Source organism: Carya illinoinensis, chromosome 10 (genome assembly GCF_018687715.1).
Source record: "Carya illinoinensis cultivar Pawnee chromosome 10, C.illinoinensisPawnee_v1, whole genome shotgun sequence".
NCBI classification, from domain to species: Eukaryota; Viridiplantae; Streptophyta; class Magnoliopsida; order Fagales; family Juglandaceae; genus Carya; species Carya illinoinensis.
This window is the reverse complement of record NC_056761.1, coordinates 21,202,442-21,274,530: the sequence shown is the minus strand read 5'-3', so window position 1 is coordinate 21,274,530 and position 72,089 is coordinate 21,202,442. Positions and strand designations below refer to the sequence as shown.

Genomic DNA, 72,089 nt, shown 5'->3' with positions numbered 1-72,089 from the left:
TCACTGCTGCCACCACTAGCTTCTTCATTCATTGATGAGTCCCCCTTAGCCTCTCCATCCCCAGCCATGCCTCCACATTCTCCCACTCTCCCACAGCTTCTCCTCCACCTCATGGTCAGATCTGCCACCGTGGCACCACCGTGCACCTTTCCCAATGCCACCACTTGCCTCCCAACACCTCCCTTAGCTCTCCTTCAAAATTCTCAATTTTCTGACCCACGACCAACACTTGAAAATACTACTTTGTTGTTGCTCCACTACTTTTGGTGTCACCTTTGATTTTCCAGAATTTCCTTCTGCCATTGTAAGTAATTTTCCAAAAAAATTTATGAGATTGAAATTTTTACACTAAAATATTTTTATGTAGTCTGTTTGGATGTGTTGGGCCTTAGGTCCGAGGGGTTTCAATTTTGGGTCAGATTTTGAGAATGGGTTGATCTGTAGAGTTGGGATGTGATTGGGTATTTTATTTGCTTAGAAAGTGTTTTCTTAGAAATTTTCATTCATAATAGTTGTTTCATTTTTAGTTTAGTTTATATGGATACCTTAGGGGTTCCATTTGAAGATCTTTTGGTCAGTCAAATTTTTTTAAACCTCAAAAAGGTCATTATGGGCAACAAACTGGAGAGTATGTTATATTTTAAAGTTTTTGACCAAGCTAATGGATAGATCTTGGTCCAAAAGTTTTGTGGAGTATTTTTAACATGTGTATGTAATTATTGGTTGAGAATTTTTTGTATGATTAAAGGTTTTGATGAAATATTTTCTTAGATCTAGAAACTTAGAAACTAGAAGAGGAAAAACAGTATCTGTTTTGAGAAAATTTTGATCTTTTGTAGTTTACAGCTCTTCCAATGGCTTTAATAATTTTATTGGATGATCCCAAACCTCTTATATACATGTTCGAATATTATTTTAAAGATACTTGATGTTAGATTCAAATATATGAATTTTTACACAAGGAGATATTTGGATAGGCCAAAGTGTTGATCTTCTTACCTAAATTTATGTTTTGGTCGAATTTTAACCATGTGATCTTGAGTTTGAAGCTTAAAACTGTTTTTGGATACCTTTTTACGCCATATGATGCTTTGGTTTGAAGATTAAATCATTATAAGTCATGAATCAAAAGGTTGATCAAAACAAGTAAGAAACAAAAATCTGTTTTTGAAGTTAGGGAGAAACCTAAAAGTTCAAGTATTTTTTTAGTGATTTTGATGACTTTTGCTCATGATTCAAAGCATATTTTTTCTTAGGAATATGTTATGATTAAGATTTTGATTTTTTTAAGTTCTTAGAGATACTTTGGAATAGATCAAACCATATGATTCAAGGGTTTTTTTTTTTAGTTAAAAATTTTGGATACTTTTTCTAAAAAGTTTGGTGTTGATGACTATCACATTTTAATGGATGTTTTATGTATGTTTTTAAACTTAGGATAGGAAGATACTTGTTGCAAAAATTTGGGTTGATCATGTGTTTTGAAATTCGAATAATTGCAACAAAAATTAAGGGAAAAAGCCTATGTTTGTTTCAGCTCCTATAGAGTCTTCATGGCTGTTTTTACTTTTTAAATTTTCTGATTTCATATTTGAGTTTAGGACAAATTTACACAAGGTATGTAAATTTTGGTGATTTTGGAATTAGGATGCAAAATCCTTAAGTTAGGGGTAAAATAGTCATTTTTTCACATGTAGAGATTAAAATGGTAATTTTACTCTACGTTAGTATTTTTTCATGTTTTAATTATAAGTCATTAAGTTAGAACTTTTAGAAATCACTACTTTCAGTCCCTTGTAATCATGCTTGAGTTTTGCTTAGAAATATGGAGATCGAGGTAAATTAGCTTTTAACTTACTATTAATTTAATTTATATGTGTGGTGAGTAAAGGAAGTATAGTGTATGCATATATGTTATCATATGTGCCATGCCAACTCATTACATATTCATCTGTTATAAAAAATTGATTTTGTCATGAACTATTCATCTGTTATGCAAGATATTCTGTCACATTTTCCTATACATTGCAAACACGTCATATTAAGTATGCTATATATATTACATGTATGTCATGCCAAATAATATTCACTATTGCAAGTATGTCATGTTAAGTATGTTTTGTGTTACATATTATGCCATGTTATGAAATGTTGTTTGTTACATGTTAATGTCATGTACAAAATATATCTATCTCAAGTAAGTCATGTCTTTTAATTTATATTCAAGTCATATTGTGTTATGTCAGAGCTTCAGTCATTTTGTATTCTAATCGCTTTGCATGTTGAATACAGTTTGTATAATTCGAGAATAGTTATGTAAAGTCAATCATGTCTAGGATACTCACAATGTAATCACTATGATTGTTTGAGCATCTCCATTTTTTCATTCACACAAGGTACTTCCAGCGTAATCACTTTGATTGTTAGAATACTCTACTCAAATACTCATAGTATAATCATTCTGATTGTTAGGGTATTTTATTTAAAATACTCATAATGAAATCATTCTGATTGTCTGAGTATCTCTGATGGAATACGATGGGTGTAATCATTTTAATTGTTCACTATTCCTAACAAAACCACTGGCGAAATATTTTTTGATTGTCAGAATTCATTTCATGTCAAGTTAAGTCTCAGTTCAAGTTCAAATTCATGTCAAGTTAAGTTTAAGTTCAAGTTCAAGTTCATGTTCAGTTAAGTTTCAGTTCAAGCCCAAGTTCATGTTAAGTCAAGTTTTAGATCAAGTTCAAATCAAGTAAAGTCTTAGTTAAAGTCCAATTTAGTTTAAGCGAGTCAAGTTCAATTCACATTTCAGTGTAAGTTATGTCAATTATACAATGTTGTATGTTAGATTATGCTATGATTGTTTATGACTTTGATTATGCACTAATGTTTCTATTGTTGTGCATGCATCATTAACCTGTATGAAGGTTTTCTATTAACTTGCTAAAATTTGTGATCAAATCTCACTGTGGTAGTCCTAACTAATATTCCCCTCGAATGGAAGATCATGTTACAGGATCTGTAAGAGAACCAAGAATCGACCAACTAGGAAGGGTAGACTGAGTGACGGTGTGACGTCAAAATGATAATATAGTAGTTAACTTAAATTACTAGTTGTACTTATGGAGTTGGATCTCTAGCACACTTATGATCACAGGCATTATGGACCAATGTTGTAATCTCAGTTGTTTAGTATGTCTTTATGTATGAAGTATGTTTTATGTATTTGAGATATTTTTAGATACATAGTATTGCTAAAGAAAAAAAATTATCTAATGTAAGTTTTGCATAATGTTAGATGTATATTATGAATATTGCATCTTATATGTCATGAACGGGGGTAGGTAATTTTGTGTTGCATGTCTCGACACTTCAAATTCTCATTTGATCCCAACGAAATTTGGGGGCATCACACCCAACCTACAGTTGCGGGCGGAATCCTGGTCCAAAAGATTTCTAACCGCAAACACACGGGGCGTGATAGTGTGTATTGGCCAGTGAAAAGTGAAAAGAATGAATGAACGCGTGTATGAATGTTGTTACAGCCCCTAGAAATTCAATGGTGAAATTTCTATAGACTTTAGAAATCTCGTGAAAACTCCATCAGTTTTCACAAATCGACTAATTGCTAAGATTTTAGTCTGTCAACATAGTCGGTGTTATCACCCACAATGGTCCCAGAAATGCAATTTTAATTGTTCGAGGTGGTTAGAAATGTCAGAATACGTAATGGTATGAGTCACTAGACTCAGTTGATTATTTAGGATTTTATGGCGTAATAACTTATTTTCTTAATTTTGGATGAAACGCTTGTTTGAGACTGTAAAATTATTTTTAGGGGTACTTTGGGGTTGAGTTTTGGTAAATGATTTTCACTGTAGGTTCATATGAATATTTAGGATTTTTTAATACTAAGTTTATTATGCATTTTTCAGAGTAAATAGTAACCTCGATAAGTGTACTAAGTGCAGTGTTTTCAAAATTATAATGTGGAGTGTTCAAATTAGATTAGAAAAGTTTAATTGGAACACTTGGCAAGATCTTAGCCACATAGAGGAACCATTAAATGGATTTGTGAAGGAAATCAATGTGTGAGATCATGCCACCTAAGCGAAACTTAACTGGATAAACAAAGGAAGGAAATCAGTGATAAACCGAAGTAGATTTCCAAGATGTAGGATATCAACACAGGCATCCACTCAATGGAATCAAAGAGCTAAACAGGCCTGGCTCAAAGATGGGGATATAAACACGAAATATCTCCACATGTGTGCTAATCAAAGAAGGAAGACTAATGCTATCAAGAGAATTTTTAGAGAAGATGGATCAGTGGCTTGCAGTTATGAGGAGATTACATAGGCTTTCTATCAATTTTATCGAACTCTCTTCACCTCTTCCAATCTTGAAGGCATTGATGAATGTCTTAGCTGAATGGCTCCTCTAGTAACTGAAGAAATGAACTCATTTTTATCCAGCAAATTTACAAAAGAGGAGGTTCAAGAGGCAATGTTTCAAATGAATCATTTGGACTCTTCTGGACTAGATGGATTCCCAGTAGCTTTCTATCAAACTCATTGGGACACTGTTGGTAAAGCTGTTAGTGATGCTGCACTTGAGGTACTTAATTTAGCAGGAGAGATTGCACATGTCAAGGAAACTCATATTGTGTCGATCCCTAAGGTGAAAAAGCCCCAAAACTATTTCTGATTTCATGCCTATTTCTTTATGCACATTCTTTATAAGGTCATATCCAAAGTCCTGGCCAACAGATTGAAAAGTATCCTCCCTGATATTATTTCCTCCACTTAAAAGTGCCTTTGTGCTTGTTAGGCTTATTTTGGATAATATTATAGTTGCATTTGAGGCCATGCATTCAATGAATTCTAGATGTTTTGGTAAGGCAAGGTATATGGCTTTAAAGCTTAATATGAGCAAAGCCTATGATAGGGTGAAGTGAGATTTTTTAAGAGAGGTAATGTTGAGATTGGACTTCAACGAAAGGTAGATCAGTTTAGTGATGAGATGCATCAATTTAGTTTCTTACTCTATTCTCATCAATGGATCTCCCCAGTGCTCCTTTAAACCTACCATGGGTATACGACATGGTGACCTTTTATCACCCTACCTTTTTATCCTTTGCTTTGAAGCACTAAGTTCCTTGCTTAATCATGCTGAGGCATCGAAATTCATCTCTGGCATTCCAGTTGCAAGAAGTAAGCTATGCATTAACCATTTATTTTTTATAGATGATATCTTGCTATTCTATAGAGGAATTTCACTTGAATGGTCAAGGCTCATTGGCATTCTAGATATTTATGAGAGGGCCTCAGGTTAGAAGCTCACCAAAGAGAAGATCTCTATTCATTTTAGTGCAAATACTAGCAATGCTGCAAAGGACTGTATGCTCAGTGTAGCAAGGGTTTGATCTTCCTCATCTTACGAAAAGTATCTTGGATTGCCAGCTCTCATTGGAAGATCAAGGCTCAAAGCTTTTAAAACCATTTTGGACAGAGTTAGGAGTAGGATTAGCAACTAGAAGTCTAAGTTCCTCTCTCAAGCAGGAAAGAAAATACTTCTCAAGGTTGTGGTTCAAGCACTTCCAACTTATTGTATGGGGCTTTTCAAACTCCATAAAACTTTGCTGAAGGAGGTTAATAAGGTGATGCACCATTTCTGGTAGGGACAACAGTAAAATGAGAGGAAATACCACTGGGTGTCATGGAGCCAAATGGGGAAGGCCAAGTATGCAGGTGGGTTGGGCTTTCGTGACTTGGAAAGCTTGAATTTAGCTTTACTAGCCAAGAAAGGGTGGAGAATATTATAGCAACTTGAGTCCCTTGCCACTCATATCCTAAAACTGAAATACTTTCCTAACTCTACCTTTCTTCAAGCCAAATTGGGATTTAGACCTTCTGTTATATGGAGGATTATTGTAGCAGCAAGGAACTTAGTAATGGAAAGATCTATGTGTAGGATTGGGAATGGTGAAGGCACTACAATTTGGAAGGATAGATGGTTGCCTCAGACCTCAACATACAGGTTCAAAGTGCTATAAAGGTATTGGGTGAAGATGCTACTATGGCAAAATTGATTGACCCTAACTCTAAATAATGGAAGATGGAATTGGTACAGGAAATCTTCTCAAGTAGTAAAGCTAAAATCATAAAAATGATCCCAACTAGTACTGCCAATGCACTAGTTAAGTTGATTTCGAAGTGCACTACTAATGGTAAATTGTCAGTGAAGAGTGCTTGTCATTTACAGAAGGAGCTCAATGATTTTTATAAGGGGCGATCTTCTAAGGCTAGTTGTAGGAGTGAAGAATGGGCTTGTTGTTTGAAGCTCAATGTGCCTAATGTCAGTAAAGTTTTTGTGTGGAGACCCTGTCTAGACTCACTACCCACAAATTTGAACTTGTCTAAGAAGCAAATTGTGGAATCTCCAATGTGTCCCATCTATTTGAGAGAGGAGTCTGTTATTCATGCGCTTTGGAAGTTTAGCTCAACAACGGATGTTTGGAGTCAATGCTCTAGAAATATTAAGAAAAGTACTTTTAATGCAGATACTTTTAGAGGACTCTTTAAAGGCCTTAGTGCAGTAGTAGGGAAGGGTATTTTGGAGGATTTTGCTGTCACAGCAAGGAGAATATGGTTGAGAAGAAACAAGCTTGTTTAAAGGCTCTTTTTACATCGATCTGTGGTGGTACAGCAATCCAAATAGCTATTGGTGGATTTTCAAGAGGTGCAATCCAACAATAGTCTTATTTTTTAACTGCCTTGTGGATAGGTTTGTAGGTGGGACCCCCTCAAGAAGGTTTCTACAAAGTGAATTGGGATGTAGCTATCAACAACGCTTGGGGTAGGATTGGTTTTGGCATTATAGTGAGGGATCATGAAGGTAATGTCATGGCTACCAAGAGGATGCATAGAGAAGGCTTCAATGATCCACTGAATGTTTGGGAGCTTTAAATACTGTAATCTTTGCTTCCGAACTTGGTATGAGAAAGACTATTTTGGAAGGGAATTCCCTTCAAGTTTTCAATGCCAGTGTATTACTCAAAATACTAAGCTATGGAATAGTACATGGATGATTATCTTTGATGTAAAACAACATCTCTCTTCTTTTGCCAGTTGGTCTATTAAGCACATTAGTAGAAATGCTAATGGGGCTGCTCATACACTAGCTAAGAACTCAGTTAGTAGAGGTTGTGGTTGATATGGAAGATAACCCTTCTTGTATTCATTCATTCATTACTTGAAGGCTTTTCAATAAGATATGCTATTTCCTTTTTCTTTTTTAAAAAAAAAAAAAGACCACAACGAAGAAGATGGCAAGGACTTAATTTCACAATGTTTTAATGTCTTTTATATACCCAAAAACTAGACAAGTTGACTTTGAAAATAAAACCCTGGCGCACTCAAATTAGGTCTATCTTGTTAGCATGGCTAATAGATTTCTAAAACCATCCCCACTAGTTCAAAAGTATGATATCATACTCTTTATAAGTAGGCACCATATGTTCGATTAGATCTTATATATTTTCTAATACTACTCTAACGGAGAAGATATGCATGCAATACACTATATCAACTCGTTTACAATATAAGTTGCATGCCTAACCTTAATCTTGTACTACTCAAGCAACTTCAGCAAGGAATTAAAACACTTGGGCTACGTTTGAATGTTGAACTGAGCTGAGCTTAGTATTTTATAAATACTAATGAGTTGAGATGGTGGAGTGAGTTATGTGAGACCCATTTAAAATGAGTTTAGATGTGTTTAGATATTAAGATGAGTTTAATATTATTTATGAGAAGTTGAAAAAGTATGGGGCCCACCAATAATTGTAAACTTGTTGTAATGATTGAATCATTAATTTATTAAATCCTTTATTAATAAATAACATAAATCAAACATAAATTTCCTCATTCCAAGTAAAAGAATTACAACAAAATAAAAACAAAATATTCCCAACACTATAAATACAAAATCTTCTTACTCTAAATTTACAAATACAAAATAAAATAATTCTTAATAAAATTACAATAGTATTATGCCCACATTTTATTCTATTATTTATTTATATACTAGTTAATTAGCGGTAAAAAAATTACATGTAATGCAGAAGATTTTTTTTTTTTTGAGTTGCTAGTAAATTAAGCCTCGCTTGCTTCAGCATTGGAGAAATTTTTCTCCCGCTTGAGTGGGCTCTCCGTTACTCGAGAATTGAGCTGGAGAAATTTTTCTCCCACTCAAGTGGTCGCTCTGTTGCTTGAGAATCAAGTTGAAATGCCTTTTTGGTCTGCTAATTGGGGAAAGAAAAATAGAGAGAGAGAGAGAGAGAGAGTAGGTCCCACAAATTATTTTTTGAAGAGAAATTGAGAGAGAAATATAGAGAGAAAGTCGCTAGGTCTCATTACTTTTTAAGGGATAAATAGAAAGAGAGCGTCAAGACTTTTTCTAGTGGTTTTGTCAGGGGGTCCCACAAATTCTCAAATTGAAATGCTCTAAGTGAAGATTCAAAGTGTGTTTAGATATTAGATGAAGTCTAAAATTGAGCTGAGCTAAGCTGTTTTTAACATCCAAACAAACCCTTAAATTACCATTTCCTGGATATTCAAATGCATGATGCAACTTATTTACAAACTAACCATTTGAAGATGAGTCTCACAACTTCCACTAGCTCAAAACAACTCTTGATCAAAGACACTATTAGTGCATGATCACATGCATTTCTACTGCTTACATTCATCATTAATCGACCCAAAAATCATAGCCAGCATCATCGCAAACATCTGGATACATTAGCTCTTGGTGGCACCTCGCAGTAGTTGGAGCCATAAATCCAAGGTCTATTTCAAGCATGAAAATGTCCTGGAATGAAACATATGGCTGCTCCATATACTTTGGATTATTTTAGATGCATTGGACGAACTAAAATTGATCTCGTCCTGATCTATCATATATTGGTTTCTCACATCTTCAACTGGAGGATCAGTACTGCATGAAGAAGAGACATCATTAATGGACATATAGATTTGTGGTGACGTCGGGATACCTTTAATGCCATCCACGTTTGGCGCTTTTGAGGAATCGCTAAGTAGGAGATCTTGATTCCCAGAAGAATCATTCTTGTTAGCTTCAACTTCCTCGGATGTTGTCACCATTTCTGATAGAGAAACTCTTTATGCAACCGGGCACATCTTTTAATAAAAAATATTCATTTTTTCTTCCTACTCTATTTCGTTTCCCATCTTTTTCTCTCTTTCTATCAATTTTATCCGTGGAGCTTTCAAGCCTTCCAAGATTGTCGACATTTATGGGTTTTGGGGTCCTTAGTGGAATTGAAAGTAGAAGGATGAATCTGGAAGGATGTGGCGACCGATTTTTATTTATAGTTTTTGAGTTTGCAGTTGACCTGCGGTATCGCCATGGGTCTATGAAGCATAAAACTGGGTTAAATTTAAAATTTTAACTGGTTGATGTCATCCGAATACTAGCAGAGAGCTCAAAATGGATTTTCCTAAACTTCTCAAAAAGTTGGCGTTCTTCAGTCGAAATGCTGCACTGGTTTGGGTGTTTTCAGTCACTGGTCAACATCTGTCGAAATGGATTTGGGCATTTTTCAGCCACTCAAAAGCCCTGCAAAAATGAGTTTTAGTCGTTATTCTTCCTTCTTCCCTTATTTGCAGTCATTCCTTCTACATTTCAGTCAGTCCTTTTAGTCAGTCCTTTCTACTTTCTTCAGCTATTCTTCTTTAGTCATTGGTTCTGGTTCATATGCAAGTTATTCTTCCATCGAAAGCTTCTTGCTTTCATTTCATTTTGTTTTTTTTTTCTTTAAATTAATGACAAAAGTTGACGCGGTTACACGTTTGCAGACCGGTTGTTTTGATAGCATGTTTTTTTTTTGGGGGGGATATGTTTCTTGAAAATGAAATGTTTTATTACTTCATACCGAACTATATGAAAAGGCTCACGTTCACACACTGGTATATGTGCTTTACTTACTGAGTTGTTGATAACTCACTCCTTATCTTCATAATATTTTTCAGATGATCTTGATGTTTCAGCTGGAGAGCAAGAGTAGGCACTATTAGAGAGGTTTGATGATTGTAGAGGAATAAGTGTCTGAGGATACAAGTGCTTATTTGATAGTCATAATTAGTAAATTGATTATTACATGTTATTTTGACATGTTGAGTTAAAGATATTTTTGAGTCTTTTGGGAGTTTTAATTAATTTTATTGAAAAATAAACTTTTGAAACAAGTTATCATGATATCAAAGAAAGAAAAAGCAAGAAAGTTTGGTAATTAATCAAAGTATGTATAATATAATATTGATCACAGGCTGAACACGTACGCATAAACGTACAGCCAAAACAAGTACCGCATGCAGACACCCCGAACGACAAAGCTAATAGAAATATATTTAACGTTTAAGATCATCATCTGCTAATTTCCTACGGGCAGCTTCAGTCATCTAACTCCAATTCCAAATACCGAAACGCTTAATCTAGGCTTTCAACTTCTGGTCTTCTTCAGGACTCCATGAGGCTCTTGATCTCCAGGGCATTTTCTCACCATCCGATCAAAGTCTTTATCACCGTCATCTCCAAGTACTGCTCATATATTTGAACTTGCAAAGACCTCAAAACCATATATTTCAAACACGTTTTTTATCGTCAAAAACGTGTTTGAAAGTCTTAGCTTTTCAAGTGACAATGACTTCCAAAGATAAACGAGAAAGCTTGTTTTATAAGAACCTGGTGCAGGTCTTACTATTTTGTTTATATTAAAATGAAATTGATCATTTTTTTATTGATTTTTACCTTTTGTGATGGATCAAGTTGATATATATATATATATATGTGTGTGTGTGTGTGTGTTTTTTATTCCGTCAACGATCAAGCCATGTGGTGGACTTTATATCATGTACTAGCAAATCATCAAGATCAGGATATTAAGTGGAAGGTGCATGGAGCTGGATGGCACCGAAGTTCATTATTGAATGGAATTCTTTGACTAAAAATACTTGAGTAATCCTTAACTTGAAAAATTAGTAAATATTTTAAGGTAATATTCCAAAAGTAGAACATTAATATATATATAAGATACGAACCAGTTATCGAACGGCTAATAATAAAAGTACTTGATCGCAGGGCAAAGAAATCATCCATAAATGACTGTTAATTAATTAACAATTAATCTCTGAATTATGAGATATGATATTCTAGAATTAAGAATATATGAAAGTCATGAAGATAAATATATTAATATAGAAGGAAAATGATACTCCTACCAACCATTTCTTTCGATAAAATATATTAATTTTTTTTTCTTTTTGCATTTGTGTATTAATCTTTTTGAATTTTAAAAATAAATATACAAACACAAATGATTTTAAAAAAATGTAACACAGTCTTAACCCAATTCGGTACCAATTAATGTGAGTGGCTATATATAGCACCACCCCCCCAAAAGGAATTACAAACATAGAAGTTTCCATGGAATAATTCAGTGTCAACCACTTAGATGGAAACCAATTTAAGGTTTGACATATTATCCAATACGATTGAGAATGATAAATCTTAGAATGAAGAACACTATTTCTCAAAATTTTAAGGTTTAATTCAATGGTAGCTAATGCCATTGTTATCGTTAACTTATGTTTGGTGGAATGGTATTTACGATCATCTATCTTTCTGGGTTCCTTTGATACTCTGTTTATTTGGTTGGGACCATGAGATCATGACATTATTTGCAATGATTCTTATAACTTAAACCCCCTAATTTGTATATATAGAGAAAATCCCATTAGTCGCTTGAAATTAGATTTATTTCCTCACACATTGTCATCAGTCTTGGAATTTGCAGCTTGTGGTGTTGTGTTTGTAGCTGGTGTCATCACGGTCAAACTGGATTGTTGTTTTTCCCTGAAAAGTACTATAATTTAAGCCCCCAATTCCCTTAGGCTTGTGTTTATCGGTATCCTGGCAAGGGCATGATTTTGAGCAGTGGGTTGCATCCTAGTTGGTTTTCTTCCGTCTCCAAGCAAGATAAGCTGTAAATATAATCCTTGATTTTACCGCTAGCATGTCGTTGGTGCAGATACTTGCACTAACATCCAATTGTTGGGGGGTAATTCAAGACTATAAAATGCAAGAAGTAAGAAAGCTTGGTTAAGAGACATAAGTTTTTTGTCCACTTGGATACCACAGCCTCAAAAATCTTACAATTTTTAAGATTAACTTATTCCTCGCAACCTATCAATTTATTAGCATACGTAAGTATAAAACAAAGGGGTCTGCTATCCAAAAGAACATTTAACAGGGTTGCATGAATGAGTTGTGGTTAGTAAAGAATGGGAAGATTCAAACTATTGACTTCTTTGCGCGACATGACCTTTTGCATGACTCAGACGTTTGTAAACATAAAACATGGTTGATATTTAAATGATACGACTCATATAATAAGATTAACTAGACTCGAATCGATGTTGAGTTTGATTGAATCGAGCGCAAGCGCCATGTCAAATGACATGTTTACTTAAAGCCCCTAACCATGAAAAAAGATTAGAATATGAAATAGGGGATCTTAAGCTCTCTTTTTCTCTACAATGTGAAATGAAGCATGCCTTGCAATTTGTAAAAATGTGAGAGAAATTGAGATGCAAACAATCTCATTTTTGGGAATACATGCACAAAAAGATGAAAAACCTACACCAGAGCTCACTAATTTACATAGCGAAAAAAAACCATCCAGAGGAATGGGTGGTCAAGGAAGTAACTTTTTATTTTTATTTTTTGAAAATGAAACTTTCTTCATTCATTCATATATTTGTGAGTTCAATACAATTTTTGTCTATATGTAAACTAGCTAAAACAAAAATTGGTGCCTCTTCAATCCACACCTTCTCCTCATTTGAATGTAAAGTGGCCTTTGCTAGATTGTGGGCTACTGCATTAGTACTTCTATGTGTAAATTGAACTTTCCATCCATTTCAGCCTTGAAGGACCATCTTCATCTCTTCAATGATGCTGCCAAAATAAGATAAAACTTCATCTAAATCATTCATTGCATCAATAATGACCTGTGCATCACCCTCAAGTATTACCTTGTCAAAGTTGAGATCCCTGCATAAATTCATTGCTTTTCACAAAGCATAACACTTTGCTATAGCTGGTTTTCTACATTTGGTCTCTGATCATAGCAAGCTACCATAACCTCTCCCTTTTCATTCCTGATCTTCACTCCTAATTCCATCTTCCTTACTTTACCATCCAAAGTAGCACCCCAATTGGCCTTCACAAAACTCTGCTCCTGGTGGTTTTCATTGTTTCTTACCTTCTACTGTAGTGTTAATCCCCTCCTACCCTCCTGCCCCTCTGGTAAAGACTGAACTAGTTTAAACTCACTCAAAGCTTCCATGCTGTTTTGATGACACAGCTTGGGCTGAGAAATTTCTTTTAAAAAATGAACATGTTTCTTCTAATCCACAAGCTTCTTATGATAGCTACAATCTCTTCCATCTCAGGCTTAGTTAGCTTATGTGAGCTTCTCCCCTAAACTCAATAAATCTTCTTCTGCTATCCTCCATTTCTGCGTAGTTTTTAAGTGCAAAGCCTAGACATCATTTGCAGCAAGACAATGCCAAAGCCATACCCCATATTGATCAGTACCTTCACTCTAACTTTCACAACCTCCATTACAATGAATTAAACATCTCCAAGAAAAATAGAATCTAGTCAACTTTTCATACCATATAGACATCCAGAGCTTGTCCCCTTTCACATTGATAGTTGTGCTTTTGGCTAGAGGTTTTGATAAATCTATAGAGATCAAAACCCTTAAATATCTTCCCCATCTACTTTCATCCTCCTTCACATCCACCTCCTCCACCATGCCGATTGTATTATCTATTTGTATCTCTCTATCCTCATTATTCATACAAGATAGTGACAGATTATGCATCTAAACCCAAAAAGGCTCTTGCATCAACCTCAGCTTCTATGGTGGTGTATCTTCATTAAATGGTTTTAGAACAAACTGATGATAATCGAATAGCCATGGTCTTCCACGAGAAAGATGTTGTTTATATGTTGGATTATCAAAAGTTATTGTAAACACATTCGTATTTACTTCAAGAAACTTTGCAGGTTTGCTTATCCTCCATACTTTTTCCATCGTGCTCCCCATTACCTCCTTACTCATATTTCTTTCCATACACACTTTCCCCACTAGATTGCATTCTCCTCTGTAAGAAATCTCCTCTCCAACACCTTCATCAAACTCTATTGCTACTTCTTCATCCTCCATCAAACGCAATCTATCCCATTTCTCCTCTATTTCCTCCATCCTTCTATCTATTTTTTTCTTGACTTTTCTTTGTTTTCCTTGCTTTTCTTGGCTGTAGAAACTAGGCCTGCAACCCGTCCAAAAAATACTGGGTATACGCCCGATCCGACCTGAACCTCTGAATTTAAGGCGCCAACCCAACCCAACCCTACCCGTCAACAACAAAATAGGGTCGAACCCGCATGATCCGACCAAAAAAAGAAAAATGCCCTCTTTCTTCTTCATCGGCCAACCTATACAGTTTACCCATCATACAGATGTCTACAAGAATGTTGAGATTAAAAGAAAAAAGAGAAAAATACTATGAACAACACAAAAAAATATTGATCGCTTCCTAACCCTTATACATTTTCTTGGAAACCAAACAACAAGTAAAACAATAGGCGACAGAGGCATTTTTGCTAGAAAATAAACGACACGACACAGCAACCCCCATCTCCACCCAATACTCCCGCAAGGAAAATCATTGAAATCCAATCTTATTTCACAAATGCCAAATCTCATCCATCCCATGGAACAAATCTCATACAGATCTCGCCGCTGCCAACGATCCTAGGTTTCCTGCCCGTTTTACATTTTCTTGGAAACCAAACAAGTAAAACAATAGGCGGCAGAGGCATTTTTGCTAGAAAATAAACGACACGACACAACACCCCCCATCACCACCCAATACTCCCGCAAGGAAAATCATTGAAATCCAATTTTATTCCACAAATGCCAAATCTCATCCATCCCATGGAAAAAATCTCATAAAAATCTCGCCGCCGCCAACGATCCCAGGTTTCCTGTCCATTTTACATTTTCTTGGAAACCAAACAAATAAAAAAATAGGCGGCAGAGGCATTTCTACTAGGCAATAGAGACGAACGACTGGAACCACGAACAACGAAGAGCGTGAGAGTTGAGAGTTGGCATATCTGGACCTTACGGAGAAGCAACAGAGGCAAACGGCGACTGTGAACGGCAACCGCGAATGGCAAGTTGGCTAGGGTTTGAGAAGAGAACTCGATTCAAAGCTAAAATTTGTGATCGGTTTTGTCAGTGTTGACCAATATAATAAGTAGTTAACCCGTTATTCCACTTGACCCGATGAACCCGACTTTTGTCGGGTGGGCCAATAACGGGTCTTGGGGACGGATCGGCCCATGGCCTTTTATGCACAAGCCTAGTAGAAACCCCCCAAAAAACTTTCTCCATCATACTCCATAGTACACCACTCACTTTCTGACACTCCTCACTCTCACACACCATCAAAATTTTGTTAAAATCTAGTGGACCCACCACTCCACCTCAACCTCCCATTTCGAAGGAGAGAGGATAATTGAGATGAATTATTGCATATTTTATACATCTAGAACCCATATATTTAAATTATTTCATTACATTACTATTGGTTTTAGATAGAAAAATAGTTAAGATGCATAAATTCGAATTGTGATTTAAATTTATTAATAGCATGATTTAATTCAGCAATATTTCTTTACATGCATAACATATCTTTGATATTCTATTCTTTTTTTTTTTTGTTTGGTTTCTATTTTCTCATTTATGCCAAGAAACACAGCTATTTAGCTCTCCTCTTTTATTCACAAAAAAATAACAGAGTTTTGGTTTACAAGGAAAAAAAGGGCAGCAGCTCTTGGTGGTTTGAAAGAAAGGCAGCAAGGCAATTTTGGGTTTTCGACAGACCCACACGTGGAAAATTAAAAATGAAAAGAAAGCTACACACACACGAACGTGGGGCCAAAAGAAATGGAGAGCTTTGGGCTATTAAAAAGCACATACATGCGGGTAGAAGTGTTTTGCTTTTGCTGGGTTCTTTGCCACAAAACAAGGGCTTTACGAGTTTTGATGGATGCGAGACATGGAGCAATATTATTTTCTTTCATTTGGAGCAAAAATGCACGTTAGATGGATAGAATGCAAGAGTTTTTTTTCCTTTGGACAAACACTGCAGTGCAACCTTTGAAGAACTTCGGGGGGTCTAACGTTTGCTGCTGCCCAGCCAGCTTTCTCCATTGCCTACCATATCCATCTCCAGCCAGCTTGCTCTTTTCATTTCCTAAATTTTAATTTAATTTTAATTTAAAGTTTATGATGTATTTTTGAGATCTCTAGCTTAGAAGTTTGGACATTTTATTTGCTATTTATTTAACTTGATGCTAGTTATTTTTCTTACTTCCTTAAGCTTCCATTAGATAGGTATTACAATGGTTATAGATTGATTTTGAAAATTTGTGATTTGAATATAAGGATAAATCCTAGAATCTTGATTTTGGGGCTTTTCAATTTTTAGCTCGTATTGCATCAATTAGTTTTTAATATAGCTTAGTTCTTAGCTTATTTTTGTTCATCTCCTAGTGTCATTAGACATTAGATTGATTAAGGGTTAATTAGGACTTAATTAATTTTGGTTTTGCTAATTAATTATCTGTTAATTAAGATTGCTTAGCTTAGTTAGATTCTTGATTGTTTAATTTCACTTTGTTAGATTTAGTTGTTAATTTTGAGTCTTGCAATTAGTTTGGCATTTTCCGTTGGTTAGTAGGTGGGTAATTTAGAGTTAATTTCTGCTTTGCCCCGTTATTTGGTTAATGTTTGATTGGTTAGCTTGTTTTATAAATTGTTGTTTAGTTAGTTTCGATTTTAATGTTTAATGTCTTGTTAATTAAATTAGTTTAGTAAGTCTCATTTTAATTAATTAATTTCATCAAATTTAATTTAGTTATTAGTTTACTTCTTTGCATCTTAGTCTTTTACTTCTCCTTGCAACACTCAAAAATCTAAAAGTATGAATCCGGTTCACGACTAGTGCCCTTTCCATTTCCATTTCACTTTTTTATTCATTGCACATATTACCATTTTTAATTTCCCTTTATAAATATTTTTACCATTTTATACAAGTTTGATTTTAAACAACTTTTTCCCTAAGATACAATCTAAGAATTTTATTTCTAATTATTACGTGACACCCTCTAGCACTTGGGATAGCCTATATGCTACTCATTTTTTAGTGAGTCAGAGGAGACCTCCCATTTCAAAGGAGAGAGGAGACAAGTAACTTAATACATCATAGTTATAGAAAAGCCATATACATCTATATGCAATCAAAATTAAAGCACCGCAAAAGTGTAGATATATTGTAGTGAATTATATATATCTAGAGAAACAATTGAAAAGGGAAGAAAAATAAAAAAGAAAAATAGAGTGATTATAGGTGATGCAAAGTGCTTGGTCAGTGGGTAGTAGAGAGCTTAATTAATCGATTTTCGCTTTGCTTGTCATCACAACTCGCAAAGAAAAACACTAAAAAGAAAACTAAGGTATTGTTTAGATAAGAAGATGAAATGAGAAATTCTCAAAATTTCTTTCTCAAATATTACTCAAAGACAAATTATATTTTGATTTTAAATTTTCAGCATTTTCATCCAATCATTACCTAATCATTATAATTTTTACAAACTTCAAAACATAACACAAAAATCAATATAATTTTCTCAAACTTAAAAATATATATATATATAAAATAATATTCAAAATATTTTTAACGTTATAATATTTTTCTTCATTTATTTTTGTTTTATTTCTCAAAACCTAATAATATATATTTTAATTCAAACAACTTCCCTACTATTTACAACTTGACAATTTCATTGTTATTTCTAGAATTTTAAAATACTTCAAGTGTACAAACGAGCGCTAACAATCCATATGTATCTATTGTTAAGCTACTATTTGCAACACAACATACGTATGTAGCAACAAACACATCTATACCAACTGACAGCACGAAAACTACTCAATCTCAAACTCTAATTTCAAATTCAAACACTTGATAGTTACAACACATCTTTATCTGTAATTTATAATTTAAATACAAGATAGGATTAGAGTTATATTGTAACTTATGATCTCTAATTGTACTTATCAATTCAAGTCTATAAAATCACACAGTGGTCAACAATAATCTCAAGTTGCCATACTCAATTTCTCTAGCTTATTTTATATGGTATCCTGAGCCATAAAGCTTGACTGCTCTCACGATGCTACAATGGCTGCTTCTGCCTCCCTAGTTCCAATTTTCCAAACTCCCAATCTTGCACCTTTGATCTTTGTGAAATTGAATGAATCCAATTATCTCCTATGGATTTCTCAATTCCTTCTAGTGCTCTGTAGCCATGACATTATGGGATTGTTGATGGGAGTGAGCCTTGCCCATCAAAGTTTCAGGTTGATACCGATGGTAATCTAACCGATTATCACACACCAAAATTTGTTCTCTGGTATAAAAAGGACCAGTTTTTATTAAGTTAGCTTAATGCTACTTTGTCTGAGAATGTGTTGTCGCTTGTTTATGGTCTCAACTCTTCTCAGCAAGTTTGGGACCTCCTTGCCTACCGGTATGCATCACAATCTCATTCTTGGGTTTCCCATCTTAGCTTGCAACTTCAGTCCATGCGATAAGGTTCTAAATCATGCAGTGAATTCTTGTAGCTTGCCAAAACTTTATTTGATCAACTAGCCATTGTGGGGAAGCAAGCTGTTGATGATGATCTTATCACCTATATAAATAGTGGTTTGAACTCCTCTTACCATGCCTTTACCACTTCTTATTCTTTTCCTACTTGAAATTCTTCTCTCTTTGGATGAATTTTAGACTAAACACTTAAATTTTAAGATGCTCGTTAACAATCAGTCATCTGGTAATGATGCTGATGCTGGAACATTTGCTCTATTTTCTCAAAAGACAAAGCAACCCTGCCACAGGCAGCAAAGCAATGGTTTCGTTAGGCCATCAGATTCATAGCAAAATCAACTCAAGTGGTCTTCCAACTCAAAGTCAACATACCATCCTCCTAAAGATGATAGACCTACTTCTCGTGCACCATGTCTAATATGTGGTAAAAAGGGGCACTAGGCTCTTGATTGTTTCCATTGTATGAATTTCTCTTATCAGGTACTACATCCTCCTTCTCACCTGGTTGCAATGTATGCAAAATACTCAGACACATGAGAAGAACATACATAGTTAGTTGATGGCGGTGCCAACTCCCACATCACCTATGACCTGTAGAACTTAACACTCATTATACCGGTGGTGAGGAAGTCATAATTGGCAATGGTAATGGTTTGCCTATCATTGTTGGTTTGCTCTAACATCTAATTCTTTTGGTGTAAAGGACAATCTCATGGGCAGATTCTATAACAAGGGCCAAGTAAGAATGGCTTATATTCACTTCATTTTCCCACCTCCATCAATAAAGCTCGCTTCTGCACAGCTCTCCTTAGAGTCACCACTGATTCCTACACATGGCATCATCAATAGGGGCATCCACCTCTTATATTTTAAGTTTGTTAAGGTCTCAGAGTCTTGTTTTTGTCAAGGGTCATGTTCAGTATCATTCTATATGTGAGACATGTCAACTTGCCAAGAGCAAGTCTCTTCCATTTTCTCTATCTACTAGAGTGTCCATTGTTCCTCTTGAAATAATACATCATGATATTTGGTGTTCTCCTATTAAATTCCCGAGTAACTGTAAGTACTACATTACATTTAAAGATGACTTCTTTCATTTCACATGGATGTTCCCTCTGCACAATAAATTTGAAGCTTTCACTTGTTTTACTAAATTTAAATGCTGCTAAATGATTGTGACACCCCCAAATCCCCACGCACGGACACAGGAAAATCGAGACGTCCGGATGATGACATCACGGGTTACCACCCTATCGACGAGTGCCAAGTGTGTGTATTAGCAACAAATGTGCACGAAGAAACACGTAGCGGATAGCAAAGTCATATAACTAAGTACCAGAATTTTTCTTAACTTAATACAAAGCTGTTCAAAACATACATAATAAAATATTACAAACTACAAATATAGTTCAAATCCAACGACAAAGCATAAACTCCAACTTAGAACTCCGGCGGAGCCGCATCCTCGGGCTCAGCCTCCTCCTCTTCCTCGAACTTTGCACCAAAATCTACAGAATCAAAAATGGTGCCGCAGGTAAGTAAAAACCAAACACCACTAGATAAAAACATATAAAACTCAAACAATATGCATGAAAGAAAAGCCAATGCACATGACCTGTAAAACCATATTTTTCCACGCACGCCAAAAAACCCATTTGGCCCAAAAACATATCATTTAAAACCAAGCCTCGCCATTATCCTTGATAATGGCCCAAACCACCATTTTCCTAGAAAATGGATCACATAGCCTCAAACCAAACCTCGCCATTTTTCTAGAAAATAGCCCGTAACCAAAACCATAAAAACGATCCAATTATGCATGCACCATGATGTCCCCTAGGGATCATCCGCACACTCTAGCTCTATGCCACACCACAGGTAACGTATACGCGTGTGACACCTAAACGAGTGATGCCCAGTACTCGCGCCCTGCGCGTCCCTGGCCAGGCCATCCTCTAGTCCCCACCACTCTAAGGACCACGGAGTTGACACGACAACATTACCATATCGTGAGATCCGGTTATCACCCTGCGACAACCGAGTGACCAGAGGAGCTCCACCGAGATAATAACTCATCCCGGCTTGGGCTCACGAGACACACGCACCGAAAATTCCATTTATGCCAACAAAACATGATTTTCTCAATTTAAATAAAATGCACGTGCATGCACCATGTAAAATGCAACCACAAGGCACAAACTAACCAACCAACCACAAATCAAGCAACTCCGTCCTCAATCCATCCAACCCCCAAACTCCTTGGACCCAGTTCGAAATCAACCAACCAACAACAAATATTTATTGTAAGAGCAAAATATATTTAAATCTAAAAGTAGAGTTTGGAAAATACTTACAGCACTATACGGTATTTTTCAAAAGCTCGCGGTGTTGCAAAAGGCGGAGAAAAAACAACGTAATAGTGTATTTTACACTGTGGCCGTGGGTAATAAATTACCCACTTTTGAACGGGGACAAACCAGGACACGAAATTGATAGGGAATGGTTTTGAAATATTTATGAAGCTAAAGGAAGTGAGTTTTGGCCGTGGGTGGCGGTGGAAATGGTGGTGGAGGAGCTTAAAGGGGCTGAACGGAGTTGAGCTCGTAGGAGCTGCTCCGGCAATTGATCGAGGCCGAAATTGGGTGGGTTAGGATGGCAAGAGGTAGGGGAAGAAGTTGTGAAGAGGTGGTGGCAGGAGGTGGAACGACAACACCGAAAAAGCTCAAAAATCATGTGGTGTGGAGGAGCTCGTGGCAGCTAACGGTGGCTCGGATGGAGGTGAAACTTGGTGAGGATGTTCACCGGTGGAAGGGAATGAAAACTGGGTGAGTGGTGTAGGCCACGCCGCCAGCAAGCGGCGGTTCTGGGTTGAGAAAGCAACCGTCGACAGAGAGAGAAAGGAGGGTTAGTGCCATGACTTCCAGCCGTATGTGGCAGCTAATGGCTAGTCGGATGGCCCTGAAAATTGGTGGTGGTGATCACCGGTGGGAGGGGAAGATTTTGGTGGGGGTGGTGCCATGACTTCCAGTCGGTCGGTGGCGGTCTGGGTTGGTCAACGGGCGGCGATGGGAAGGGGAGAAAAAGAAGCAGCGCGCGCACTGGGAGAAGAGAAAAAGAAGAAGAAAAAGAAAGAAAGAAGAAGGAAAGAAAAGGGAAAAGGAAAAAGGGAAAAAGAAAAAGAGAAAAGAAAAGAAATGAGGTCCAATCCCCACTCCGGAATCTAAAAACTGATCCGCCGAAAACGATATTAAAAACATAAAACGACTAAAATAAATTAAACACCACATCAAATAAATTAAAAACCAACTTAAAATACAAGAATTTAAAATAAAAGAATCAATATATTAATTAAATTAAACACAACCCTTCAGTGAAAATACACGTAAAAGCGGGTTATCACATCCTCCCCTCCTTAAAAACAAATTTCGTCCTCGAAATTTGCAAGATCACACACCAACTTGAAGGAGGCCACATAAAACCACTGAGACCAAGATTAAGAGACGTACTGTCATTTACTCAAACAAGTAGGGGTACTGCTCCCTCATGTCAGCTACTCTTTCCCAAGAGAAATTTTGAGCTAACGGATCACCCCATGCCACCTTTACCAAAGGTATCGTCTTGGATCTCAACTGTTGCTCTTTCCAATCCATGATTTGCGACGGAACAATCTCATAAGTAAGGTCCAGTTGCAACTGAATACTCTTTGGGTCGACAAAGCGTGGCTCTTGTTGTCCAAAACTCTTCTTCAAGGATGACACATGGAAGACATCGTGGATATCCCCAAAATATTCTGGCAAAGCAACTCTATAAGCGACGGACCCTACCTTCTCCAAAATCTGAAAAGGGCCGACATACCTCGGATCCAGTTTTCTCTTTTTACCAAAACGCTTAACTCCTTTCATGGGAGAGACTTTCAGATAAACCCAATCACCTTCTTCAAAAGATAACTCTCTCCTCCTGGTATCAGCGTAACTTTTCTGACGACTCTGAGCTGCCGCCATTTTATCCCTGATGATCCGAACTTGGCTTTGCATCTCTTGAATTATTTCGGGCCCAATTATCTATTCTCCCCAACTTCATCCCAATACAGAGGTGACCTGCACTTCCTCCCATAAAGAGCTTCATAGGGAGCCATCTGAATGGTCGCATGGAAGCTATTATTATACGCAAATTCTATGAGCGGCAAGTGATTTTTCCAACTCCCTTGAAATTCCATGACACATGCTCACAACATATCTTCAAGGGTCTGAATGGTGCACTCTGATTGGCCGTCCATCTGTGGGTGATATGCAGTACTGAACTTCAACTTAGTACCCAATGCTGCCTGCAAACTTTTCCAAAACTGAGACATGAACCTTGGGTCCCGATCCGACACAATACTCTTCGATATACCGTGCAATCGCACTATCTCCTTTACGTACAAGCGGGTCAACTTACCCAAGGAATTGGTGTTATTAACAGGCAAGAAATGAGCACTCTTCGTTAACCGATCAACAATCACCCAAACAGAATTCTTCCCACTAGGAGTCCCCGGCAAGCCCATTACAAAATCCATCGTGATGTCGTCCCACTTCCACTCAGGAATAGGGAGTGGTTGGAGCATACCAATAGGTCTTTGATGCTCGGCCTTAACTTGACGGCATGTGTGGCATCTCTCGATATACAGGGCAATATCCTTCTTCATTCCATCCCACCAATAATTTTTCATCAAGTCCTGATACATCTTCGTACTGCCAGGATAAACTGAATAAGGGGCCGCATGAGCTTCTACCATGATCCGCTCCTTGAATTCTGAATCTTTGGGGACCACTCTACGATCTTAGAACCGAAAAATTTCATCTTTATCCATACTATAGTGCAACAGCCCTTGAGATTTTTTGACTCCTTTTCTAATATCCAACAGCTCCGGATCTTTCCTTTGAAGAGTCTTCAATTCTTCAAAATCAGCCACCCAAATATTAAGAACTGAAGATAATACCTCATCTTGTTGTGAACTTTCAATAAGGAGCCTTCTCATCCCACAAAGCAAAGAATCCAATTCTGACTACTCGACCTCATCTTCCAAGTGCGATTTTCGACTCAAAGCATCAGCAACTATATTTGCCTTCCCCGAATGATACTTGATCTCGCACTGATAGTCACTGATTAGCTCTAGCCATCGCCTTTGCCTCATGTTCAGATTTTTCTGGGAAAACAAGTGCTTCAAGCTCTTCTGATCGGTGTATACTTCGCAAGCTTCCCCATACAAAAAGTGCCGCCAGATCTTGAGAGCAAAAACAATCGCAGCCAATTCCAAGTTGTGCGTCGGATAATTCTTCTCATGATCCTTTAGCTGATGGGATGCATAAGCAACAACCCATCCTTCCTGCATAAGGACACAACCCAATCTAAATTTAGAAGCATTGCTGAAGACTACGAGTGGCTTATGCGGTTCTGGAAATGCCAACACTGGTGCAGTCGTCAACCTGTTCTTCAATTCTTGGAAGCTTCTCTCACACTTGTCTGACCAAATAAATTCTGCATTCTTTCTAGTCAACGCTGTGAGAGGTTCGAATAGGCGAGCAAATCCCTCCACAAATCTTCGGTAATAGTCGGACATTGCCATGAAAAAATGGCTTCCACCTTACTAGGATCAATAGCCACTCCGTCTCTGGAAATCACATGCCCAAGAAATCTGACTTCCTCCAACCAAAATTCACACTTGCTGAGCTTGGCATACAACTGGTGTTCTCTTAATTTCCCAAGAACTAGACGAAGATGATAAACATGCTCTTCAACATCTCGGGAAGAAATCAGAATATCATCAATGAACACTACCACAAAGGAATCCAAATAAGGTCGAAATACCCAATTCATTAAATCCATGAAAACAGCAAGGGCATTGGCTAACCCAAATGGCATCACCTTAAATTCATAATGCCCATATCTCGACCTGAAAGCAGTTTTGGGCACATCCTTGTCTCTTATCCTCAACTGGTAGTATCTTGACCTCAGATCAATCTTCGAGAACACAGCTGCTCCTTGAAGCTGATCAAACAAATCATCTATCCGTGGGAGAGGATATTTATTCTTGATGGTCACCTTATTTAATTACCGATAATCGATGCACATACGGAGGGTTCCATCTTTCTTTTTAACAAACAGCACTGGCGCACCCCACGGAGAAGTACCTGGTTGAATGAACCCCTTATCTACCAACTCTTGCAACTGAGTCTTCAATTCTTTCAATTCAACTGGTGCCATCCGGTAAGGAGCTTTATGTACATGAGCCGCTCCAGGTTCCAAGTCTATAACAAACTCCATTCCACGAACAGGGGGTAGCCCAGGCAAGTCTTCCACAAACACATCCGAAAATTCCTCCACAATGGGAATGTCTACCAAAGACTTCTTCTCAGACGGCGTAGACACCATCTGGACTAAGAAGGCATCCGCTCCCCATGCAATCTCTCTTCTTGCTTGAATTGCCAATATAATTACCGGCTTTTCTTTTAGCTTACTCCCCGCAAATTCCAAACAATCACCATCTGGAAGCTGAAAGCTAATTACTCGACTTCTGCAATTAATACTCGCAGAATATCGGTATAGCCAATCCATCCCGAGGATGATATCAAAACCCAACAGCTTAAACACCACCAAATCAGCATCCAAGAACCTTCCATCAAAATTTAATGGACAACCCAAAGCAACCTTGGAACACCATACCACTTCAACATTTGGTAGAGCCACTACCAATGACTTTGGCAAAGGTTCCGTAGCCAAATTACACATCCGAGCAAACGTGGAAGATACAAACGACTGTGATGCACCCGAATCAAACAAAGTGCAAGCATAAAACTCATATAAACGGACTCTCCCTGAACCAAACACATTAACCCATGAAATCCAAATACACAAAGAAACCAAAGCACACCAAAAATCAAATCCAACATTAAATTAAATTAGATACATACCTGTAATTACTCCAGCATCATGGGTCGTTGGCGCCTCATCATCAACATCTCCGGGTGTGATAGCATGAACCCGGGCTTGCACTGTTTGCCTTGGATTTCTCCTTCCACCACGTCCACCTCCACGGCTTCCTTAAACTGGACTAGGACACTCACGAGCAAAGTGACCCTGTTGGCCACAATTATAGCATCGAGCCCCACCAGAAGGGCACTCACCCACATGGGCTCTATTAAAACCTCTGCAAATTGGCACTCGTCCTCCCATACGAACACCCGAGGCCGCTTGCGGTCGAGTTCCGGTCCGCTGAACAAATTTCTGAGGAGAACCCGAACTACTTCCTTCACCAGAAAAACTCCGCCTCTTATGTCCTAGAGGGGAGCCCATACTCAAATTATTCTCTCGCTGCACAAGAGTGGCCACATCCATTAAATCCTGAAAAGTGGATATTCGGTGGCTGACCACCATTTGGCGTATATCAGGACGTAGACCCGCCAGGAAACGCTCAGCTTGCATTTCCTCTGAGGTGATGAGGTGGGGAGCAAATCGCCCAAGTTCTATAAATCTCCGGGCGTACTGTTCCATGGTCATGCTCCCTTGGACCAAGCTTGAGAACTCTCTTGCTTTTTGCCACCTTACAGAAGCGGGAAAGAACCGATCATTAAACTCTTTCTTGAAGCCCTGCCAGGTCACTGCGGCAAAAGACCCCAATTCTGACTCCAGCATCACTCTCTTCGTATCCCACCACTCAAAAGCAGTGCCTTGCAACAGATAGCTGGCGTAGAGTACTTGTTGTGCCTCAGTGCAACCACATACTTCAAAAGTTCTTTCCAAATCTCTGACCCGCTTTCCAGCGTGAAGTGGATCCTCTTCTCTAGTGAAGTGTGGAGTTCTATGTGCCAGAAAGCGCTCATAGGTGCACCCAGCTTGCACCCCTTCACTAGGCCCTCCAGGTAGTAGCCAAGGCCCGCCTTGTTGCCAAGACCCTCCTTGTTGTGGCCAAGGACCTCCTTGTTGTGGCCAAGGACCTCCTTGTTGTGGCCAAGACCCTCCTTGTTGTGACCTAAAATTCTGTTGCATGAACTCAGTCATCTGCCTTATCGCTTAGGCTATGGAATCATCTCTCGGTGTATCGTCTTGAGGCCCTTGAGTAGATTTTCTTGGTCTCACCATTTTCCTGCCACAACACAACCTTTGACCCCCTTTAAGAAAAACAAATAAAACCAACAACATAAAACCAAAAATCGAAAACCAAAACCACATAACAAGAAACAAAAGAAACCAACATGCAATAACTTAACTAAATAAATAAAAGAAGCAATAAGCATCAAACAAATTAAACATGTCAAATAGCAACTTTACTTAAAATAAATTTTAAAACACAACTTAAAAAAAAAACATTCTGGTACTACTTACGGGACATGTGGTTTTACCCAGAGCCAAACCGCTCTGATACCACATATGACGCCCCCAAATCCCCATGTACGGACACGGGGAAATCGAGAGATCCGGATGATGACATCACGGGTCACCGCCCTATCGACGAGTGCCAAGTGTGTGTTTAAGCAACAAATGTGCACGAAAAAACACGTAGCGGATAGCAAAGTCATATAACTAAGTACCAGAATTTTTTTTAGCTTAATAGAAAGCTGTTCAAAATATACATAATAAAATATTACAAACTACAAATATAGTTCAAATCCAATGACAAAGCATAAACTCCAACTCAGAACTCCGGCGGAGCCGCATCCTTGGGCTCAGCCTCCTCCTCTTCCTCGAACTCTGCACCAAAATCTACGGAACCAAAAAAGTTGCCGCAGGTAAGTAAAAACCAAACACCACTAGATAAAAACATATAAAACTCAAACAATAAGCATGAAAAAAAAGCCAATGCACATGACCCGTAAAATCATATTGTTCCACGCATGCCAAAAATTCCATTTGGCCCAAAAACATATCATTTAAAATCAAGCCTCGCCATTATTCCTGATAATGGCCCAAACCACCATTTTCCCAAAAAATGGATCACATAGCCTCAAACCAAACCTCGTCATTTTCCCAGAAAATGGCCCGTAAACAAAACCATAAAAACGATCCAATTATGCATGCACCATGATCTCCCCTAGGGATCATCCGCACACTCTGGCTCTATGCCACACCGCAGGTAACATCTACACGTGTGACACCTAAACGAGTGATGCCCAGTACTCGCACCCAGCGCGTCCCTGGCCAGGCCATCCTTTAGTCCCTGCCACTCTAGGGACCACGGAGTCGACAGGACAGCATTACCGTATCGTGCGATCCGGTCGTCGCCCTGCGACAACCCAGGGGATGTCACTCAGTATTATCCACTCCCGAGCGACTAGAGGAGCTCCACCGAGATAATAACTCATCCCGGCTTGGGCTCGTGAGACACAGGCACCCGAAATTCCATTTAGGTCAACAAAATATGATTCTCTCAATTTAAATAAAATGCACGTGCATGCACCATGTAAAATGCAACCACAAGGCACAAACCAACCAACCAACCACAAATCAACAAATCAAGCAACTCTGTTTTTAATCCATCCGACCCCCGAACTCCTCGGACCCAGTTCGAAATCAACCAACCAATAGCAAATATTTATTGTAAGGGAAAAATATATTTAAATCTAAAGGTAGAGTTTGAAAAATACTTACAGTGCTATACGGTATTTTTTGAAAGCTCGCGGCGTTGCAAAAGGCAGAGGAAAAGTAACGTAACAATGTATTTTACACTGTGGTCGTGGGTAATAAATTACTCACTTTCGAACGGGGACAAACCAAGACAGGAAATTGATAGGGAATGGTCTTGAGATGTTTATGAAGCTAAAGGAAGTGAGTTTTGGCCGTGGGTGGCGGTGGAAACGGCGGTGGAGGAGCTTAAAGGGGCTGAACGGAGTTAAGCTCATGGGAGCTGCTCCGGCAATGGATCGGGGCTGAAATTGGGTGGGTTAGGACGGCAAGAGGTAGTGGAAGAAACTGTGAAGAGGTGGTGGCCGGAGGTGGAATGACGGCACCGAAAAAGCTCAAAAACCGTGCGGCTTGGAGGAGCTCGTGGCGGCTAATGTTGGCTCGGATGGAGGTGAAACTTGGTGGGGATGTTCACCGGTGGAAGGGGAAAAAAACTGGGTGGGTGATGTAGGCCACGCCACCAGCGAGCGGCAATTCTAGGCTGAGAAAGCAACCGGCGACAGAGAGAGAAAGGAGGGCTGGTGCCGTGACTTCCAGCTATGCATGGCGGCTAACGGCTGGTCGGATGACCCTAAAAATTGGTGGGGGTGATCACCGGTGGGAGGGAAGATTTTGGTGGGGGTGGTGTACTACACGGCGGCAGTCTGGGCTGGTCAAAGGATGGCAATGGGAAGGGGAGAAAAGGAAGCTGTGCGCACGGGGAGAAGAGAAAAAGAAGAAGAAAAAGAAAGAAAGAAGAAGGAAAGAAAAGGGAAAAGGAAAAGGGGAAAAAGGGAAAAAGAGAAAAGAGAAAAGAAAAGAAATGAGGTTCAATCCTCACTCCAGAATCTAAAAACTGATCCGCCAAAAACGATTTTAAAACATAAAACGACTAAAATAAATTAAACACCACATCAAATAAATTAAAAACCAACCTAAAATACAATAATTTAAAATAAAAGAACCAATATATTAATTAAATTAAAAACAACCATTTAGTAAAAATATACGTAAAAGCGGGCCATCACAATCATTCCCACCTCCCTACTACCTTTTGGGTTAAATCATTTAATACTACAGTATATCTTATAAATAGTATGCCAACATCTCTACTGCAAAATAGATCCCCCTACTAGATTCTCACTACAAAAATTTTAGATTATTCCATTATAAGAACATTTGGTTGTGCTTGCTACCCTATTCTTAGACCATATAATACTAACAAACTTCAATTTTGTTCCATACAATTTGTTTTTGTTGGCTACAGTACTAATCATAGGGGTTATCAATGTTTAGACCCTATGACTCACAAAGTCTATCTCAGCAGAAGTGTTGTCTTTAACTAACAACTCTTTCCTGCTCCCAAATCTGCTTGTTCCTTACTTGGTGGCTCCATAACTCAATCTGCTCCTGTGGGATCTATCGTAGCTTCAACTACACATATTTAGGTACCATATTTCAATACCATATTTAATGGCATTGATATTTCTTCAGATACGTCACTCTCTAATTTACCTACTACAACACCTCAGTAAACTCCATTAGATCATGTTCATGTCACTACCTCTCCCTTCCTTCACCATCTGCACCATCTTCAAGACCTTCTCCTCCTCCCTTCCTACCCGACCATCCGATGACTATTATGTCCCAAACAAGTCATTCTCACCCCAACCCATTCACAGATTATCATCTCTACAAATCTACAAGATATCCTTTATGTGCTCTACAAACCTTTACTATGCCAACTGCCCCATCATCATTTTTCATCAAGCTATGAAATCTCCTGAATGATATGCTGCAATGGCTAAAGAGTTTAAGGCCTTACAATCCAATAATAATTGGACCTTATGTCCTCATCCCCCCAACATAAATATCATTAAATTAAATAAATGGGTCTATAAAGTCAAGCAACATGCTGATTGCTCCCTTGAGAGACTGAAAGCTAGGCTTGTAGCCAAGGGCTTCCAACAGCAAGATGGTTTGGACAACACTAAGACATTTAGTACCATTATCAAGCCTTTTACCATCTGCATGATTTTAGCTATTGAAGTACACTTTAATTGGTCATTATGCCAACTTGATGTTTTTAATACTTTTTTACATGGTCACTTAACAGAAGAGGTATTTATGGATCAACTTGTTGGGTTTGTTGACCCCAAATATCTGTAGCATGTCTACCATTTAAACAAAGCCTTGTATGACTTGAAACAATCTCCTTGGGCCTGGTTCCATCGATTTGCAGATGCTTTATCTCAGTTGGGATTTATTGAGTCTAATGTTGATTACTTGTTTGTAATTCATAGACATGGTGTTAATATATTCTTAATTATCTATGTTGACGACATCATTATTACTGGCAATAACATGGATCTTATTATCAATTTGATCACTTCCTTGCAGTGAGTGTGATGCCTCCAACTCCCACGTATGGACATGTGGAAATCGAGGTGTCAGGATGATGATAACACAGGTCACGCATCCCATCGCTGAGTGCCAAGTGTGTGTACATGCAACATGTGTACAAAAAAGTAACGTAGCGGGTGATAAAAGTCTTTCACTAAGTACCAGGATTTTATTTAAATACACACTCGCTTAAAACAAGTGCATCAGAATATTACAATTTGTTTTTTTTTTATGGTAAATGGCTTTACTATATTGCATCAAGGATTACAAGAAACCTTATCCACCCAAATAACATGGGCGATAGGTTCTGGTACAGATTCCCCCCATACAACCAAGTCATCCACATTCCAAGCCATTCTAGCTAGCTTATGAGCAGCCCTGTTACCTACACGACTCACATGTTTACATAGACAAATTTCAAAATGAGACATTAATCTTTTGACTTCAGAGATTAAATTTCCTAACTGTGAGGCATCCTGTTGAGGTTCTTGTTGCAGTATTTCCACTAGCAGCTTACAATCTGACTCCACCACCAGCTTTGATACACCTGATTGTATGCATAATTGAAGCCCCCTTAAGATTGCCACTAGCTCAATAGTTTCTGGTTCTTCTATATAGCATTCCATCTTGCTAGCTGCAAGTATTACTTCACCCTTTCCATCCCGAAGCACTGCCCCAATTCCTGCTTTCTTTTGATCAAAAAATAGAGCTCCATCGACATTGAGCTTCAAAAACCCCTCAGGAGGGGGACTCCATAGACCATGTAGTTTGATATGGTCAGGGTTTTTCTATTGAGAGCAGGAAACAAAGCTAGACTGAACTGAGAGGGCATGGTCCACAACTTGTTTAATAGGTAGAACAACCAAATCATGTATCTTCCGATTTCTCCTATACCAGAAGCTCCATGCTATCAGACAGAAAAACTGCAACTCCTCAGTAGTACCTTTGTTATGCACATGGTTGATTAGGTCAATGAAAAGAAGAGGTTTCTGTATATCAAACAATTTTGGAAGCTGGCCTTTCCAAAACTCTATCAGCTAGGGACAGTAAACAATTGCATGGCTCAAGTCCTCATTCTATTCAGCACATAAACAACGCTTAGGATCTATATCAACATGTCTCTTAATTAAGTTCAATCCTGTTGGTAAGTAATCCTTGCATAATTTCCATGCAAAAATTCTTATTTTCAAAGGCAACTTCATCTTCCAGATTGCTTTCCACAGACTATTCAAGCTACTACTATTTGAACTCTGCCCTACTGCATCATACAGGCCTTTTTGTAACAGCTTATAAGCACTACGAACACTAAACTCCCCACTTCTCTCTTCAGACCACATCCATCTGTCTTCATAGCCCTCTGGACATATTACTATTTTTAGTATCTTCTCTGCTATAATTGGATTGAATAGAGCTCGAACTTTTGAAATATCCCACCATCTGGTTTCCCCATTGATCAGAGTATCCACTGTCTCATTTTTCCTGTCCTGGCTCTCTCCTACTGAGTGATCATGTAACGCATTTCTGTGTCCTGGGATCCAGTAATCATGCCAAATCCTGATATTTTTTCCATCCCCTACCCTCCTTTGACAACCCTGCTTTAAGAAAACTCTAGTATCCCAAATCCCTCTCCATGCATAGGAAGGGTTATGCCCCAGCTTTGAGTCTAAGAACTCCCCTCTTGGGAAATATTTTGCTTTAAACACTTGGTACAACAAGGATTTAGATTGTGTGACCAACCTCCAACCTTGTTTAGCCAGAAGGGCTGTGTTAAACAGCTTTAGTTCTTTAAAACCCACCCCCCTTGATACTTGGATTTGCACAAATTCTTCCAACTCACCCAATGAATTCTTTTGTTGTTTTCTGTTCTACCCCACCAGAATCTGGCCATCAAGCTTTCAAGTTCTCTAAACAGGCAATCTGGCAATTTGAAGCAACTCATAGCATAGGTGGGAATAGCCAAAGCTACTGCCTTCAGTAGTATTTCCTTTCCTCCTTGAGAAAGTTGTTTTTCTTTCCAACATTGCAGTTTCTTCCATACTCTTGACTTGATATCCGAGAAAGCATTAGCCTTCTTCCTACCTATCATTGGAGGCAAACCCAAGTATTTTTCATACTGTTGAATAGCACTTCCCCCCCACATGTTCCTTATTTCCTCTTGCATGGGAGCACTTACATTGCTGCTGAAAACCATACTTGTCTTATCCATATTCAATTTCTGCCCAGATGCCAGTTCATACCTCTTAAGGATTCTTTGTAGCTCGAGATTTGTTTGGACATCAGCTTTACAGAAGATAACACTGTCATCAGCAAAGAGTAAGTGGTTTATGGCTGGAGCCCCTCTGCAGATTTGTATACCAGGTATCATTGAATTCAAAGCTGCTTGCTTCAACATACTGACTAAACCCTCAGTGCATAGGAGAAAGAGGTAAGGGGACAAAGGGTCCCCTTGTCTCAACCCACGAGTAGGTTTAATACAACCTGTTGGTACACCATTCAACATGACAGAGAAAGAAACTGAGGTCACACAGTACATAATTAAGTTAATCCAGCTGGTCTCAAACCCCATTTGAACCATGATGCTTTCCAAAAAATCCCACTCAACTCGATCGTAGGCTTTGCTCATGTCTAATTTGATGGACATATAGCCTTTCTTTCCCCCTCTTTTGTGTCTTAGAAAGTGAACAATTTCATAGGCCACTAACACATTATCAGTAATTAATCTACCTGGTACAAATGCTGACTGAGAGGCAGATATTAACATAGGGAGTAAAGCTTTCAACCTATTTGTTATAGCTTTGGACATGAGCTTTTAAAGAACATTACATAAGCTAATAGGTCTAAAATCAGCTACTTTGGTGGGATTCTGTTTTTTAGGAATTAAACAAATGAAAGAATGGTTTAACTCTTTAGGGAACACACCAGTATTTAAAGACTCTAGCACTGCCTCAGTCACTGAAGAGCCTATTGTACTCCAGTATTTTTGATAAAAGAGAGGGGGCATACCATCGGGTCCAGGGGCCTTTGTTGGATGCATTTGAGAAAGGGCCAAGTTGACTTCTGCTACAGTAAATGGTTTCTTCAATTCTTCATTCATTCGAGATGTGACTTTGCTCTCCACTCTAGCAACAGATTCAGTATGGTCCCTCTCCTCTGAGCTACTGAACAGCTGTTGAAAGTAGTTAACCACTAACTCTTCCATATCTCTTCCTTCTTTCCATTGGTTTTGCTCATCTTGTAGCCTTTTTATGGTGTTCTTCTTTTTCCTATGTGAGGCTTTAGAGTGAAAGTATCTTGAGTTTTGGTCCCCTGCCTGGATCCACAAAGCCTTGGATCTCTGATGCCACATTTCCTCCTCCCTTCCTAACCATTTATTCACTTCTTCTCTGACACTCATGTTTTCTTGAGAGTTGAAGCCTACAGGATCCTTTTTTTGTAACTGACATAGATTTTCTTTTGCCTCTGCAAGTTTGACTTTTACATTACCAAAGCTTTTTTTGTTCCACACTTTCAGTTTCTCCCCCACCTTTTGAGTCCATTGCATCAAAGTCTTTATCCCATCTCCTTTGCTCCTTTCCCTCCATGCTTCCTTGATTGGTTTAGAGCAGCCTTCCTCTCCTAACCGCATTGATTCAAATCTGAAAGGTCTGTGCCCCCTCCTACTTATTTGATATCTAGTCGTATCCACCCACAAAGGGGTATGGTCAGAGTAGGCTACTGAACCATGTATCACACTTGCCAAAGGGTTGTTTAAGCACCAAACTTCATTAGCTAGGGCCCTGTCAAGTCGAGCACTTATGCACTCAGATTCCTCTCTTCTATTGGACCACGTGTATGGGCAGCCTTGGTACCCCAAGTCCTTGATACCACAATCATCTATAGCATCTCTGAAGTTCTTCATTTGCCATTCTGGTCTGTCCACTCCCCCCCACTTCTCAGCTTGGTGTATAATTTCATTAAAGTCACCAATTAATAACCACCCCAAGTTGTCAACATTTTTCAGTGATCGCATAAGGGTCCATGTCAAGTGTCTGCTAGCCACCTTAGGGAAGCCATAGATGCCTGTTAAAAACCACCTTCTACTCTCTTGTTCTTCTTCAGCAATTATAGCATGTATATGGTTTTTCGAATATTGTAAAATGGTTAAGTCCACTTCTAACTTCCAAAATAAAGCCAGTCCCCCCCTTCTTCCCTCACAACTCACTGCTAGACAATTTTCAAAACCCAAACTACGCTTACACCTGTCCATTTCAGAAACTCTTAGTCTAGTTTCCTGAATGAACAAGATGTCGGGATCTTCCTTCCTGACCAGGTCACGAAGGTTTTGAATTCCACGTGGGTTCCCAAGCCCACGGGAATTCCAACTCAGTGTTTTCATAACACTTGGTGGGGCTGACTAGCAGCCTCCACCAATTTTTGTGATCGAGCCGTATTTTCTTGTATGTCACCATTTACTATTTTCCTAGCTTTAATCAGGAAACATGTGGTTTCTTCACTCACCTCCCCCTTTCTCTTGTTGCTAGATGATCTTCTTGTAACAGGGAAGTCTCCATGCTGGGCCCGAGATCTACGTTTCCACCTACCTCCCACTCCCTTTTCCTTCAAACACAAGGAAAGTGTCGTAGCCTCCACCACTTCTACCTCATGCATGCCTACAAAGGAGCCGGGTATTTGCACACCTAAAGGCCTCTCATCGGTTTCATTCCTCTGTCCTTCCAAACCATCCTCATGTATCAGTCTCTCGGATGCACCAGGCCCACCTTCAGATTCAGGTTCTCCAGGCCCATTTGCTGTGGTTGCCTCGTCATGCTTTTGTTTCTTTTGCATCTGTAGAGGAGTCTCCATCACACACTCCTGGTCCCCACTATCAGATTCCCCCGCGTGGCATTCCTTTTGTTCCGTTAGTACCTTTCCCACTCCCCCTGCTATATCCATTATCTTTTCTGGTGCAGCCTCAAATTTAGTTACAGAGGGTGCACATTGTCTGTATTGCCCTTTGACAGAACCTTGTCCCTGCCACCTACGTGACATGTTGCTTCCGGAGACCTCTGCCTCCCTATCCCCGTTGTCACTACCCATATCAGGGCCCTTCTTCCACTCTCCTTTGCCGGAATAACCATTGCTCAAAGAGGACCTTCGCCGCAGACCAGAATTCTCAGCTCGAAGCCATCACCCAAACTGCATGCCTTTGGGACCTTCACTCCCGTTATCATCCTTTTTTGTCGCACATCCATCCTCCCCATGTGTAATCCATCCACATGTGAAGCATATCTTTGGTAACTTCTCATAGCAAAAATTAATCCAAATTTTCTCTCCCTGGACATTAATGAACCTTCCTCTTGCAATGGCTTTGCACAACGGCATAGCTACCTTCACTCTCAGGCATTTCCCCCACCCTACTCCGTCACTCTCCACGTCAACTTCCATGCATCTCCCTACTGAGTCACCAATCCGTTTCCCCCATTCCATCGACATACAACCTAGAGGCAGGTTGTGAATCTGTATCCAAAACGTTTCATAGTCAAAAGCGATCCTCCCTGGTTGCATGACCCCATCATAAGGCACTAGAATAAACAATACATTGTCAAACAGCCACGGTTTGCCTTCGAGGACTCTTTCCTTATCTGCGTGTGTGGCAAAGGTTACCACGAAGGTGTTTCTCTCAACTTCTTGAAACACAGCCCTTTTACTGATTCTCCAAATCCTAGCCATAGTATTTCCAATAACCTTTTTCCCCACATAACGCTCAGAACATACCTTTCCGATCAGACTCCTCTCACCCTTCCATTGGATCTCTATTTCGCTATCGTTCTCAACCTCGATAATCACTTCCTCTTCCTCCGTGAGGCTAAGGTGCCCCCACATATCCTCTAAACCTTCCATTCTTAGCCCTCTATTCCTTTCTGATCGGCCTTAGGTGGTCTCAACAAGAGACTCACTTCATTCACCACCTCTGGGTTCGACTAGAGTCTAGACCAGAGAGGAGACTCTCAATATGCGTGTTATCCAGAATATTACAATTAACCAACATAAATATGATACAAATCAAAACAATAAACAAAGGGAGGAAATATATCACAATTCACGAGTGATCCCCAATCCCTCATCTGGCAACTCCGCCTACTCGGGCTCAGCCTCCTCGCCCTCTACATTAAAATCTGCGGTACCAAAAACAGTATAGCAAATAAGTACTAATCCAAACATCCACAAGATACAAATATATTAAAACTCAACAATATGCAAGAACAGGATGCCATATGCATGAGATCCAAAAATAATATTTCTCAAGAAATATTTCCTTTCCAACTCACGCCAAAAGTCACATTTCGCCCAAAAATAATTCCTTTTTTAACTCACACCGAAAGTCACATTTGGCCCAAAAATAATTCGTTTAAAACTTTTCCTCACCATTTTTCCAGAAAATGGCCTAAAATCCAATATTGAAACCAATATCCAATTTAATCTGCATGCATCATGGTCCCTTCTAGGGACCATCTGCACACCCTGACTCCTATGCCACACCGCAAGTAATGACCACGCATGTGACATCTACACAAGCGATTCCTAGTTTCATGCCCAATGCGTTTGTAGCCAAGCAATTTCTAGCCCCGGCCAGCAGAGGGGCACGGAGTAGGTACGAGAGCATTACCATTCCGTCAGCTTCCATTGTCGCCTAGCGACAACGCAGGGGACGTCACTCAGTATATTGCGCTCCCGAGTGATCAGAGGAGCTCCACCAAGATAATGCCCCATCTCGACTTGGGGTCATGATACACACGCACCAAAAAACCTATTTATACATGAAAATCCATTTTTCAATATTCAACACATGTACATGTATGCCATTATGCGAAAAATCCAATTTTCCTTTTCAAACATGAATATACATGCTCCATGCAATACACACATCAAGACAGAAAATATCCAACAAATCTCAACATCAACCAACATACAAATAACTTTGTCCTCCAATCCATCCGACCCTTGAACTTTTCGGACTCAGTTCGGCATAATCAACCAATCACAATTTATTGTTAAAGTTAAAATATATTTAAATCTAAAAGGAAGTTTGAAAAATGCTTACAGCACTATATAATATTTTTGAAGGATTAATGGGCTGCAAAAGGTGGCGAAAAAGCAACGTAACAGTGTAAAATACACTGTAGTCGTGGGTTGTAAAATACCCACTTTTAAATGGGGACAAATCAAGGTTTTGGATTGATAGGGAATAGCTTAGAGGTGTTTATGAAGCTAGTAGAAGTGAGGGTTGGCAATGGGTGGCTGTGAAAACAGCGGTGGAAGTGAAAAAAGGCCAAAATGGAGTTGGGCTCATTGTGTTACTCTGTTTATGGATCGGAGCTAGAAATGGGTGGTTTAGGTTGACAAGAGATCAATGGTGAAGTGATGAAGAAGTGGTGGCTAGAGGTGGAATGACGGCAGCATTGGAGCTCTTGAACGCCGAGGCTTGGAGGGGTGCGTGTGGCTTAACAGCGGCTCGGATGTGGCTGAGTTTTGGTGGAGAGGTTCGTTGGCCAAAGGAGAATAAAATGGGAGGGGTGGTGCACTGCATGACGGCGATCAGTGGTGGTTCTGGGCTGAATGAAAAACTGACGGAAGAGGGAGAGGGGGAGTGCGTTGAACGGGAGAGAGAAGAAATGGGAAGGAAATGTGGAAAAAAAGAAAGAAAAAAGGGAAAAGAGAGAGGAAGAAGAAAAAGAAAAAGAAAAAAAGAAAAGATGGGGAAAAGAAGTGAGATCCATTCTTCACCTCTAGAGTTCAGAAACTGATCCAACAAAAACAACTTTAAAAGCTGTAAATTGAATAAAATAATCTAAACACAATATCTAGCTAAAACATAATAAATAACTAGTAAAAACTAACAACAAAATTTTAAATCTAAAAATAAACTAAATTAAATGAAACAGCATTTTAAATACAAAATAATAATTAATATTAAGAAAGTACCTCAAAATAAATTTCACAACTAAATAAATCTAATTAAAATTCGATAAGTTTAAAATAAAAGAACCAATATTTTAATTAAATTAAAATACTCATTTAATTAAAATACATGTAAAAGTAGGGTATCACAGTGAGACTTTGCTATCAAAGACTTCATGGCTCCTCTTCACTATTGTTTAGGTCTCAAAGTCACACAAAACTCTTTTGATATGTATCTTTCTTAGTCTTAGTACATATTTGATTTGTTGCACTAATTCAAAATGGAAGGTGCCAAATCTTGTGCCACTCTTCTTGCTTCTGGTGCGAAGCTGTCTTAATCCTAGGGAGATCCTTAGCAGATATCACCTCTTATAGATAGTTGGTTGGTGCCCTTCAATATCGCACCCTCATAAGGCTTGAGATTTCCTTCGCGGTAAGTCAACTGACAAGTCAACTATGTCAGTTTTTACATATTCCACTGCTAAATGGGTGTTGTACTATCTCAAAGGATCTCTCCATCATGTTCTCTTTTTCAGCAAAGGATCTCTCAACCTTAATGCCTTTTATGACTTTGATTGGGCTGGCTTAATCACAACGCTCCACCACAGGATATGCTATTTTTTCTTGGACCTTGTTTGGTCTCTTGGAGTGCCAAAAATTAGTCAATGGTGTCCAAGTCCTCCGCTAAATCTGAATATCGCTCTATGGCTGCAATTATCGCTAAATTGTACTGGTTGCAAATGCTACTCCATCAGCACTTGTATTATGGTGTGACAACCTCGGTGCCCTCTCTTTGGCTATGAATCCTATCTTTCATGCACAAACGAAATACATCAAAGTGGATTACCACTTTATCAAGGAAAAGGTACTCAATTGAGATATTAGCTTACGATTCATCTCCACTAATGCTCAGCTAGCTAATCTATTCTCCAAAGGATTGACAAGTGCGCTTCTTGTTTCTCTACTCCAAACTAATGATCCATGAACCTCCCATCAGTTTGTGGGGGGATGTTAAGCTACTATTTGCAGCACAACCCACGTATGCAGCAACAAACACATCTACACTAACTGATAGGACATAGACCACTCAATCTCAAACTCTAATCTCCAATTTAAACACTTCATAGTTACAACACATGTTTATCTATAATTTACAATTTAAATACTATATAGGATTAGAGCTGTATTGTAACTTATCATCTCCAATATCAATTCAAGTCTATAAAATCACATAGTGGTCATCAATAATTTCAAGCTACCACACTCAATTTCTCAACCTTATTTTACACATGTTAGTGTAATTGAGAAACCATACTCACTAAAAGGCTTTGATTTACACGGGTAGAATGATGAAGATAAACATGGTCGACTCAAGTATCCCAACAAAGACGAGATGGTGAAGACACTGATAATGATCAGCACTTAACAATAATATTATGAATTTGCCATGTGTTTGTTTGAGAACAGAATGAATTTCATGCCATGTTTGATGCAACAGAGGAGTGTCAGAAATAACATCTCATCTAATTTTTATTTAAATGGTACTTGATCAGTACACAAAACAACCTTCAATGTCTACTTTCCAAAATAATTAACCATGAATTTAATAATTTTAAAGGTTAACTATGGAAATCTAAAGGATATAGAACTTTAAAGGTTAAAAAAAAAAAAAAAAGGCAACTTAATTTGTCTTTCCACAAAATGCGTGGCTGGGCAACTAGTTCCATATAAAGACCATAACGAAGAAGATGGCAAAGATTTCATTTTACAACATTTTAATGTCTTCTATATACCCAAAAGCTAGACATGAAGTTGACTTTGAAAATAAAAACCCTAGCGCACTCAAATTAGGTCATATCTTGTTAGCATGGCTAATAGATTTCAAAAACCATCCCCAATAGTTCAAAAGGATCATATCATGTGATATCCCATATGATAAGGATAAGAGTAGGTGGTGTATGGGATCCCACATTGTTTGGGAAGGAGAAGTTCTTGCTCTTTATAAAGTTCCATGCAACGAGGCTCTAATTGTATCATTGACTAATTCTTTTGAAGTATAAGCTACGTGGTTTGAGCCTTCCATTGGGGTGTTATATAGCACACTCTTTAGTAGCTGCCGTATGTTTGATTAGATCTTATATATTTTCTGATACTGCTTTAATAGAGAAGATATGCATGCAATACACTATACTAACTCGTTTACAATACAAGCTGCATGCATGATGCCGCTAATTTTCAAACTAACCATTAGAAGATAAGGTTCACAACTTCCACTAGCTCAAAACAACACTTGATCAAAGACACTATCAGTGGATGATCGCATGCATTTCTGCTACTCACATTGATCATTAATCGACCTAAAATCATAGTCAGCATCATAGCAAACATCTGAATACATTGGCTCTTGGGGGCACCTCGTAGTAGTTGGAGCCATAAATCTGGGGTCTGTTTCAGGCATGAATATGTCCTGGAATGAAAAATATGGCTGCTCCCATATACTTCCGATTATTTCAGATGCGTTGGACGAACTAAAATTGATCTCGTCCTGACCTATCAAGCATTGGTTTCTAACATCTTCAACTGGAGGATCAGTACTGCTTGAAGAGGAGACATCAATATTAGTGGACATATAGATTTGTGGTGACGTCGGGATACCTTTAATGCCATCCATGTTTGGCACTTTTGGGGAATCGCTAAGTAGGAGATCTTGATTCTCAGAAGAATCATTCTTGTTAGCTTCAACTTCCTCGGACGTTTTCACCATTTCTGATATAGTTGTTGATGACGAATTTTTCTTACTGAGCTTTTTCAGGTGGGCGTGCCAGTAATTTTTTATTTCATTGTCAGTTCTTCCTGGAAGCTTTGCAGCAATTGTAGACCATCTAAAATAAATTGAAGATAGTAAGGCCGACATTATCAAGTACTGCTGCAGTTTACAAGTTCGAGGTATTTTTATTTACAATATCTTCAACATTCGGGTTTAACTGAAGTACTGATCTGAAAGGTTTTGCTTTTCCATCTTCAAGAAGCGATATATGTTGTAGTTTATGCGTTTGATGTCAATTGTGACAGTTTAAGCAATGCTAATTCGATTCAAAAGTTAAATATTGTTGTTAACTTCAAACTGATTCTAAAAGCCAACCAGACTTCAAGTTCAATCTGCATTTAGAGTAGTTGTCAATGAAAGTCCAAAATTTAGAATCTCGTGATTATTTCCCTCTATATTGGCCCTAGCTAAACATCAAAAGCTTAAGAATTGAACTACAGTAAATCTTAACCTCTCTCCAAAACTGACAAGCTATTAAATCTATATTTTCTTATTTTATCTAACTCCCGTCCTCGTACTTCCCTGTTTTTTCAAATTATAATGCACTTTAGACATGTACGTAGTACTGCATGAGGCGTCAATCATGATGAGACTTTGAATGTCAATTCTTTTGATAAGACTCGCATGACCTTAGATATGAATAAACAATATTGTACGTTTGAGCTCAAAAAACATTATAAAAAATAAAATAAAGAAGAAAAATAGAGAGGGAAGATATATAGCTATTTTCGCTTATAGCATGTCCAATTTTTTTAAGTATCCTGCATCCATCTGAATTGAAATCTCACCCCAAAAAAAAAAAAGGAAAAAAAAGAAAAGAACTTTGTTATACATAAATATATATAAAATATAGCGAGGTGTTCATTTAAGAAACTGTATAGTTTCTATATATATATAGAATTTGAAATGTACTTACCGATTTCCCAGCAGTTCATGCCACTTAAGTATAGTTTCTTGGTCTTCATGGCTAAAGCATCCCCGCTTAATGTCAGGCCTAAGGTAATTCATCCATCGGAGCCTACAACTTCTTCCGGATCGGGTCAAATCTAAAATAAAAGAAAGTGTTATGAAAAAAATGTAAATAATTAAAACAAAATCTTTCTATCAAATGATTTAAAATTTTAAAATAAGTAATAAGTAATAATTTTAAAACTGTACATGAGAAGTTTCGAATTCAAATTTTGACTCTACACTTAAATTGTTTAACTAAATATTAGATATGTTGGGCCAATACTTATACGTAAAAGAAAGCTTGTTTCATAAATAAATGAGAGTGTTAAGATAATGAGGAATAAACAACAAAAAATCTACTTATTTTTATCAACTTAAATTTTTGAGACAAGTTATAATTATATGGGGAAAGAAAAAGCAAGAAAATTTGTTAATTAATCAAAGTATGTATAATATAATATTGATCACAGGCTGAACACGTACGCATATACGTACACCCAAAACAAGTATTGCATGCATGCAGACACCCCGAATGACAAAGCTAATAGCAATATATAAAACGTTTAAGATCATCTGCTAATTTCCTACCGGCAGCTTCAGCCATCTTACTCCAATTCCAAATACCGTATCGCTTAATGTAGGCTTTCAACTTCTGGTCTTCTTCAGGACTCCATGAGGCTCTTGATCTCCCGGGCATTTTCTCACCATCCGAAGTATTCGTCATCATGATCTCTAAGTACGTACTGCTCAGATATTTCAACTTGCAGAGGCCTCAAAACCATATAAATATGTACGAATATTAGCTGCTTCGTAGTGTCATAGGTTTGATAAGTCAAAAACGTGTTTGAAAGTTTTAGCTTTTCCTGGGCCAATGGTTTCCAAAGATAAAAAAGAAAGCTTATTTTATAAGGTCCTGGAGCCAGGTCTTAATACTTTATTTTTATTTTTGTGATGGATCACATGGGCAAGTTGATATATATATGTGTTTTTTATTCCGTCAACGATCGAGAAACAATATAAGGCCGTCAAGCCAATGGAGAGCGTTGTTGTATTAGCCAATCATCAAGACGATATTAAGGCCGGGAAGGTGCATGGAGCTGGACGGCACCGAAGTTACTTGAGTAATTGCCTTAACTTGAAAAATTAGTAAATATTTTAAGGTAATATTCCAAAACTAGTTGAACATTAATATATATATATTTATATATAAGATACGTACCAGTTATCGAACGGCTAATAATAAAAGTACTTCATCGTAGGACGAAGAAATCATCCATAAATGACTGTTTAATTAATTAACAACTCTCTTCATTATTATGAGATATGATATTCTTAATTGGCTAGAATTAAGAATAAATATGATGAAGATGAATGATACCCCTCCCTACAATTTCTTCCAATAAAATCTATCAATTATTTATTTCTTTGCATTTGTATATTTATTTTTTTGAATTTTAAAATAAAAATTATACAAATACAAATGATATTTTTTTTTTTTTAAATTAACACAGTCAGTACCCAATTCGGTACCCGGCCAGTTAATGTTGGTATAGTAGCTATAGCATCACCCTTAAAAGGACTTACAAACATAGATGTTTCCATGGAAAAATTCAGTGTCAATATGAATGCAAGAAAAGGGATGCGATAATTGACCTGTCTCAACTTTCTCAACTAATTCGAGTTTATTAATTATGTCATAAGATTGTTTAATTTCAACCCTCCGTCCTTTGATTGGTTAGTCAATTAATGCATGTACGTGGGGACAGTTAGGTGAATGGAAGATTCACACACACATGACAGGACATATATATACATATATAAAATATATATATAAAAGATTTACATTTCTTTTATATATGCTTCCTGTCTATTTGCACTGATCGATTGATCTAAAAAACTGATGGGATTTTAGTACTGCAATAAAAGAACGGAAGGCATGAATTTATACATCGCAATACCAACTCCCTACATACATATTACTTTATCACAATTAACTCAAGATTAATAATTCATGAAGTACGTACGTAGCAAGAGACATGTTTTTATCATGGAATTGATACATGATGTCCAGATAATTTCTTCATCAGTCATCAGGATTAGTGTCACGCGGCTAAGAATAAGTTGAAAAGTTGAAAGATAAAAATAAAAATATTTTTGTTCTTCATCGATCTTAAATCTTATTATTCCAAATTACACTTACTATATATGCAATACATTTAAGTAGTTGACACTTAAAACCTCTTTAAATATATATATATATATATATGTATATACACACATGCCATATCAACATTAAGCGTGATCTGGAATGTTTATAATTTTAGGTTCAGTTTGGTAACTGAGATCAGAATTTTGAGTTTTAAAATAAAATATTAAAATATTCTATTTTAATATTATTATTGTTTTGAGATTTGAAAATTTTAAGAAAAAGTTTAATTATTTATTATATTTTGTATAAAGATTTGAGAAAGTTGTAATGATGAGATGAGAATTTTGAATTTGAGATGAAAATTTTATAATGTCAAACCGAACCTTTGAATGAAGAGTGAGATTGATCAACTAACAAGTGAGGGAGACTGAGAAATGGGGGAGATTGAGAAGACCAATTATTTTGAACTTTGAATTATAACCTGTAAGCTGGGAGACAGACAAAGAAGTATTTCCAATAAGAGGGACTGGGGAGAGTAGATGTCATGTACTAGGTTATAACCTCTAAAAGTATGTCATAATTATTGATCGATCGTAGGTGTTGTGGACGTGTTTCACACCCTTGTGAATACCCTTAGTGAACCTGCACCAAAAAATCCAAAGAATGCCTGAATGGTATTAAACGCTTCTAATACCAAAGTCAGATTGTTTATATAATCTCTTTATGAATCTGAGGCTCAAATTCACTTAACTCGAATGTGGATTTTCCTCTTCTATATATAGAGCATAGGATGGAGTGATAGGGCTTATGTAACAACCCAATCCTCTATTTGATATAAAGCTCACTGCAGTTATTATTTGAATTGTATACTATTGGATAATGGGTAGATAAAGGGAAGAAATTTTGTATCTACAAGTCTCCATTTGAATATGACTATATCCTTGGGTAGGCATCTTAACTCAAGGTCTGTTACTAATGCCCGTCGATGATGCACTATTAGGAGAAGGGAAGTGATGATTTGCAACAGAGAAAATTTATGAGGAAATGGCTCATGGGGAGATATAGAAAACATAGAGAGCGTGAGATGGGTGGGTGAAAACTTACTTGTGTCAAGCTCAGGCAATGGGACTTGTTAGTGAAAAGGACCCTTGAAGCAGAGGCGAAAACCAAACCAATCGAAGAACAAGAGAGATGGAGTGAGGCTTGGAGAGATGGAGATAGGGCATTTAAGGGAGAGAGAGAGAGAGAGAGAGAGAGAGAGAGAGAGAGAGAGAGAGAGAGAGAGAGAGAGAGAGAGAGAGAGCGCAACCGTTGAGAGATATAAGGCACGCATAGAGAGAAAGAGAGGAGAAGGGATTAGTTATTGGGGGGGGGGGGGGGGCATGGTGAGTAAAGAAAGTGATAGGGAGGGAAAAACAAAAAGGATTGTGCTTGACAAAAGATGGAAACGAAAAGAACTGGGTGAACGAAACCTAATGGACATCAGTACATTTAGCACCTTTTTTTCCCTATGCAGGTTGAGCTTAAATGGTCTGGGGTCTAACCTTTGGGCTGGGTGTTGCAGAATAAGAAAAAGAAATATTTTTGTCATGATTGATGTTAACATGAGCATTTTTGGTACTTGATTCTCAAGGAGTGAATATGAGTATGAAACTTTTCTATGATTATATGATATTTATCTACTTAGTACTTTGCTCTGATATGATGTTGCATTTGAAAACTCTTTGACATGACATTCTATTTTTGCTTTTGTTCTGACCTGACCACGATTGTAAAACTATGGCATTTGTTATTATGTTGGTACCAATATTTGTATTTCTGGTGCACCCATGCACTTGGGAGACAAAGTTGTTTTTCTATGTGGCCTTTTCTGCGTGCACACTCAACGTGTTGAGTTTAAAAGGGGGAGATTTCACATTTTTTCACTACTTGTTGGCCATTAGGGTTTGCACAATCCTATCACGGGCGTTAAACATGGTATCTACTCTATTATGATGATGTTCAATGATGCCTATGTCAAAAAAAATTTCTATATTGTATTATTGTAAATAATTGGTTTAGAAATGTTGCTATGTTATTTTGATATTTTGTTTTATCTTGCATTCTATAAATGACTCATGTTTATACACTACTATGGTTTCCTGCTCACTAAGTCGGTGGACTTGTCCCTTTATCTCCCTTACTTTTTTTTCACAAATGACTTTTGTAACAACTCGCTAGAAATTCAATGGTGGAATTTATATTGGCTTTTGGAACCTTGTAAAGACCCCATATGTTTTCACGAATCAACCAATCGTATAGGTTTTAGTCTAACCACATGGTTAGTCATGTTATCACTCACTATGGTGTTAGAAGTGTGTTTTTAATTATTTGAGATAGTTAAAAGCATTAGAATGCATTATGGTCTATGCCATTAAACTCAATGGATTATTTAGGATTTTATGGTACAATAACTCATTTTCATATTTTTGGACGAAATGCCTGTTCGAAACTATGAATTTATTTTTAGGGGCACTTTGGATTGAATTTCGATAAACAAATTTCATTGTAGGTTCATATGCATATTTAGTATTTTTCAGTATCAAGTTTATCATGCACTCTTTTGGAGTGAATAATAACCTCGATAAACACACCAAGTGCAATGTTTTCAAAATCAAACTATGTAATGTCCAAATTAAGTTAGAGAAGTTTTATTTGGACACTTGGCAAGATCTTAGCCACACATGATGAATAGTATTAGACACTTGGCGGCATGAGAAACATTGATAGATTTGAAGGAATAAATATGTGAGATCATGCCACTTAAGTAAAAACTCTATTCCATCCGACCAATCATTTTCTGCCAAACCAAAGAAGATTGATACCCTAGTAAAACCCTATATGGTTGGAATCCAAAAACATGGTTGAAACCAACATCATAAATGGTTTTATCCAAATCCTAAAGTTGACCTCAAAATCCTAACTGAATCGATTTCTAGTATTGTGTTTAATCATTTGATTAAATTACTCTCACATGAACATCTTTATCCAACTTTTTTAACCTTGAATATTTGATTGGACCAAGAGAAATTAGATTTGGACTTGAGAACAATCCGAATCCTCTTAAAACCCCAAATTGAGGCCCATTCGGTTTAGGCCCATTAAGGCCCACGAAATTGGGCACCTTTGCATTGATTTTGGCAAAGGAATTTCTTCCCCCACATGGCTGATCAGATGTATTCAAGAGGGCCTAGAAGGTTCTAGAAGGGAAAAGTCAAAAAGCCACCTCACTCTTCTAAGTCTACACTCCACCATTAGAAAATATCATGAGTTGATTTTTGTGTATTTTATTGGGTAAGAAAGGCTAACATTCAAGCCTCACTTCAGACTCATCCTCTTCCATATCTTGTGCAAAAATCTCTAACCCACTCCCCACGAAATTATCTTCCTTTACACTTTTCATTGAAAGAACACCAAACACTCTGTAGGACAGCTTTTAGGTGTTCTTTTGCACGCTCATTTCGAAGCTTTTTTAGGTGCTTTATCATAAAGTATGCTTCATACAAGTTGTTTATTTGTGAGTCTAGTTTAATTGAATATCTTATTCGTTACATTTGAAGATAATTTGGTAAGTCAAATATTATTTAAACTCTAGAAAGGTCATTCTGGGCAATAAACCAGAGAGTATGTTATATTTTGGAGTTTTTGACCAAGCTAATGGATAGATCTTGGTCCAAAATTTATATGGAGTATTGTTAACATGTGTATATGATTATGGGTTGAAGATTTGTTGCATGATTAAAGGTCTTGATGAGATATTTGTTTAGATCTAAAAACTTAGAAACTGGAAGAGGAAAAACAGTTTCTGTTTTGAGAAAGTTTAAATCTTTGGTGGTTTAAACCTCTTCCAATGGCTTTGATAATTTTATTGGAGGATCCTAAACCTCTTATATACATGTTATAATATTATTTTGAATACATTTGATGTTAGTTTCAAATATACGAAATTTTATATAAATAGATATTCGAATAGGCCAAAGTGTGGATGTTCTTGGCTAAATTTATGTTTTGGTTGATTTTTAACCATGTGATCTTGAACTAGAAGCTTATATATGTTTTAGGACATCTTTTTTAAATCATGTGATGTTTTGGTTTCAAGATCACATCTATAAATCATGGATCAAAAGGTTGATTAAAGCAAATTAGAAACAAAAATCAATGGAAATAACATATGGGAATTTCGGCCTTATGGAGTTTTCATACTTGTGATTATTTTTAAATTTTTCTAAATTGATATTTAAGTCTAGGATAAAATTTACATGATTTTGGCGACTTTTGGAGTTAACATGCAAAATCCTTAAGTTAGAGATAAAATTGTCATTTCTTCACATGTAGAGAGTAAAATGAAAATTTTACTCTTAACTTAGTATTTTTCCATATTTTAAATAGTTTGTGATTTAGTTTTAACTTTTAGAATTACTAATTATAGTTTCTCGTAATCGCGCTTGAACTTTCATAAGAAACACGGAAATCAAGGTAAGTTAGCTCTTAACTTACTAGTAGTTTATTGTGTATAGGTGATAAGTAAAGAAACTACAGTGAATGCATTTACGTTATAATATATGCCATGTCAAGTTATCACATATTTGTCTGTTACTCAGAATTTAGTCTGTCACCAGTTATTCATGTGTTACACAAGATATTCTATCATGTATTGCTATACATTACAAGTATGTCATGTTAAGTATGCCATCTATTACATGTATGTCAAGTCATGTAATATTCGCTGTTGCAAGTATGTCATCTTAAATATGTTGTCTATTATATGTTATGGCATGTTATGAAATGTTACTATCTCAAGTACGTCATGTCTTTCGAGTTATATTCAAGTTTGTTATGTCTAGGATACTCGTGATGTTATCATTATGATTGTCCGAATATCTCCATTTGTAATTCATGTGAGTTACTATTGGTGAAATCATTTTGATTGTCAAAATTCAGTTCAAGTTCAGTTATGCGGATACTCCTGGTGTAATCATTCTTATTATTATGGTATCTTATTTAAAATACTCGTGATGGAATCATTCTGATTGTCATGGTATTACTGGGTACTCCTAGTGTAATCATTCTGATTGCTAGGGTACGTGTTTTAAAATACTCGTGATGAAATCATTCTGATTGTCAAAGTATTACTAGATACTTCTGGTGAATTCATTCTAATTGCTGGGTACATGTTTTAAAATACTCATGATGGAATCATTCTAATTGTCTTAGTATATCGAATGGAATATGTTAGACAAAATCATTATGATTGTTCACTATTCCTGACAAAATGACTGGCGGAATCATTTTGATTATCAGAATTTAAGTCCAAGTTCACGTTAAGTAAATAAGTCAGATCAAGTTTATGATAAGTTAAATTTCAGTTCAAGTTCAAGTTCATATCAAGAAGTTAAGTTTAAGCAGTTAAAGAAGTAATATTCCAAGTTTATGTTAAGTCAAGTTTTAAATCAAATTCATGTCAAGCAAGTCAAGTCCAGTTCACGTTTTAGTTAAGTTATGTCAGTTATGCGATGTTTTAGGTTAAGTTATGCTATGCTTACTTATAATTGTGATTATAAATTCATGTTTGTACTGCCATGAATGCATTATTAACCTGTGTAGAGATTTTATGTTAAGTTGTTAAGATTTATAATCAAATCTCCCTGTGGTAGTCCCAATTACCATTTCTCTCGAATGGTAGATCTTATTACAGGAGCGGAAGGAGAATCGGGAGCTAACCAGCTAGACATAGTCGACTGAGCAATAGTTCAACGTCAATGTTAATATAGTAGTTAACTTAAATTTTTGCTTGTACTATAGAGTTGCATCTCCAGTACTCTTTTGGATCATAGCCATTTTTGACTAGTGTCGTGATCTTAGTTGTTCAATGGGTCTTTATGTATGAAGTATATTTTAAGTATTTGTGATATTTTCAGTTTGGTGCATAGTATTGCTAAAGAAAAAAAATTTATCTGCTGCGAATATTACATAATGTTATATGTATGTTAGGATCATTGCATCTTATATGTCATGAACGGGGGCATGTAACTTTATGTTGTATGTCTCGACGCTTCAAATGTCTGTCCGATCCCCAACGAAATTTGGGAACATCACAACTTTGATGGTTGTGATAGTTAAAATAGATGACACTTGAGAGGAGTATAAGAGAAATGTGAGATAAGTGCTAGGTGGCATAAATATATTGGTGGAATTTTAGAAAATATTTTGTAGTGTTGAGTTAAATTTCTTTGGAATGATTTGTGAGGTATTTGGTTTGGAGGAATATTGCATTTAAGTTTTATATTTTGTAGGTTTCAGGTTAAAAGGATTTAGTCTCAAGTACGGAGCTTGACAATACAAGATGGAGATCTCAAGCTCTCTTGCTCTCTACAATGAACATCTTAAACTATATACTCTTTCTTTAGTATCTATTAGGTATATAATTTATGAAGCATTTCCTTTGTAATCTATTGTGCCATCTTAGCATTTTCTAATTAAATTAATTTTATATTGATGTGTTACATTCCCTTTAATTTTATTATTTTCTCAGTTATAATACTAATCTATTAACTGTTGTAGCCATTCACTTAGGTATTTATAAATAATATAAATTTGTTGCATTCTGAACTCTTGAGCCATACATATATATGCTGGAGGCCCCAGTATTTTCTATCATCAGTAACCATGTAAGGATCGACTTCGTTCTTATTCACGAGTTCTTAATGACCTAGAATTTGAAAGCCCAACTGTGAGAAGTACAAAAGATGACCCAGCTTCAACTTAGAAACAATGACAAATTAAAAAGAAAAAAGAAAAAAAAAGGAAAAAAAGAAAAAAGAAAAATAGAGTACTTGTTTATGATGTAAAGCTAGTGCGTGGTTAATAATGGGCAGTTACTCAGAGCTTCGTGTATTTTCCACTTTGCTGGAGAAGCTTTGTTGTCACAACTCGCACCCTTGAGCCTAAGCCCCACCCACTCCATCCAAACACTGAAAATGCGACAAAGTGAGTCCCATACAAAAATGAAAAATAACGAACACTTCGTCAATTTATTCTTCATTTTGCTGCATGTTCTTAGAATTTTTTCTTCACTCTTTTGACGATTCAGGGAAATCAAGAAGTCATCTTCGAAGCTACTTCTGAGTTTTTGCCCATGATCGTTGAGATTTGTTTTTCCATTTAAATTGTAGTAAAATTCAAACCAAATATCAAAAAGATGCATGTACGAGGGACGAACATGAACTTTCTTAGATTTTTACTTTTAGGTGTATGAAGCCTTGATAAACGAAATCAATTCTATCCCAGGAGCAAAGGTGGAAAACTGGTTGTTCCTCTATATTCTTCCCAATGTAAATTTACATGTAGTCTATCAAAAAGTTTTTTGATTGAGCTGCGATTATCGGTTTAAAAAATCTTCCCCAAATTTCTTTCAAATTTTAGTGTGAAAATTTTTGTGTAGAACTATGATTTTTGTATTTATAAAATATAGTGCAATTTTTGTAAGATAAACATTGAATGGGTGGGGCTCGAATGGAGGGAGGGAGTGGGTTCCTCACACCCATAGAGAGAGAGAGAGAGAGAGAGAGAGAGAGAGAGAGAGAGAGAGAGAGAGAGAGAGAGGTGATGGGGTGCTCGATGGGTTGGGACAGGATGACGGGATGAAGGGTGTGACGAGCTGGAGAGGTTTGCTGGGTTGCTACGATTTGGGGAGGTGCGGTGGAGTGCAAGGGATAATACCGAAGTGAATATGTTCTCTATTTTTCTAACGTATTTGATTTTGCTATCCACTATAATGTGGTTCATGGGATTTAGATGTAGATTGCTTACGTGTCCATTTGTTATTTGTTGCCATTGAGGGACTGCAAACGGCATAACCGTCCACAAGAGGGCCTCAGGAAAAAACTAAATATTTCTCACTTCTAACTAGCCATGGTGAAAGATATCAACCCTTCGTCAATGAATTTAAAAAATTTTAAAGTTTATGTATGTAATTATAGTAATCCATTATGTGATATATAATGATTACAAATTAAATTAAGTTGAAATAATTTGAAAGGATGTAATTTTAAAGGTTATAAAAAGTACTGCTTATTTTCTTTTATTTTTAAAATTTTCTTGTGCTCGCTTAATGATTTCCCGGCCTTTATTCTGTCCCTTAATTTCAAAGTCGACGTGTCTAACTATTCTGTCCCTTTAGTGGGTGCCATATGTTCGATGGGCATGCATGCTGGACATGGCTGTACTTGTTTACAAGCTGCATGCTTAACCATGATGATCTTTGTACAAAATTTCTGCCCAATATTAATAGCGCTTCTCGTGCCCAAAATGCCTGCATCTTTTCCCCATTTGATATTGTACTCCAGAAACTTCCCTAGGGAATTGAAACATTTGAATTACCATGTCTTGGATAGTCAAATGCATGATGTTTATTTTTACAAACTAACCATTTGAAAAGGTTCACAACTTCCAATAGCTCAAAACAACACTTGATCAAAGACATGGTTATCACTACATGATCACATGCATTTCTGCTGCTTACATTGATCATTAATCGACCCAAAAATCATAGCCAGTATCATAGCAAACATCTGAATACATGGGCTCTTGGTGCCACCTCGCAGTAGTTGGAGCCATAAATTCAGGGTCTGTTTCAGGCATGACTATGTCCTGAAATGAAAAATGTGGCTGCTCCCATATACTTTGGATTATTTCAGATGCGTTGGAAGAACTAAAATTGATCTCGTCCTGATCTATCATGTATTGGTTTATAACATCTTCAACTAGAGGATCAGTACTGCTTGAAGAAGAGATCACATCATTAACGGACATATATATTTGTGGTGACGTCTGTATACCGTTAAAGCCATCCATGTTTGGCACTTTTGGGGAATCGCAAAGTAGGAGATCTTGATTCCCAGAAGAATCATTCTTGTAATTAGATTCAACGTCCTCGGATGTTCCCACCAATTCTGATATAGTGGTTAATGACGAATTGTTCTTGCTGCGCTTTTTCAGGTGGGCGTGCCAATAATTTTTTATTTCATTGTCGGTTATTCCAGGAAGCTTTGCAGCAATTGCAGACCATCTGAAATAAATTGAAGACAGTAAGGCCGACATTATCAAGTACTGCTGCAATTTAGAAGAGCCAGATTTTTCTTTCTTCACAATATTTTCAACATTCGTGTTTAAGTGAAGTCTGAAAGCTTTTGCTTTTCCATCGTCTAGAAGCCATATATGTTGTAATTTATCGATGTGATGTCAATCGTGAGAATTTAAGAAATGCTAATTCGATTGGAAAGTTAATTGTTCATGTTAGCTTCAAACTGATTCTAAAAGCCTACCAGACGTCAATCACCATTTACAAATTATAATGCACTTTAGACATTCACATAATTTAAAGAACATTGTGTATAGTTTCCATATAGAATTTGTAATGTACTTACCGGTTCCCCAGCAGTTCATGCCACTTAAGTATAGTTTCTTTTTCTTCTTGGCTGAAGTTCCGCCGCTTAATGTCAGGCCTAAGGTAATTCATCCATCGGAGCCTGCAACTTTTTCTAGATCGTGTCAAACCTAAAAAAAAAAAAAAGGTGTTAAGATAAAAATATAAATAATTAAATTTAACTCCTCCTATCATCTGATTTAATCTTACTGAATTGAATAAGTGGTGATTTTACATGCACTACAAGAAAAATTAGTTTTTCCGGCTAAGTATACTACCGGCGGGTAAAATTTGGTCTCAAATATACTATTTTTCAATTTCAGAAAAAATCTTGCATCAACATGAAGAAAAAAGCCGGTAAAAATGATTATTTGCAGCAAGTTTAGTGCGCCACAAATACTTGGCCGCAAATAACCCCGTTGGCCATTCCAAGGTCGACTTACTAGTATTTTCGCTGTTATATGTTTTTGTTACAACGACATTATATTTTCTTACTTATTAAGGCGACTTTTAACTCGCCTTAATAACTTCTTCATAAATCATTCCCCTACCATTTTATTTCTCCACGCTCAATGCATTTTCCCTCTCTTTCTCGCTCGCTCTCTCTCTCTCTTTGGCTCTCGGGTTCTACAGGAGGGTTTCCGTTCAGAATCCAGCGCTGCCGTCAACTCGCCGGTGAGTTTGTCTTTACAACTTCGGCTCCGTTAATTTCTATCTCACTCTCTGTAACCTTCGTCGGTGAGTTGATTGTTTCTCACTTCCTTTTCTTTGTCGATCTCAACCGAAATTATGAAGATCTGGTAGGCCTAGTTTTTCTAGTTTTGTTACCCCTCGCTCTTTCCGTGGGAGTTCATATTGTTAAGTACAACATAAACATCAAGATATATCTATTATCATGTAAAATGCTGTCCTAGATTTAAACCTGAGTCCCACTTAGCCATGCATTGTAATTTAGATATAATTTGAGTTTTTTTGGCACCAAAGAACTAACATTAGAAGCGGATTTTGTTTTTGCAATTCCAAAAGAAGCCCAAAATCTTACTGAGCAGACAAAAATGAGCTCAGTCTTGACCTTCTGATTAGACAAAAATGGCTCAAGGAAGTCTACATAAGAGCCTCTCAAGAAGATTCTTCTAAAATTACCTAGACTAGGCCTATACCTACTCTCTGGGTATGACTGCTACTGTAATGAATTATGGCCGACACCCTTGTAAGTTTGTAACAAGCTCTACCGAAATAATGTAATTGTTTTTGTAATGCACAGCAGGTGCTCGAGAATATTGCTCTGTGAAAGTTGTTAAGTTTATTTTGCATATATACACATTCTTAATATCGTTCCCTGTTGTGTTGTCAAAAAAGTTTTTTCCATTTCGTACTTTCTTCGCGATCACCATACGAGAATGATTTGCATATCTGCCTATCACCCAGAGAGAGAGAGAGAGAATTCAATAAATGAAAAAAAGGCAAGATGATGAGATGATTGGTAGGCGTCCTGACCTTTGTTTTTATGCAGTTTGCTTTCTAGGTTTATTTGATGAATTATGGTACTTGCATGTGAACATGTAAACACAATGGCTGTTTTAAAATTAACATTTATTTCCTCTTGCTTCAGTTTTTAAGCTATTTGTTTCTTTCTTCCGCAAGGAAGTAATATATCAGGCAAGAATGGGCGTATTCATTGTTCATTGAATATCAATACAGAAACTGGGCGCTTATCAGCTAGGAGACCAAATTTGCAGGTTCTTTTATATTTTTTCACTTATCTTACAATTAATATACAAATAATAGAGCTAGATCTCTACTGCAAACTATTACAATTTTCAACCACATGATGTTTTCTTCTCAAATTATTCTTTTGATGCACCAAGTTTCTAATATGTCACAAACCAAGTTTCTAATTTTTTTTTGTGTAGTCAAGATGAAAGAGGAAGAAATCTAGTAAGTTCATATTGAAATTTATTAGATATTAAAAATGTAATGTTCTTGCTTTCTGTAAATCAGAATCAGCCTGCCTTGTGATATTCAATGGCTTTTTCCCAATTCTGTTCATAGGCTTTTTTGGGTGTTATTGCAGACTTGTAGTACCTTACGTGGGTGGCTTTTTTGAGTGTTTGTCACAACGCGTTATTGTTTTTTCCAATTTAAAAAAGATAAACATGATTTGTGATCAAAACCACGCAATTTGATCTGCAGACAAAAGAAATCTTAAAACCAAATAATAATTAGCTGTAATCAAGAGATCGACATATATAATAAAACCATGATCTGCTATATATACTGATCTAACAATGATCTGCTAACTCTCATAGTATGTTTTATAAGAGAAATAGGAAAGATTTCATCAGTGTTCTTAGCATGAGTTTAAATAATTAAATTTATTTGTTACTTCCATTATTTCAATATCTTATGCAAAAGTACTGCGGATGACATATATAATAAAAAGATCTATTTGATTGACATAAAGAACATTAGACTGAAGAATTAATATAATTAAAATAGTTCCTGCTTTTCAACCAAAAATAGGTCTCAATCGGAAAGGCATTGATGTTAATTAAAGACATAGAATAAATGACGTCATGATCTTATACATAATAATAATAATAATAATAATAATAATAATAATAATAATAATAATAATTCTGCACCCTACGGCCACAGGGTAGTGATTCAAAAACTTAATCTAGAGTACTTGTGAGTTGTCGGTATCAACTGTTACATGCATGCATGGCACTATGGCAGCCACCAAACTCTTTGATCATTAGTAAATAATGATACACCACACTGAAGAGCGATGAGCAATAACACATACCCACATGATTCTTTAAAGGATCTTTTCCCCAATTTACCAATTTTTAACCTTTAGGTATTTTTCGTAAATGGATAAGAGTTGGATGAAAATCACTGATAGATTTCGATCCAGTGAATATGCGACAGGCGTTAAAGATTTCATTACTTTGGCTCGATCTCATTCTACAAGTGATGAAATCCGGTGTCCATGTACCCTATGTTCAAATAATTATTTCCTACCTATAAGTCAGGTAGAGAGACATCTGTTCATTAAAGGTATTGAACGAACTTACACAACATGGATATTTCATGGCAAGGAGGAAGATTTACCTTTTATTGATGATGACGATCTTCATGATCTCGAACAAGCTGATCCTTACATTGATGACATTGATGTTATGATACAAGACATTCGGGCAGGGAATTTCCCTAATGTTCCGTCACCCAAGTCATTCTCTGCCGGGGGTTCAACCTCAGTCGGTAGGGGTGGGCAGCGGGGCCCCGGAACCCGCTGCCCTGCCCCGTTCGCCCCGCCCCCGCATAGGGCGGGGCGGGGCGCCCCGCACTATTAGGGCCGGGGCGAGGGCCCCCGGCCCGTATCCCAACCCCCAGCGGAGGCGGGGGACGGAAACGGACCCCCCCCGGTCCGTTTTTCCCCCGCCCCGCACCTATATATATATAATATAAATATATAATATATTATATATATATATAAGTTTATAACCGGATATATAAGAGAAACGGCGCCGTTTCAACAAATACCCTAACCCATAACCCAACCCCCCCACCCTATCCCCTGATTCCCCTCCCCTCCCCTCCCCTCCCCTCCCGAGTCCCTTCAGCCCCTTCGGCCTAATCCCTTCGGTGTTCCCTCCTCCCACCGGCAACCAGTCCGGCCGCCGTACGTATTCCATCATCCCTCTCTCTCGCACGACGCACGAGGCCGGACGCACGCCGCACGCCGCACGGTAACATTTCTCCTCCCCTTTTGATTTTCTCCGTTTGGTTATTATTTTTTATTTTTTTTTTAGTTTTGATCGGAGATTGGAGGTAGGATGGGGTTGAATCGGAGATGGAGGATGGGATTGTTTGGATTGTGTGCTGTGGATTCTTCGGATTGTGTGATTGTTTGGATTCAATGGATTGTTTTTTTTTTTTTTGTAAATTTCATTGTGATTCGGACCCCTAAATTGATTTAGGGGTTTCATGATTGAAACCCCTAAATCAATTTAGGGGTTAGGGTTTCGGATTGGGGTTCCAATCCGAGACCCTAATTTTGATTTAGGGGTTGAAACCCCTAAATCAATTTAGGGGTTAGGGTTTCGGATTGGGGTTCCAATCCCCAATCCGAAACCCTAATTATTTATACTAATATATATATTTGTTAATCATATACATATATATATTTATATACATATATAAATTATTTATATGCATATATATAAATTTATGGAGTTGTGAAACTTGTTTGAGATAGTAATCATCATGGACGCACGGTATGATTTATTAGGGTTTTTGGCATCTTTCTTTTCTTGGCTAGGGTTTTTGCTCTTGAAAGTATGAAATTAAGTTTTTGGCAAATTTGCACTTTTTGATCTTTTTTATTTTTCATATTTTTTAAACATCTTTCAAGATTTTAAAAAATTAAAAAATATACCAATATACTAATATTAATGTCAGTAACTATTAAGAAATGAATTTTATAAAATTAAATATATGAAAAGTAAAAATGAGAGAACAAAACTATGAAGCATATTATCAAGCACTTTTTGTTTTATTTAAAAGTTTTAAATAATTATAACTATTAGATAATTAAAATTCAAAAAAAATCAATTTGAAAATTATATAAAATCAAAAAGAGAAAAGAGAGAAGAATATAATGCCTATTAAAAAATGTCTATTAAAGTGGCCTATTAAAATAATGCCTATTAAAGTGGCCTATTAAAATAATGCCTATTAAAAATATGAAGCATCTCTCTTCGACTCTTCCTAATCAAATTATTTGGAATTGCTTATATGAGGTGTAAAAACTTATTATAGTGTAGCCATTCATATTATCATCATTATATATAAAAAGTACTTAATACATCAATAATAGTTATGTATGTAGTTTTTGCTGATTGTGTTGGATTGCACTTTGAATTTTTTTTTTTTTTTTTTGTTGGAAAATCAGGAATGTCTTCGGATTTTAGTGATAGCTCGCCTTCCCCAGCCAACACCCCTACCCCAGAAACTAACCCTACTCCTACCCCTATAACGAGTACACCTTGCCCTGCTCCGAAGCCCACACAGGGCAAGAAACCTGTATCTATAGTTTGGCAACACTTTACCAAACTAGAGGGTGGGGACCCCAACAACCCACAAGCTAAATGTAATCACTGTGGGAAAATGTATGGATGTCACTATAGGAAACATGGTACATCCCAGCTGAAGGTCCATCTAGAGGAACAATGCAAGAAGAGTCCAATTTTAAAATCCTTAGTAGAGAAGGGCCAATCTAGACTAGATTTTAAAATGGCTGATGGGAGTAGTGGGGCCGGGGGGCCAACATTGAAGGGGTATACGAAGTATAACCCCGATGAGTGTAGAAGGAAGTTAGCTCGTATGATTATCATGGACGAGCTGCCTTTTCAGTTTGTGGAGGGTAAAGGGTTCCAAGAATTTGTCCAAGAGTTGGAACCCAGATTTGTACTTCCTTCTCGTCACACCGTGGCAAAGGATATTAAGAAGATGTACCTTCGTGATAAAGATGTTTTGAGGGGCCAACTCGCGGGTTTGGTAGTTTGCCTCACTACCAATACTTGGACTTCTATCCAAAATATGAATTACATGTCGTTGACTGTGCATTTTGTTGATGCTGATCGGGTTCTACACAAAAAGATTATTAAATTTTGTCAAATAACTGATCATAAGGGTGAGACGATTGGGAAGGCATTGGAGGCCGCAATAAAGGAGTGGGGGTTGGAAAAGGTTTTGTCTGTGTCAGTTGATAATGCGTCGTCTAATGATGTCGCATTGGGATATCTAAAGAATTATCTTAAAGATGCAAATAAGACATTCTTGGGTGGTGAATACTTGCATGTTAGATGTGTTGCACATATTTTGAATTTAATTATGACTGAGGGGTTGAAAGATGTTGATGACTCGGTTGCACGAGTTAGAATGGCTGTGAAATGGGTGAGGTCTTCTCCTTCTAGATTGGAGAAATTCAAAGTTCCTGCAAAGGCTGCGGGCATAACATCGAAGAAGGGTCTTTGTACTGATGTTCCTACCAGATGGAACTCAACCTTCTTGATGTTGGAGGCGGCCCAGGAATATAAGGCAGCCTTTCAATTATTGGGTGATGAAGACATCCAATATGTCAAATACTTTGATGAGCACGGGGGATCACGAAAGCCTAATGATGATGATTGGGTGGTAGTTTCTACTTTCGTTGATTTTCTTGGATTATTTTATGATGTCACGTTGAATATATCTGGTTCTTTGTACCCTACATCCCATGGGTTTTGTCAACAAATATGTAGGGTAAAAGAAGAATTAGAAGATATGCGTAGGGGTTCCAATGAAAGGATGAGGGGGATGGCAAGTTCCATGATGCTAAAATATGACAAGTATTGGGGAGATTTGACTAGAATGAATATTTTCTTATATGTGGCTGTTATTCTTGATCCCCGTCTGAAAGTTTCAGGCTTGTTATATGGGTTGGGACTTGTTCATGATCAGGTATGGACTGACATTATTGGTGAATTGGCCCGAGATACCCTGAAAAAATTGTATGACGAGTTTATGGCAATTAAGGGTGGTACTACATCGAAGACACATACACCGACCCCAACTCCTTCTATAGACATCGTGACGGGGCCTCCTACAAAGAAGCGCAGAATGCCGTGGACTAAGACCCTCGCACAGAATCCCACACTAGTCCATCAATCTACGGAGGTCGTTTCTGAGTTAGACAACTATTTGTCAGCGGATATGGTCCAAGATGATGATGATCATTTCGATATATTAGGATGGTGGAAGAATGCCTCAAAGAAATATCCCATCATTTCTGAGATTGCTCGCTGTATTTTGGCCATCCCTATTAGCACCGTTGCCTCAGAGTCAACCTGTAGTACCGGAGGTCGTATATTGGATCCTTTCCGTAGTTCATTGTCTCCTACAACTGTAGAGGCATTGATATGCACACAGAGTTGGACGATAGGAAAGGATATTCATGTTCCGGATATTTTAGATTTTAAGGAGACGATGAGGGTGGTGATCAGTCTGGATTTGGACCACCTGGTAATTATTTTTTATTTTATTATTTTAATTTTTTTATATTCATTTCCATTTCATCGTTATTAATTTTAATATTAATTTTTGTAGTAACACATGAGACGTCTAGCACCTCTGCAACATAAAAATGTGCTCAAGCCCGAGCTGCCCCAACTGTCACACCCCTTGACTCACAGACAAGCCACAGCTGACAAGCCTCTTTAGAATGATCAATTTTTAATGATTTGTAAAAATTTTGTATTCAATAATTTGTAATGTTGATACAATGTCCTTTGGACACTTTTATGTTTGTAATTTTGTAATTGTTTAGCCTTTCAATTTTGTAATAGCTTAGTTATTATTATTAGTTTATTACGTATTAGACTCTTAGACATAACACTTTTTTTTTTCTTTTAAACTTTGGAAAATTTTTTTTTTTTTTTTTTTACTTATAATTTTATGGGCTGAAAAATGAAAATGGCCTACAAGGTATTTTTGACTTGTGGGCCATTTTGGCCCATTGCTGAGATTTATGGGCCCAAAATGGCCCAGAAATTGCTTCTGGGCCATTTTCGGCCCAGAAATTGCTTCTGGGCCCAAGGCCCAGAAGGGGGGTGCGGGGGGCTTGACGGACTGGCCCCCCACCCCGTACCCTGTCATGCGGGACCCCTATCAGTCGGAAGTGAATCAACCATGAATTTTGACCAGTTATTGGTTGATTCACAGCGTCCTCTTTATGAAGGTTGTTACAAGTATTTTAAACTTTCATTTTCAGTTAAGTTGCTACACATTAAAACACTTGGTGGCTGAAGTGTAAAGTCATTTGATGTGCTTCTTCAAGTATTACAGTCAGCTTTTTCGAATGCTCTTTTACCGAAGTCATATCAAGAGGCACGGAACTTAGAGCGGGGCCTGGGATTTTCTTACACAAAAATACATGCTTGTCCAAATGATTGCATACTTTATTGGAGGGAAAATGCAAAGAAACAAGAGTGTCCTAAATGTAAGTCATCAAGATGGATATTCAGTAACAATAAGCAACGACAAATTCCTCAAAAGGTTCTACAACATTTTCCGTTAAAGCCAAGGTTGCAGAGATTGCTTATGTCACATAAAACAGCAGCTAATATGAGGTGGCATAGGGATCAGCGTGTCAATGAGGAAGGCATTCAAAGGCATCCTGCTGATTCTGAGGTCTGGAAGGCATTTGATCAAGAACATACTTGGCTTGCAGAAGATCCTCAAAATGTACGGCTTGGTTTAGCCAGTGACAGCTTCAACCCCTTCAATAATTTGGCAAAGCCTTACAGCATATGGCCAGTGATTTTGGTGCCTTACAACTTGCCCCCATGGCTATGCATGAAAGATCCATTTTTCATCACCTCATTGTTGATTCCTGGACCAAGGTCTCAAGGAAATGATATCAATGTTTATTTGTAGCCTCTAATAGATGAACTATTAGATCTATGGAAAAATGGTGTCGATACATACGATGCCAAGGTCACAGAGACTTTTCGATTGCATGCAGCTTTAATGTGGACAATTAACGACTTCCCTGCTTACGAAAATCTCTCTAGGTGGAGAACTAAGGGGAAGATGGCATGTCCATCGTGCGAGCAAGAAACAGATTCGTTGTGGTTGAAATACAGCCAAAAACATTATTACATGGGTCATCGCCGATTCTTGCCCTTGGGCCACATTTGGAGAAAGAAAAAGAGTATTTTTAATGGCAGCGCAGAGCATCGTGGCCTGCCTCAGCAGTTGTCAGGAGAAGATATACTTAATCAACTGCAGAATATTCCAGAAACTGATTTTGGCAAATCTACAAAGAAGAGGAAGCATACCACTGATGAGTTAAATTGGACCAAAAAAAGTATCTTTCTCCAATTGCCGTATTGGTCAACTCTAAAGCTTAGACACAACCTTGATGTAATGCACATTGAGAAGAACATATGTGACAACATCTTAGGAACTTTGATGAATATCGCTGGGAAAACTAAAGATCATGTCAATGCACATCGTGACCTTTCCAATCTCAATATAAGAAAAGAGTTACACTTGATCCAGGATGGACAACATGTGAGTATGCCACATGCATGTTACACCTTGTATGGAGCTGAGAGGGCAGGTTTTTGTAAATGGTTGAATGATGTCAAATTCCAAGATGGCTTCGCTTCTAATATTGCAAGATATGTGAGTGTTGTTGATTGCAAAATCTCTGGCATGAAAAGTCACGATTGTCATATTTTTATGCAAAGATTACTACCTGTTGCAATTTGTGGATACTTACGACAAGATATACGATTAGCATTGATTGAGTTGAGCACATATTTCAAAGAACTTTGTGCAAGAACTATCAAGGTTGATGTCTTAGAACGGCTTCAGTTTGATATAGCTGTCATTTTGTGCAAGCTAGAGATGATATTTCCACCTACATTCTTTGATGTAATGGTCCACCTAGCCTATCATTTGCCACATGAGGCACTGCTTGCAGGGCCAGTTCAGTATAGGTGGATGTACCCTTTTGAACGGTATCTTGAAAAATTTAAGAGATACGTTAAGAATAAGGCCCATCCGGAAGGTTCAATTGCGGATGCCTGTATCCATGTAGAATGTTTGAATTTTTGTTCCATGTACCTCCATGATGTCGAATCTAGATTCAATCCTCAAGAACGGAACTTTGATGGAGGAGAAGATGGTGTAGGAGAAGGACTAAGTATCTTTAGACAGAAGGTGAGGCCCATGGGTTTCGCATCACATCATCAACTAGATGATGACTTGTTTCTAAAAGTAAGATGGTACGTGCTTAATAATTGCAGAGAGATTGGACAATATCTGAAGTATGTACCTTCAACTAGACATTGACATTATTGTTTTCCTTTGTTGAATTACTTAAATAGATTGTATATATCATATTTAATCACCAATGATGGTCTGTTGTCCAGTGAGCACTACCTGCATGTCAGTGAAGAGTACCTTGATAATGTCGACAGTTTGCACACGACAAATTTTCCAAATTGGTTCAAGTCACACGTATGTATTTTACTATTACATACCTCATTCACACCTTGTGGTTTTACAGCTTTACAACAAATAAATGTTTTGGTTAATGCAACCGTGACAGATTCAAAATCTACGTGTCAACAATCCTGGTGATGTTTCAGATGATCTATATGCACTTGCATGTGGTCCTGACCCTTGGGTTGCATCTTATTTTGGTTGCATCATGAATGGCATACGATTTCACACAAGGCAATGTGAAGCACATCGTAGGACCCAAAATTCAGTTGTCCTAGTTATTAGTGAACTAGATGCTCAAAGTGTTGACTTCTATGGTGTTCTAACAGACATCTTGGAAGTTCGCTACATGGGATGGCATCGTGTGTACTTATTCAAATGTGATTGGTTCGATATCTCTGATTCCAGACGAGGGATACGTGTGGGTGATCATCTTACTAGTGTGAATATGTCTCTGACATTTTATTAGGACGAGCCATTTGTTTTGGCGTGCCAAGCTTCACAAGTGTTCTACTTAAAAAATCATATGATCCCTGGTAATTGGTATGCAGTACAAAAGGTTGTCAATAGAAATGTGTATGATCTTCCCCTTAGAAATTTGATTGAAGAAAATCCTTACGATGCTAGCAACTTGGAGGCGTACCAAGAGGATGATTCTTTTGAAGAATACAAATCAGTCCATGCTGATGACAATGGGCTAGTTAACCCCATGCACAGGCTTGATGTCGAGCCCACTCAGATTGATGCATCGTTAGTAATGGAAGCTGAAGATCACAACCTTGATGTCAGAACATTTATCAACGACGATAGCAGCGAATATAGTTCCCCTTACACCACCGAACAAGAGGGAAGCACGGAAGAAGATAGTTTCTCAACGGACGAAGAGGCGAGCTAGATGTTCATTTTTTCTCAAAGATAATGTTGAGCTTTAGCTGAATGTACAATTTTTTCTCAAAGATAATGTCTAACTATTTATTATTTTTCTATTGATTATTGTCATTTTCTGCATCACCCATTAATTGCTTTAGTACTCTATATGGTTTGGATGTATAGCCACAAATATTTCCATGCAGGTCCGTGCATAACATGCCTTTAGTTGGAAGAGGCGGAGGTCGATCACGTGGTGTATGCTATGGTCGAGGTTGATCTTCCTGTGAACCAAGCATTAGAGGTAAAGCACCCGTTGCTACATTGAATCTTAGTGGTGATGGCATGTCAACCTCAGATGACTCAACCGTGCCATCAGATGTCGTTCCAACCACCGAACCGCAAGAGCAGGGGGTTGAGGTGGACTCAACTATACCGAAAAATGGTAATAGTTTGCTGTTTGTATTTATTTCAAATTTTATTATTCTAACCAGCCTCTTTAATATGTGGTTGAATGTGTGGACAATATAATAAAAGTTGAAGAGGGATTAGTACCGCCTACCCGGAAACGTGGACGAGGAGCCACAAAGAACCTCGTGTTTGACACGATTCTAAAGTTTGGGCCGATAGCACTAACCATAAAGGATGGTGAGACATCACCATGTTGTGAAAACTGTACAATATTTACAAGTAGGCTTACTTGGTTGGTGAAGCACCATGTCGACCTGAGTCACCCAAGCTGGCATGATTTACCAGATAATGAGAAGGAAGAGTTGATCGCTCTTGTCCGGGTAATATAACATAAACTCATACTAGCACATGTTCCAGTGTATTTTTAGTTATTATTTGTGGTACCAGATAATTAATGTGTTTGTTGTTTGTCTTTAGGCCGACTTCGTCCTTGACTGGACAAAGAAGAATCATCGAGATACAGTAACAAAGACACTTTGGAAGAGGTTCAATCATATTCGGTATGAACTTCACAAAAAGTACAAGAGTTACAAGACGAACGAAGAAGCTCTTGCAAATGTGCCAGAGTTGGTGACACCAGCTACTTGGGTGAAGTTATGCGCTCGATGGTCAAGCGCGGAATTTAGGGTAAGTCTAATTGACGTTGATTGTTCTATTTTTTATATGTTTATGATCTAGTTGTGTTACTACAAGTCTGTGAATTGTAGATGATATCTGAGAAAAATAAAAGTAATAGAGCGAAGCAACAAACAAACCACACGGCTGGACGAACGTTCTTCGTAAGACTAATGCAAATGAGGGTATGAATTTTATTCAGATTTATACATGTTATTTGCTAATTTTAACCGACAAATGTTGGAAGTAACATATTATTTGCTGATTTGAACCGACAAATGGTATTAATCCCTGCTTGCATTTGTTTTCTAAGAGTGATGAGCACCTTATTGATTTCTTTAAAGAGGTAAGGTGGAGTAAGAAGAAGGGTAAATTTGTGACTCCAGCGATGGAAGAGAAACATGTGAGTGACTTTCAATGAATCCATGTGTACGTATTATTTACCTTGTAGTTTTGAACGAATCCATGTGTACATATTAATGTGTGATTTCACTTCCTTGAATAGAATGAAATGGTTGCCAAGTACTCTAAGTTAGAGCCTGAGAAGTAGACTAAGGATGTTGCTGCATCAATCTTTAGGGAGGTACTAGGCCACAGGCTAGGGTATGCAAGGGGGTTGGGGGAGATGGTTATCCCCAAGTCATCTAGACAGAACATTGCAGAAAAATTTGCAGCATTAACAGAATGTGCAGAGAGGCATGAGAAGGATGCTGAGTATTACAAGAATCAATTGGAAGAATTATGGAGAAATGTAGAGAAAGTGTTGGCGAAGCAAGCCGAGTACGACAAATTATTAAGTTCATACATGGAATCACAGAGGCAAACCCAAGGAGAGTCTCATAGAGAAACTCAAGGACCTGCATAGGTAGTTCCATTTCTAGTCAATAAGATTTTTGTGAGTTTTTTGTATGACTTTGGTTTCTGTAGGCTGGGACCAAATCAAGAAGTGAAAAAGGTGCATATCTATGATTCTCTAACCTTATATATATATATCTAAAATATTAATTAGTCCCCTTAAATATTGCTCTTTTTCTTATCATATCACAAAATTGCATGTTTTTTTGTGATTTTCTAAGTACCTCAATGATTAATATGACTTACATGATAGGATGGAACCATCACGTCATCTAATACTCATGGACTATCTACAAGTAAAGATAGATGCATTGTTTAGATATTGAGAGGAAGCTACTTTAAAAATGATATGGGTATACATTATATTTTAGTTTTGGAAGTCCTTTCCTAATTTTGTAGTTGCAATTTAAATTTCTGTTGGGCTTTGGAAACTAAAGAAAAATTTGTGAATCCAAATTTTTGCAGCTTTGAGATCAATGAAGGAGGCTTCCAGTTTTCAGATGAAGAGGTATATCTTAAGGTTTTGAGATGAAGAAGGCAGCTTCCATGATGATCAAGACTTGCTTAGGAAATCCTTGTTACACAATAAAGTTGAGGAGTACACATGTAAACTTACATTGATCCATTAATGTGGGATGTTGGGTTGAATTTCAAATAGCACTTTTTATGATGAATGAATGATATACCGATACATGTTGGGGATATTTGAAACATTTGTATCATATAAACGATTAATTCATGATATTGTATGCCTATTAGGGAATATGTTGATCTATTATATGTGTTGGCTATTGTATCTAATGGAGGACTACAGGTGTTTAAAAAAAAAAATAAGAGGCTGAAATGGTAAATAATTGTAAAACAGAGAATTCAGCAGGAAAATATTTTTGCTGCGGCGACTTATAGTCGCAGCTAATAACATTATTTGTCGCCGCAAAAACCCAATCCTACTATGATACCAAAAGCTTATATAAATCTTTTCCGACGCACTATTTGACTTTTTGCGGCCACCATTTGTCGCCACTAAAAATGTTTTGCCACTACAGTAACTCACGCCATAAATTTGTTCTCTTCACTCAACAATTGCGACAAAATACCGGCGGGGATGATAGTCACAAAAACTTATTTGCGGCGACGTATAGGTTTTTACAGCTATATAGGGTCGCCGAAAATGGTGACTTTTCTTGTAGTGGTGGTATTAGAATAAAGGTCTTGAGTTTGAAACTTGGCTCTACACTTCAACCCACTTAATTATATTAAGGTCGTGACTTAATTACTAAGGAAAAATGAAATGCAAGAAAATTATGTAATGAATTAATGTATCTATAATATATTCATGACAGGCATGAATGATATATAAAGCTAATAGAAATATATATATAACGTTTAAGATCATCTGCTAATTAATTCATACCAGCAGCTTGAGGCATCTGACTCCAGTTCCAAATATTAGGTAATTATGATTAGTTAAGGACATGAATACTCCAGTTCCAAATATCATTAGTTAAGGACATGCATGGTAGTGTCGGGCCTGTGCAAAAATGAGCCTGACCCGCTCAAACCGAAAGGCCCGACACTACCAGCCCGATAAAAGCGGGTTAAAATCAGAAGCGGGTCATCCAAGTATTACAAGCGGGCGAAACCGAAGCATGTAAATAAACCCGTAGGCCGTATCTCCCTTCTTCAGAGTAATGTAGACCTCTCGCTCTCTCTCTCTCCCTCCTCGATCACGCATGCAGAAACCGAGTCTCTCTCTCTCCTCTATCGCGCCTCCAAGCAACAGAGTCTCTCTCTCTCCTTGATCGTGCCTCCAAGCAACTGTGTACTCCAAGCATACACTTCAGCTGCTGCAGAAACCCTAGCTAGTGGCGTTCTCCATCGCTGTTCACCATCACTGTTTGGCCGCAGCTCCAAGATCAAGTCGATTTGATGAGGTATATTCCGTTTCTCATGCTCCAAATTTCTCTGTCAAAACCATGGAGAAGAACCACTGGATTTGTCTTGCTCCGTATCAATGGCCTCACGCAATTACTCATTATACAATTATCCGAGAAGCCCACTTGAAGTTATCGGCATCTTTGGGGAGAAACGAAGGGAACCCAGGAGTGGAGTATACTCTGAGACACTTTGGGGCTCTGCGTTTGGTGTGCTTTGGGGGTGGTGTCGGTGCGGAGATGGGTGTGAGGGTTTTTTAAAAAAATAGATAGTTTTACCCGACCCGAACCAGTCCGAGTTAGATCGGATTGTTTCTGGAGCAGCTGGTTCACAGGTAACCTCGGGTCGGGCCAATATATTGCTTGGGCGGGTCATTGCACAGGCCTCGACGCTTAATGTAGGCTTTCAGCTTGTTGTCTTCTTCAGGAGTCCATGAGGTTCTTGATCTCGCAGGCATTTTCTCACCATCTGAAGTCTCCATCATCAATATCTGATTCAAGTATTGTTCATATATTTCAACTTGCAGAGACCTCAAAACCTCATAAATAGTTATGATTATTGCTCGGTAGTTATGTCATAGGCCATGAATGCCAAAATTAGCGTGTTGATCGAAGTTTTAACTTTTCAAGTGACAATGATTTCCGAGGAGAAAGAAATTGATCATGTTTTTATTTTTATTTTTTGCGATGGGCAAGTTGATATATATATATAGAGACGTGTGTGTGTGTGTTTTTTTTTCCCGTCAGGGATGATCAGCAAACAATATAAGGTCAAGCCAATCAGTGTAGTTGTACGTTGTATTAACAAATTAATTAATCAAGAGGATATTAAGTGGAAGGTGCATATATGCAGAAGGATATATATATGGCACCTAACTTCATTATTGAATGGAAAATAATTAATATATGTCTAAAAATACAGTAATCATTAATTAGACTTAATTAAACTTTTTAATTAAGATAATATTCCAAAAATATAACTATAATTAAGATACATACGTACTAGTTATATAGTAATGATTATGTGACAAAGAAAGAAATCATGATGGATCGATAAATATTAATGCAGTACGTTTAATTAATTAATAATTCTCTTCAGATATATATATATATATATGTATATATTCTAGCTAATTATTATAAGATTATATATATACCCCTAGCTAGAATTAAAATTGATCGATCGTGACGACAAATATGATGAAAGTCGATGACGATCGATGATTAATGATACCCCACACTACAACAAATACTGGCTTTTGCCACGGGTTCTTTTTCCATGACAGAACATCGTGTGTTATAGTGACTAATTGTCACCAAAATAAAGCATGGGAACAAAACTAGCCTTTTTACCATGAAATTCCTTCGGTGACAATAATATAGTGGTAATAGGGATATTAATCAAGAAAAAATTTATTTTTCCCACTACTATGTGTTAATGGGAATTAAAATTTACAAAACTTTTAGTACCTTGTAGGTTAAAAGTTATAACGGCAAAGGAATTTTTTTTCCATGAAATATCCATGATCGCAAAACCCATGGCTACCCAGCAGATAGTCCCTCGTGAGTAATTTATTATTTGCCACTAAGCTATTTGATCTTTATCCCACGAAATATACCAACAGTTAATGCATATTTCTCTAATTGCACAACAAATCCCGCTATACCCCGCCCGATACTGGGTCTTTCCTTTACTTTCTTTCCTTTCTTCCCCACCCCTTTCCTTTCTTTCCCAACCGTTGCGCTCCCCCCCTCCAAACTTGTGGCCGCCACCGGCCATTGCCCTCGCCCTACAACTGCACCGCCTCTCACCATAGTCGTGTCGTCCCCTAGTACTATACTAGTCGTCCCCAACCCGTGCATCGAAGCAGAGTGAGAAGCAATTTCCCACCAACTGCCCTAGCCTCCAGAACCACCTCCATAGGCCTCAGCTAGTGCATCCCCTCTCTCTTGCAGCTTGGAGACACAGTCAGCCTCACTATCTTCTCCCTCCATCTTCTATCTCTATTGGTGGTTTGATTGTGTACCATTTGGGCTGACTTTGATAGGATGGTGTAAGATTTCTCTAATTCTCTTATGATATGGTTGTGGCAAATCTGATTCATGTAATTATTTCTTATTGTCAATAAATAATTGGTGATAATTTATAACCATGCCCCCTAATTTAGATAGGTGTTTCTGCTGATTAGATAGCAGCGATTGTTGTGAAAGCATTGTATGTACATATTTGTATATATTATTTATGTAACTATTGGTGTGTGGGGATTGGTTCCAAAATGTTAATTTTTTTGCTAGATAGGTGAGGGGGTTGTCCTTACTAGTGTTGCTCTTCTACTTAAGTGTACAGGTTAAAAAAAATTTTATAGTTTGCCAATCAATTACATATCTGTTTGATGTTTTTAAGCACATCCATGCATGCATCCATGATACATAAATGATAGGAGATAGTATTGTCAATTGCTAATCCCTTTGGTCATGTTTAAACCATGAAACCATTGACAGCTTGTCCTCATTTGACTGCACTATTGTTTGGTCTTTTGTTGTAAGAACACAAGAAAAGGCTAACCCACATCTTGGCTTATTCTCCAAATGGCTAATCAATATTGTAATTGGACCTATTTAGATTTTTATACAAATACAATTCCATCTACTAGGTAATCTAGTTTTGGGACTTGTCACTCAGTGAGCGTCTATCATACCGATTCTGCTCTATTACACTCCACCTACCTAATGTAGGATGCAGAGGACTTTAGAAAAATCTCTATAGTTCTTATGTTGCATTGAGTGCCTAACGCCACAGGTTTTACAAAACTAGCCCTAATACATTTGCAATGACCTGAGGAAAGTCCAATCCACATCTAAATTACACTTCATAAAGCTTGCATACCAAGTCGTAGTTAGAACTCCATAATCATCATAAAGCCTGGTTACACCTGGTAAGTAACCAATGTGAGTTTTGATACTCAATGCACCTTTACCAATACATATTTACCTCTATGATGCCTCATCCACCCAATGTGAGACTTGGGGGCGTTACAAGAGTACCCCTCTAGCATCTAATCCTCATTTGAGACTAGCT

At 37.5% G+C, this 72,089-nt stretch overlaps 5 protein-coding genes across 5 annotated transcripts; 1 reads left to right on the top strand and 4 right to left on the bottom strand.

Moving 5' to 3' along the window:
* Positions 1 to 31,954: 31,954 nt before the first annotated feature.
* Positions 31,955 to 35,253, bottom strand: LOC122278542. The gene is made up of 3 exons (XM_043088723.1): positions 33,882 to 35,253; positions 32,716 to 33,602; positions 31,955 to 32,470 (listed from the first exon to the last, which is right to left on the bottom strand). The coding sequence occupies exons 1-3, from the start codon at positions 35,251 to 35,253 to the stop codon at positions 31,955 to 31,957; spliced, it is 2,775 nt and encodes a 924-aa protein (XP_042944657.1).
* Positions 35,254 to 36,044: 791 nt separating this feature from the next.
* On the bottom strand, positions 36,045 to 36,758 carry LOC122278541. The gene has a single exon (XM_043088722.1). It carries the CDS (start codon positions 36,756 to 36,758, stop codon positions 36,045 to 36,047), a length of 714 nt encoding a protein of 237 aa, XP_042944656.1.
* Positions 36,759 to 41,148: 4,390 nt separating this feature from the next.
* LOC122278540 (transcription factor MYB8-like) lies at positions 41,149 to 43,318 on the bottom strand. Its single transcript, XM_043088721.1, has 3 exons — positions 43,183 to 43,318; positions 42,560 to 42,689; positions 41,149 to 41,698 (listed from the first exon to the last, which is right to left on the bottom strand). Exons 1-3 carry the CDS (start codon positions 43,316 to 43,318, stop codon positions 41,149 to 41,151), a joined length of 816 nt encoding a protein of 271 aa, XP_042944655.1.
* Positions 43,319 to 53,311: 9,993 nt separating this feature from the next.
* On the bottom strand, positions 53,312 to 53,881 carry LOC122278539 (transcription factor MYB15-like). Its single transcript, XM_043088720.1, has one exon. It carries the CDS (start codon positions 53,879 to 53,881, stop codon positions 53,312 to 53,314), a length of 570 nt encoding a protein of 189 aa, XP_042944654.1.
* An 8,965-nt stretch (positions 53,882 to 62,846) lies between these two features.
* LOC122278538 lies at positions 62,847 to 65,163 on the top strand. The gene is made up of 4 exons (XM_043088719.1): positions 62,847 to 64,090; positions 64,196 to 64,283; positions 64,375 to 64,708; positions 64,820 to 65,163. The coding sequence occupies exons 1-4, from the start codon at positions 62,847 to 62,849 to the stop codon at positions 65,161 to 65,163; spliced, it is 2,010 nt and encodes a 669-aa protein (XP_042944653.1).
* The last annotated feature ends 6,926 nt before the right edge of the window (positions 65,164 to 72,089 follow it).

Coding starts and splice junctions, on each gene's coding strand:
- LOC122278542 (XM_043088723.1), bottom strand. CDS start 35,253: ATGAAAACACTGAGTTGGAATTCCCGTGGGCTTGGGAACCCACGTGGA. Junction 33,603..33,881: donor AAAGGCCCCTGGACCCGATG/GTATGCCCCCTC, acceptor CATTTGTACCAG/GTAGATTAATTACTGATAAT. Junction 32,471..32,715: donor ACAACAAAAGAATTCATTGG/GTGAGTTGGAAG, acceptor TTCTTAAAGCAG/GGTTGTCAAAGGAGGGTAGG.
- LOC122278538 (XM_043088719.1), top strand. CDS start 62,847: ATGGCATGTCCATCGTGCGAGCAAGAAACAGATTCGTTGTGGTTGAAA. Junction 64,091..64,195: donor GAGATTGGACAATATCTGAA/GTATGTACCTTC, acceptor TCTGTTGTCCAG/TGAGCACTACCTGCATGTCA. Junction 64,709..64,819: donor TGTGGGTGATCATCTTACTA/GTGTGAATATGT, acceptor ATTGGTATGCAG/TACAAAAGGTTGTCAATAGA.
- LOC122278540 (XM_043088721.1), bottom strand. CDS start 43,318: ATGACGAATACTTCGGATGGTGAGAAAATGCCCGGGAGATCAAGAGCC. Junction 42,690..43,182: donor TAAGATGGCTGAAGCTGCCG/GTAGGAAATTAG, acceptor CTTTTATTTTAG/ATTTGACCCGATCCGGAAGA. Junction 41,699..42,559: donor CATGAACTGCTGGGAAATCG/GTAAGTACATTT, acceptor AATTTATTTTAG/ATGGTCTACAATTGCTGCAA.
- LOC122278541 (XM_043088722.1), bottom strand. CDS start 36,758: ATGGAAGGTTTAGAGGATATGTGGGGGCACCTTAGCCTCACGGAGGAA.
- LOC122278539 (XM_043088720.1), bottom strand. CDS start 53,881: ATGTCGGCCTTACTGTCTTCAATTTATTTCAGATGGTCTGCAATTGCT.